This window comes from Schistocerca americana, chromosome 6 (assembly GCF_021461395.2).
Source record: "Schistocerca americana isolate TAMUIC-IGC-003095 chromosome 6, iqSchAmer2.1, whole genome shotgun sequence".
NCBI classification, from domain to species: domain Eukaryota; kingdom Metazoa; phylum Arthropoda; class Insecta; order Orthoptera; family Acrididae; genus Schistocerca; species Schistocerca americana.
Window position 1 is genome coordinate 405,350,050 of NC_060124.1, and position 72,089 is coordinate 405,422,138.

At 43.3% G+C, this 72,089-nt stretch overlaps 1 protein-coding gene and 1 pseudogene across 1 annotated transcript; both read right to left on the reverse strand.

Moving 5' to 3' along the window:
• Nucleotides 1-245: 245 nt before the first annotated feature.
• Nucleotides 246-11,252, reverse strand: LOC124620173 (cuticle protein 7-like). The gene is made up of 3 exons (XM_047146843.1): nucleotides 11,219-11,252; nucleotides 3,780-3,894; nucleotides 246-562 (listed from the first exon to the last, which is right to left on the reverse strand). The coding sequence occupies exons 1-3, from the start codon at nucleotides 11,228-11,230 to the stop codon at nucleotides 246-248; spliced, it is 444 nt and encodes a 147-aa protein (XP_047002799.1). The 5' UTR covers nucleotides 11,231-11,252.
• A 25,424-nt stretch (nucleotides 11,253-36,676) lies between these two features.
• LOC124620174 lies at nucleotides 36,677-57,331 on the reverse strand (annotated as a pseudogene).
• Between the last annotated feature and the right edge of the window lie 14,758 nt (nucleotides 57,332-72,089).

The following is a 72,089-nucleotide window of genomic DNA, read 5'->3' on the forward strand; positions in this document are numbered from 1 at the left end:
ACTCTTTAATCTGGTCAAAGAGCTGGTTTGATATTTTGCAAGTCTGCAGGCTTTCGTGGCCATTGTCAGTTGAGTGCTCAATCTTCAATGGGCACAAGACCCTGAAAGGGAATCCAGCAGAGAGGTCGAATCGTCGATCGTTTAGAAAAAATATGAAGCGCTCTAACATCCCAGAAGATTTCAAGGTCAGTGGTTTGATATTCTTTAAGATAATATTTCGTTCATTAGATGACTTTACATCTCAGCTACTCGGCTACACCGGAGTGATACCCACCGGGCAGGGGCGCGGGTGCGGCGACCCTGGCGGGTGCAGGAGGCGGTGGTGCGCCGCCGGTGCGGGAGACGACGGCGTTGAAGCCGGCGCCGGGCGCGGCCGAGTACTGCACGGTGCGGACGGCGCCGTCCGGCTCGACGACGCTGTAGCTGCCCTGCACGGCGTCGCCGCTGCGGCTCTCCTGCTGCTGCTTGGCGTCGCCAGTCAGCGCGTCGCTCACGCTGTAGCTGAAGCTGTACTGCGGGTTCGGGTCGTAGTCCGCGTCAGCCCCGGCCGCCGCCAGCGCTCCTGTCGGCGACGCCGGTGGTTATTCCAGGCTATTCACTGCACTTGGCACTCACCCGCAGTGCCTGTTGAACAGCCCTCCAGAACACAACAGTGGACCATAAAAATAATTACGACAAGCTAGGAAAACGGTAAGGCAGTGGTGAATCTTGCTAGGGTTGGGTCCTTTATGCATGCCTAACAAAAGAAGAGAAGCTGCCACAAACGTAGGAGAAAACTACATGCTCTGAGAGGATATGTGGCCTAATTTCAGTGGTTATACACTCCCAATCACACTAATATGATCATTTGTCAAAAGCCTGAGTAACCACATTTTGCAGCAATGATCTCCGTGGATTGTGCAGAGAGGACTAAGTCAGCATCTGGAAGGTGCCGACAGGGATGCGGAGATATGCCGACTCCAGTGCCGTCGGCAGCTGCTCTTGGTTTCTCAACTGACGATCCAACACGCGATCAGCTCGATCGAAGTAGTCTCAATGATTCTCGACTTGGCCCAAAATCCAAGGAGTTCGGTGCCCGAGGGAGTGTAGTAAACTCATTCTGGTGTTCGAACCATACACGTACATTACGAGCTGTGTGACACGTTGCATTGCTCTGCAGGTAGAACCCATTGTGCCGAGCAAAATCAGGTGGATCGGTTTCCCAAGGATATATGCATACATATGTTGATCAACTGTGCTCTCCAGAATGACGAAATCATCCACTGAAAGCCACGACAATTTTTACCAGATAACAACATTCTTTCCTCCGGTCTAGACGCTTCCAGCGATTGCTACAGGGTGATTCCCTACAGATGTTTCAAGCCGTAAATTCCAAACTACCATCCATCTGATGGAGCATAAAAAAATTAATCTGAACAGGCCACCTGTCGCCGCTCAGTCGACGTCCCCAGTCGCAACACTGGTGTACAAATTCCCACCCTCGTCACCAATGAATGAACCTGGCTCATGCTCTGGAGGCCAATACACAGCAACATACGCAGAACGGCTGTTGAGTCAACACAGTTGGTAGCTCCTTTGCTCAACATCAGATCACTTACACACATTTCCACAGGCGTCGCTCACCGCACTCATCTCTGGACCGTGATGCACCACAGTTAAATCGACACCGGTTTTCGAAATTGCCATTTTGCCATGCACAGTATACTTCAACCATGGCTCCATGCCCACTGTTTACTAACTAAGTTGTTTAAGAAATGCTTCCTCCATTGGTCCTAAAACCAATGAGCATGCCCTTCTGGAAGTGAGATAAATTTTTCCGTTTCCAGGTGACGACAACGAACTCACTGTTTTCCGCGTCTCTCCGACGTACTGTATATACACTCCTCCGCTAGTGTCGTCTGTGAACGGTTATTGCGCGTTGACGCTGAGCATGGGGGTTGGTCAAATTAATATGTAATTTACAAGTAGGTTGACACTATGTGCCAACATTTCAGTATGATTTTACTACACTCCCTCCTGTCTGGAAATATATACTGACTGGCTGGGGAAGATTGTCATAAGGCCGCTCTGTCCTCTCCTGAAGCGAAAACATGGATACAGCAACTGAATAAGTCAACCTGTCGAAGGAGACGGCGGGAACGGCTGGATTACGAATTTCTTTCCAGAAGACAGAATTTATAGCGAACATTAAAAACGCTCCAAATTCCTACGTACACGATGCTTTACTACCAACAGAGTCAATAAATGTGCTTCTTTGGGGACACAATACAGCTAAACGGTCTAGATATGTAAACAAAAACAGAGCCCAGGAAAAGTAATTGGCTTATCAGATAACGAAGTACATTTGTAATAAAAACCACTCTAAGTAAAAATACAACACTACAACGGTGTCATAGAACTAGAGTGTCTTTATTAAGCGAAATCTTCACTACTTGACGAAACAGAGAAACAGTAGAGGTGGAGGAACAGAAAAGGACGGTACTACGAAAAATTATCCGAGAAACGTTGGAATACGTGGATGAGAAGAGTAATAAACCTACACTCATACTGAAAAACTATATTCTCGAGCAAAGGATAATACCGTTTTCTGGTCACTAGATTCGAAGAAGTTGGAAAAAACTGTCCGAGAAAACAATATTTGACTATCGTGACAAAACTCCCAAAATAAATACCAAGTGGACCAGAAAATGAGATAGGACTTCATAGAAATTAAAGTTACGAAAAAGGAAATTCTAGATTGGTCTATAATGTACGGTAACTCTCACGAAAACGTAAAATTTTATGCACCGAAGAAGAAGAAAAGAACACAGTGAAACAATGGAGAAATGTAGGAAAGACCAAAAATCAATAAGGAGGACGAAATCAATGAGAAGTTGCTTAACGTGCTCGATAGATGACCGAAATCGAAGAAATAAAGAAAGAAGAGGACGAAGGTGAAAATACAAAAGTAAACATAACGTAATGTAATGTTTCACTGTACATAACATGTAACTATCACGCATTTCCATCGTTATGACGATTCTCGGCCGCACACTGCAGGGGAAATGAAGGTGCTCGTGCGGCGTTGTCGGTGGCAAGTGTTTGATCACCCAGTATACAGCGCGGACATGGCGGCCTCCGATTTTCATCTATGACGACAAAGTTTTGGCACAGACAACAAGCTGCAGATCAGCGCAGAGAACTGGCAGAGAGCGCGGGCGACGCCTTTCTATAATGACTTGAAGAACGGAACAACAAATGTCTTAGCCGACACTGTGACTATGTATTAGAGTAGCTGAAAAGTTGCAAATGAAACATTTTTGATTTTCACTGTGGTTACCATTTTGTGACGAACGGACTTCAAGAACAAATAGCCCTCGCACATATTCTTTGACAACAAATCAGTATAACAAATGTTATTTGACTGTATTGCGATTATCTTGGTACATACAAAATTTCATTGGCATCTTTAGTTATTTATAAACGTACTAAAATTTTTATGTATATCCAACCAAAGATGGCTATAGAACTTTGAGTGTACCAAGACAATCGTAACACAGTTAAATAATATTTGTTGTATTCATATGATACATAAAAAGATATATTATCTACAGTAATTATTCTTTATGCAGGGAAAGGTCTGATAATGAACGAAAATGTTGGAAACTAGCCGGTGACAAAAATATTGTATGCAATTCTGTCGGAAACCTTAGTTAATAAATGATAAAGTAAACTTTGCTGTAGCGTTTGTGGAGAAGCAGACAGTGCTGGCAGCTTGGAGACGAGTGCTGCTGCCTTACCTGGAATCGCCGGGGCCGCGTGGACAGCGGGAGCCGCCGAGTAGGAGACGGCTGGGGAGCCGAGGAAGCCCGCTGTAGCCACGCCCACCACCGCACACACGCACAGCAGCGCCGCCTGTGGGAAACACAGCCTGCCTCACCACGTGAACAACGAACAGCTCTCACTCGCCTCTGTCAATTTATATACGGTGTTTCATGTACGACACAAGCGCCGTCTGCGGCGTTGTGGGCGAACCAGAACCCCATAGGCTTTAGGTAGGTCGTGGCCAATCACTGCATGACGTTCTAGCAAGTTGATCTGATAGTGTGGCAGGTGGTGAATCGGTTTTAATCGAGAATAAACTACACCATTTAGGAGCGGCCTTGGAAACAAGTCCGAGAAATGCGTTGCTTCATTTTTCAAATCAAAACTGTATTCGTGCCTACCACGGAAATATTTTGATCTACTGAATTGCAAGAACATCCGCAAGACGTGACTCACAGATATAATCTCTTCTAACAGTAAAATACAAACATTCTCTTTCAAGTATCAGTCTGACAGCGAGTTTAGCTGCTTCACTACATCAAACACAATGTTGAACATAGAGCCAGTCAGGAAACAAGTTAGATGTTCTGATTAAGCCACTCTCTGTCCTCCAGCGTCGCAGTCCAGAAGGTATGCAGGCGAGCCTCTGTGGATTTTACATATTTTACATAACAGGGGAGATACTAGTTGGATGATGCTTCGATAGTGAGATTTAGTCATGTCCCAGTTTGATAACATCTTTATTCTGCCACAAATCCTTATTACAACTGTGTGATCTGACACTTAGTTATTAATTCGCAGAAATAATCTCTTCCCGCATACTTCGCAGTTTCATGGGAAGCCTGAAGAAATTTTTTCGCAAGTTACTGGTCGAAATAGCTCGCCAGATGGTGACCCGGTGGCTGGTTTCTGTGAATAGTGTGGTACCAACTGCACTATCCAAGCTCGCTTCACAGACCATCAGAGAGACTCAACTTACTGCAGGGTTTTCCTGATTTTTATGAAACTGCACAGATGCTCCCTCATGAGACTGTAAGGCAGATTGAATCGATTTGGCGGGGAATTAGGATCCCGCACAGCCACCGTGATATATCTGAGATCGAAGACTTATTCATTTGCAGAGTGTATTTTACATCGATTCAGTTTAGCAGCTAAAATCTTACAATGGACAGGAAATTTAACCTAGTCACCTCCATTTCATAGACAGAGTGCTATCTAAGCACGCCTACCTGACCACATTATTGTAGGCGAGGGTAGGAGTACCTCGGACGGAATGTACAAACGCAACTTATAAAGTAATGCACCTTGTTTCCTTCTCCTTCATTAAGTTCAAACATATTAACCCTCCGTTGCTCGCTCCTGTCCACATGACTTTCCCGCCCAGTTTTGTCTCACATGGCTGGCGCCGGCCGCAGTGGTCTCGCGGTTAAGGCGCTCAGTCCGGAACCGCGTGACTGCTACGGTCGCAGGTTCGAATCCTGCCTCGGGCGTGGATGTGTGTGATGTCCTTAGGTTAGTTAGGTTTAAGTAGTTCTAAGTTCTAGGGGACTGATGACCACAGATGTTAAGTCCCATAGTGTTCAGAGCCATTTGAACCATTTTTTTTCACTACCTTCCTCTTAACTCTCCGGCTGTTAGCTCCAATCATTGTTGGCTTTCAGTTACGAAAAATACATGGATTATGAAACATTGTTATAGTCTGGAGGACACTTGTCATCCGCGGCAGCTCTGCTGCCACAATCTGAAACAAAGTAAGTCTGTACTGCTTTATTGCTTTCCTAGATTCAATCGATCTTTCACGTGCATAAATTTAGACGTATTGAAACTGGTTGCAGTTACTTTCCATGTTACCCAGTATTATCCTTATTTTTAAATTGTAGAAGAAATGTCAAAGGCAAAAAACCTGGGACAGAGTTTAGTAGAGATCCTAATGTATGGTTGGAGTGGTTAAATGAGCTGAGTGATGAAGATGCTCACAGTGATTGCGCTGACTAAGAGACTGAGGATTCTGTTCATGAAAGCGGTCATGATTCAGGAAGAGGACAAGAAGTGTCAGAAAATGATGAATATGAATCACAGGAAGCAGTAAGTCAAGAGGATGCATTTTTTTAGGGAAAGACGGAATAACTAAACGGAGAAAAAAATAATATCCTACCAGTGTTAGAAGCAGATCTTGTAATTTTATTACGCGTTTCCCTGGACCAACAAATCAAGCTCGTACAAAAAAGACAGAAATATATGACTCAAATGGCTCTGAGCACTATGGGACTTAACTGTTGAGGTCATCAGTCCCCTAGAACTTAGAACTACTTAAACCTAACTAACCAGGGGACATCACACACATCCATGCCCGAGGCAGGATTCGAACCTGCGACCGTAGCGGTCGCGCGGTTCCAGACTGAAGCGCCTAGAACCGCTCGGCCACTCCGGCCGGCACAGAAATATAAATTCTGAATTTGTTCTTGGATGAAAACATAATAAGCATTATCGCAACATGCACTATTATATACATAAATTGAGTTCGTGCTAACTTCTCTAGGGAAAGAGACGATAAAGAAACAGATGTGATAGATATCAGAGCCTTCATTGGTTTGTTATATCTATGTGGAGCTTTGAGATATTCTAGGAAGAGTATATCGAAATTGTGGGATAACTCAAACGGAAACGGACTTGAATCATGTTATTTATGCATTAGTTAAAACCGATTCAGGTTTCTGTTAAAATGTCCGAGGTTTGGTAACATCCGTGATAGGGGTGTTCGCAGAGAGCTTGACATGTTGGCTGCTATCAGAACGGTACTTGAACTATTCACGAACAATTGCCAAAAATATTTTTCACCTAGTGAATATCTTACTGTTGGCGAACAGCTTTTGGCATTTAGAATAAACTGCCCGTTCAGGCGGTATATTCCTAGCAATCCATCAGAGTATGGGTTAAAAGTGTTTGCTTTGGTTGAAGTAAACAGAGCTTAGACTTTGAATTTAGAACCGTACGTCGGTAAGCAACAAGAGGGACCATGTAATCCAGTAATTCAGCTGAACATATTGTTCTTCGAATGGTCAAACTTTTTCAAACGTTAGAATGTATTATACTGTGAAAAAATATTAAATTTAGATTTAATAAAAAATATTAAATTTAGATTTAATAAAAAATCATAAAACCAGTCACAAAGACCGTACAAAGTATACAAATAGACCGCTTGCTTTGTGGATGACACCAGACATCCGCGGGAATGACGATGTCACGAATTTCAGCGCGAGTAACGGAGGGTTAATGGTGAATCTGGTGCACTTCCGATAACCTGCTATTCCTGTAGCACCGTCAAGCACCAAGAGATGACGTCACTTTATATGTTTACTAACTGGCCGACATTGACTTACTTGCATCTCAGCATTCTGTCATTTCGGTAGCTGATGGGCGCAGTCGCATTCATAAAGGTTGAGAAAAGTGTGTAGAGATGCTACGGCGGACAAAGAGTTTATACAACATCTTAACATGTCGACCAAATCACCCGCCATTGCAGCATCAGACTTCCATCTGTTCTGCCCACTCAAAAGAGCTCATCGGGAGCATCACTTTCAATATACAATGATCTTGAAAAATTCTTTGCTCCAGTGGCTGAGTAAGCAGGATCACAGGTTTAATCGGAGAGGTATACAAAGGCGGAATAAATCTGTGCACAGAGATCGTGATAATATTGAAACGTGACAAATAAATCGTGAATGTTGTAGCTGCAATCCTACGTACAAGATATTTGCTCTTCTTCTAAAATTAAAATTAAAAAAATCAGGAGACATTATTCTCTGACTGACCTTCGAATATCAAGACTGTGGTAAGTTAGAGCTTTCAATCAGTCTGCCTTGGGGTTTAGGTCACACTCACAGAGAAAAACAAAATTAGATACCCTATCTGGCACATATAACCAACACACTAAACTGCAATTCAAGAGTAGAATTCGATCTCATAAGTATCTGTACTACAGGGTAAGCGCTCTTACATACGTTCTGTGAGGAAATAACCGCGTTCTACCGAGTGAAATAGAAATTTTGATCAAGTGATGTGCTGCATAAGAGGAACACAGTTTCCATATCCAGAACCTTTTAAACTATGACAAATGGAACTGCAGTTTCGAATATAACCCCAGGTAGAAAAAATAATCATTACCATCCTGCTACTTCAATTCGAAATGAGAATTTATATGTACACATCCACATTTGAGGCTGATACTTAATAGTTGGAAAACAGCTCACATTATGTAAAACCAGATACGTTAACACTCCAACGGAAAACATGTTAGTGCTAAACAAGCAGTGTCCAAAACATAGGTTAAATATTTGTAATACTACGAAGGGATATGACGCTGAATTTATAGTAGCGTAAGCGAATAAAAAGAGTAAACTTGAGGGTAGGGTCTGGAAAAGCACGGTGCATGGGTAAAGAAAAATGATTAAAGACGCTAATGTAGCAATTCTAGGGCATTACTGTAGCATCAGGTGACCTCAATCGGGCATGATGTCGAATTCGTATATCCTCTCCTAGGATCGCAGAAGACCGGTATAGATCATAGGGAAGTGTCACAGACGTTTTTAGGGAACGTAAACAAGCGTCTCTGGTAGAAGGATTAAGTTGTTTCACGGAACGCTGTTGGGAAAATTAGAGGAAAGATATTTGAGAAAGAGTGTGAAACAATCGTAAAACTTGCATCGTACATCTTGCAGAAGGATAATTATAATAAGAGGCTGCAAAGAGGGCCATTTTCCCTTGCTCATTAAGTACGTGAATTAGTAAAGTAAATCGCTAATACTGATACCAGATACCCACCACTGTGCATTATACAGTAGCTTATGAAACATATGTTCAGATGTAGGTTTACAGAATGGATATGACCGTACGTAACCGAACGATGTGATTACCAAAGGCTGGAAGTTACTCATCTATCGTTATATTATTGGTTCGACTTAAACTAGCCACCAGTTTCTCATTCGAGATAATACCTTTCTGGCCATGATGAGTTATATTCTCCGTTCTCTCTAGACAGTTCAATCCAAATATCGGAATATTTCATTTGGAAAGTAGACCCCCCCCCCCCCCCCAGTTTCTCTCACCGCCTTTCAACGTACTTGGAAATACAAACGATCCTTCCTACGCAAATGGAATTGGACAGAAAGTGGCTAGTGTTAGCTCGATGTAATTGTAGCCTTGCATTGTACAGCGACTAGCAAATTAAATGCAGGGTGATTAAAAAGACTGCTCACAAACTAAAAGAGCTACTACAGGAGACGAAGCAAGCCTCGGCCAGTAAAAGCTATTGGATGTAAGAAACAAGGACAGTCAATGCCTATGCGCTTTAAGTTCAACACAGACAACGTTGTGTTCACTCAACAACGCTGTACATTGCAAGAGGTGTTCAAAATAGCGACCACCACATTCAGTTCAGGCATAATATCTTCATAGAAAATTATGGTGCTCTCTGCAGAATACACCAGGCATCGCACGGTCCTCATCAGACGCTGAAAATATCCAGGCTAGAAGTGTTTCTTCATAGATAATTGGTATCACGGACACGAGGCTTTCGATATGCCCCCCCCCCCCCAAAAAAAGCAGTTGATCGCACACCGAAGCAGTACATTATCTTCGCTGAACTTACGGCACGAGTACATTCATTGTCCTTGTTGTCACCGACATTCTAAAATTTTCAGTAGGTCAGGAATACTTTCAAGGTACGATGTCGATACCTCTATCAGTTCCTTCAATTTGGGCGTAAGCTTTTGAATCACTCTGTACACAGATCTATGTGTAAATAGACTAATCGACGCAGGACAAGTTATGCATGAAAATATTCTGAATTTTTAATTGTTTAATTATGCTATGTTACTCTTTGTAAAAGTTACACAGCGGGATATCACACAACCGCTTCTATCAAGGAGCAGTTAATCGTGTTAGCCGCAAACTAGAATACCTCCGATATGGGTTCAACATTCTGTCCTGGTCAGTGGTGAGAAAATTAATTATTATCGCCCTTGTTGCAGAAATGAAATTGAAGTTCGATTCATTTTATTTAGGCATGCATCTGAACACGTAAATGATGGCATGGAGAATTGAACAAGACCTCCAGCCTCCACCACATCCACTTGACTCCGTGCAGAACCAACCCCGCCCCCCCTCCTGTCCCCGCCCCCACTCACTCCCACGTCACTGAAAACGAGTGCAGTGTTTGGAGCACTGAGCAGTCTGGCCACAAGTTATATACGCTAGGTGCATGTTTGGTTCATGAAGCATCTCCACCGACTTAGGTTCAAAGTCGTCAATGATATCATTATCATATAAACGTTGTAAACTTTTCAGTGTGAAGATTATGACGACGATAAAACGGCAGAGATAGGTGTCAGAATCCTCTGCAAGAAAATCTGATGTCTATATCAACTACATTTTTAAGTAGGTAGCTCTGATTGAGCTGGAAGTATCGTTCACGGAAGGCTTAGGTTCACAGAGTAATTTAATGAGCTTCTAAGCCAGAAATTTCGTTTGTGACACGTAGCACATTTTTATGAACGTCCTCCTCCAGCCAAGGAGACTACGTTACCGATAGTCATGTGTTAAAGCACGAAACTGGGAGAAAGAAGCTCTGAAACAAGTACAGGTAATCACTTTTCGTAGCTGTGGGCTTATTTGCACCCATTGTAGAAAAGTAATGGCTATCTAACGTTTCTAGAATGAAGTCAACTGTAGTGACTGCAGTCCACATTTAGTAGAAGGCAGACTTCAGAAGCTATAATAGCCCGTTGTACCTCGGTTTTGTTCCATAGCATTGCACCGTAGAGAACTGAAGACTGCGGGAAAAAAAGAGAATCTATGTGGTTGAGATGTGACGTTGAAAACTGGCTGTGTAGATCAGGAATGAGGTGGGTCTCCGCAGAATGGGTGAAGAAAGGATCATATGGGAAACACTGGCATGAAAAGGGAACAGAATCGTAGGAATCAAGGAATAACTTCCATAGTACTATAGGAAGCCGTAGAGGGTAACGACAAGAGGGGAAGGCAGAGACTAGAATACATCCGACAATTAATTTACAATGTACGGTGCAAGTTTAACTCTGATATGAAGGCGTTGGTACAAAAGAAGAACTTGATTGATCTAACCAGAAGAATAATGATTTTAAAAAAATCGCCTGAAAATTGGAACCGTTTGGCAAATTCTTCTAACTCTATACTATAAGATTAATTATCCTACAGTGTCTTTCGACCCCGTAATATTCGCTTATAAGAACCTGCTTAGTCGGAGGGATAGTGTTCAAGTTACTAAAAGTACCGCAGCCAGTTACAAGCAGCTGCTTACTCCTCTCACTATCGTTGCTGCGAGATGAGCTATTTTCTATCCCAAAGATCTTGGCATCGAAACCTTAGTGCTGCTCACCTGAGAAGCCATGATGCGAGTTCTCTTCAGTTGACGAGATGGGACTGATACCTCCAGACGATGCGCCGGCCGCTTATATACTCCACAGGAGCAGCGTAGCCACTCCCACGCCACTGACCACTGCCACATGTGACCTGAGAACGCCCGCACTGGAGCACAGTCTCACCTTGAGAAATACGCGGAATGACGAAACCCACCCGTCCAGTTACTGGCTGTGGCATCCGACGCACCTCCAAAATCTTCTTTCCCAAGATGGCCACTGCGCTGCATTACGATTTTCTATCGTTGCTTTCTCATTTGCCTTCAGTGTTGATTCAAGACAGTACCTTATTGATTAAAGAGAATGTGACGTCAACTTTTTGACAACCAACCGACGTTTATAGACGATAAATCACTGAATGTGAAAATCTACGACGAACCATATGCTGAAATGCAAAATAAATCATTAACAGTTAAAAACTGGCTTACGTAAGCTAGACTAAGCCTTCTGTCCTCAAAGTACATCATGGTTGTCTTCGAATGTTAAAATTATGCATTTTCAAAACACAGTATTACATTTTCAGCTTATAGCTATTTTTATGTGGAAGACAGTGATAATTTTGTGCTTTAACACACGTCACAATTTTGAAATGTCAGACATGCAGAAGCATGTAATCTAAAGACCGAAACTGCAATAGTGGATTTGAAAAATAACTATCTTTACATGTTGATGCCTACCATGAAGTCGTTTAAAAAGTTTCCTTCTACCCTAGCCAAGAAAAATCAAATCTTCTCTGTTCCTACGGGTAGGTATACATTTTATACTATATCATTCACAATCTCTTAGTACATATCTGTTTTTATTTATCTATCAAATTTTGTTTGCCGTTTCATAGGTTCAATTACGAGTTCCACGACAAAAAAATTCAGCCTCGCGTACAGGGGTGTCTTCGCTACACTACTCACTAGTATTTAAATTATTCCCCGACACATTTTTATCTCCCAAAGGCGCTAGTAGAACGGGATACACAGGATGACGTCTGTAAAATTTAGAGAGGTGACTGGCTGATTATACCTTTAATCTAGTTGACAGTTATTTTTGGATGGCTAAGTTGAGTTACTATCTTGGAGTAATACTCCAGTTAACGCTTTCAGGTATTCGATATTCCATATTACCTTTTTCGCTCTAATTTGTGAAATTTTGCCCACACGTATGCTGGTAAACAATTTTTTCTTATAGGTTTTGATCAATGCTTGTTGGTCCCAATCCGGAACGTATACAGTACATTTTTCTTTTGTCCGAATTATTCGCAGAATTTTATTAGTCTCTGTCATAGCTAGTCCTCAATGTCATACGACGAACATAAATTATTACTTTTATATTGTCGTCTGTATTCGGCTTAGCACTGTCAATAATTTCGAGTAAGAGCACGTGTACTATTACGTACAAGGTGCCTTGAAAGACAGTAAGTAGTGCATTGTCTTAGATGATCACTGCCACTAGAAGAACGAGTGAAATTAAACAAGATAGACAAAAGCCTCATAGTGTCCTTCGTGATCACTTTCTTCATCAACGATCTTTTAGGTCTGTCATGATAAAATAAATGTTCACTTTCACTCTCCAAGGAAAGCGGTGTAGCCGGCCGAAGTGGCCGTGCGGTTAAAGGTGCTGCAGTCTGGAACCGCAAGACCGCTACGGTCGCAGGTTCGAATCCTGCCTCGGGCATGGATGTTTGTGTTGTCCTTAGGTTAGTTAGGTTTAACTAGTTCTAAGTTCTAGGGGACTAATGACCTCGGCAGTTGAGTCCCATAGTGCTCAGAGCCATTTGAAAGCGGTGTGCTTCCGTTTCATGTAGCTGTATCTCACGTTTCATTTTCTGTGTCCAGGCACATTTGTTCTTCATGTTCATCCTCAAAAATGGCATTCATAAAGTTGTCGCATTACAGGATGCTGGAGGAAATGACAGGGTATACTTTGTGTGGAGTGGCACATCGATAACAGTGTTAAACTGCTTGAAGACGAACCCGTGGTTGCATCGAAATCGATTGCAAATAAAACGCTACAACACCTTGCTCGTTTTGCATTTTCGACCTACACCCTAAAATTAAGGACTTTTTATACTTGGATTCTAAAATCTTGTTTATGTTTTTTTTCCCATACAGGAACCGTTGCAGCCCACGGAATACCACTACGTTATTGGGCCTGATAAAGCGACCGGAGTACACTACCAAGGTGGAACAGTTATCAACAAGGAATGCGTGCATGTCAACTGAGTGCGAGCAGTATTTATCAGATTTGGGTCAGAAGCTACTAATAGACGACTTCATAGAGCTACTACAGTAACGTGCTGCCTTTGTTTTCAGTGATTCAGTGATGCAGGCTGATGCAGCGCTGCAAGATTTTTTGCGACTGAATTTGCATCATGAATTCCTCTCCTGCTCGCCTGTAGTACTGGAAGTACTCAGTTCCCTCCAGGACCATGGAGGTTAACACGTGTCCTGTCATTCTGTCCCTTCTTGTCAGTGTACGAGATACGTTTCTTTCTTCACAGTTTAGGCGGAGAACCTCCTTATTATTATCAGTCCATCTGACTTCTGTGTTCTGTAGCATCAGATCTAAAACATTTCGATTTTCTCAAGGTTCTGTTTCCCCTGTGTCCATGATTCACTACCATAGAATTCTGTGCTACAAATGTACATTCTGATAAATTTCTTTCTCAAATTGAGGCCAATGTTTAATATCGGTAGACTTTCCTTGATTAGAAATGCACTCTTTTTCTGTGCTATAGTGCTTTTATGTCCTAACTGTTCCGTCTGTCATAGGTTATTTCGCTTTCAAGGTAGCAGAAATCCTTAACTTCGGCTACTTTGTAATAACCGGTTTTTATGTTAAGCTTCTCGCGATTCTTATTTCTGCTTCTTCTCATTATTTTGTGTTTGTCTGGGTTTCTCTCAATCGATATTCTGTACACATAGGCTGTTAATTCCATTCATCAGATCCTGCAAGTCTTCTTCACTTTCACTGAGGATAACAACATCATCTACCAATAGCATCATTGAAATTCTTTCTCCCTGAATTTGAATCCCACTCTTGCACCTTTCTTTTATATCCGTCGTTGCTTCTTCTATGTACAGGTAAAACAGTAGGTACGAAAGACTACATCCCTGTATTACAGCCTTTCTAATCCGAGAACTTCGTTCTCGTTCCTCTAGTCTTATCGTTACCTCTTATAGTACACTCCCACTTTTCACAGATTTTCTAGCGTGTTGCAGAATTTCACATTGTCGAACGCTTTTTGTAGATCGACAAATTCTGAAGCTGTACCTTTATACTTCTTCAGTCTTGCTTCCATTATTAAGAGCAAAGTCAGATCTGGCTCTCTGTTGCCTTAAGCTTCCCTAAAGCAAAATTGGTCGTCACCTTGCATATCCTCAGTTTTCTATTCCATTCTTCTATATATTATTTTTGGCAGCAGCTTGGATGTATGTGCTGTTAAGCTGACTGTGTGACAGTTCTCGCACTTATCTGCACTTTCTATCTTCGAACTGTGTGAGTGACATTTCTCTGAGTGTCTGATGGTGAGTCCCCAGTCTCATAGATTCTACGTACTTGAATAAGCGTTTGCTTGTCATTCCCCGTTATGATTTTCGAAATTCCGATGAAATGTTATCCTTCCCTTGGCTTTATCTGGTGTCAATCCTTCCAGAGCCCTGTTAAATTCTGACTAATACTGGATCCCCTACGTCTTCCTTATCGAATGTAGTTTCTTCTTCTCTGAAGTCATCAGACAAGTCATCCCCCTCTTTGAGACCTTCAGAGTACTATTTCCACTTATCCGCTCTCTCCTCTGCCTTTAGCAATGAAAATTCCATTTCCATCTTCATATTACCACACTTGCTTTTAATTTCATTGTAAGCCGTTTTGGCTTTTCCATATGCTGAGTCAGTCCTTCTGAAAATCAATTATTCCTCGATTTCTTTACGTTTCTCTGGTCTGTTCCAAGTATACCTTCTCCTCTTGCGATATCTGAACAGAAGATTAGCGTACCATTCGAAATTTATCGCACAATTCAATTAGTCTTTCTTCGCTCTTATTTCAGCTGCCTATCCAGTTTTCTTCCTTAACCCTTTCCACTATTCTTTCCCTGCAACCGTGTTCTAGACCCCCATGATCATAAGATTTTCAACTATCTTTACATACCGAATCATCCTTTCAATGTCCTCATATACTTTCTTCATCTTTCCATCTACTTCTTGCTACGTCGGCGTGTATCGTTTTCGGCGTTGGTTTCTTGGCGAATTTTGTTGGGATAACCAAGTCACTAAACGGTATATAGTAGCTTACTCTCTGCTCTAATTTCCTACTCGTAACGAATCATACTACAGGTATGCCATTTTCTGCTGCTGTTGATATTACCCTATATTCGTCTCACCATAAATCCTCATCTTCATTCCATTTCAGTTCACTGGTCCCCACTACATCTAGATTGAACGCTTTGATTTTCCTTTTCAGACTTTCCAGCTTTCCTACAACTTCATACTTTTGCTATTCTGCGTGCCCACTCGTAGAATAGTATCCCTTCTTTGGTTAATCAACCTTGTCTCGAGATCACTCCCCTTTGGCAGTGACCGCCCGGAGATGTAATTTGGAGACTAACTAGGAATCCTTTGTCAATGGAGAGACCATAATGACACTTTTTCAGCCACAGGCCATATGTCCTGCTGACACTTTTACTTGTCTCTAATGCAGTGGTTTCCATTGCATTCTGCATCCTCACGCTGTTGATCATTGCCGGTTCTTCCACCTTTTTGGGGACATTTTCCCACTGCAACGGCAATAGAATGCTCTGAACCTCTGTCCACTCCTCGATTCGCTTTGTCAAGGCCGTTGACAGAAGAAGGGTCACTTCTTACGACACAAGCCTTCAGTCGCCGTTGTTGATGATTTTTATTCGGCATTGAAACAGAGGTTACGTTCGATCCTGAGGATCATGACATTAATTACGTTTGGTTAATGAAAACTGCTACACCTAGATCACAAGTGCTAACATCGCCATTTTGTGTCTTGACAGATGACCTATCATTCTGTCCCTTCCTCTTGTCAGTGTTGGACATTATTGCTTTTCTTGCCGATACTGTCGAGAACTTCCTCATTCCTTATCTTATCAGTCCACCTAATTTTCAACATTCTTCTGCAGCATCACAAATGCTTCGATTCTCTTCTGTAATGGTTTTCCCCCAGTCAGTGCTGCAATGCTGAGCTCCAAATGTACATTCTCAGAAATTTCTTCTTCAAATGAAGGCCTAGGTTTGATACTTCTATTGGCCAGGAATGTCCTTTTTTGCTTGTGCTAGTCTGCGTTTTATATCCTCCTTGATTAGTCCATCATGGGTTATTTTTCTGCCTAGTTCGCAGAGTTGCTTAATTTCATCTACTTCGTGGTGATCCATTTTGATCTTAACTAGCTGTGGTTGTTCTCATTTCTGCTACTTCTCATTACTTTCGTCTTCCTTCGATTTACCCTCAGTCCGTATTATGCACTCGTAATATTGTTCATTCCACTCAACGGACACTGTAATTCTTCTTCACTTTCACTGAGGATAGTAATGTCATCAGCAAATCGAATCATTGATATCCTTGCACCTTGATTTCATTCTTGAATCTTTCTTTTATTTGTAACATTGAACACTAGGGGTGAAAGACAACATCCCTGTCTTATACCTTTTCCAATTCGTGTACTTTGTTCTTTGTCTTCCACTCTAATTGTTCCCTCTTGGTTTTTGTACATAGTGTATATTACCCTTCTTTCCCTATAGCTCACTCCCATTTTTTCCTCAGAATTTCATACATCTCGTTGAACATTTTTTTCTATTTCTACATTTCCCATGAACGTGTCTTGATTTTTGTTCAGGGCTTTTACCTAACCTAAGAAGAAACTGATGGCCATCGAACAGATTCTCAATTTTCTTTTTCATTATTCTGTATATTATTCAGTATACTGTTGAAGAGGAATGGATGTCTCTAAAAATGATAGTCACAGAAGTTGGAAAGACAAAAATAAGTACTAAGAACGAAATTTCGTAATAGCTGTGAGTAACGGAAGATCGATGAAAAAAGGAAATACATAAATGTTCAGGAATACAGATATACAAGGCACTTAGAAAAGTACAGAATCATTACTGATTCTTGCACCTTTTAGGAGCAGTTTCCCACTCAAAGAGTGAGAGAGTACCCCGAAACTCTATCCAAACCTCCGCCCTCTTTGACAAGGCCGTTGGCTGAATGAGAATCATTTCTTATGCCGGGATTCTTCGGCCGCCATTGCTGAAGATTTTAGCTCAAAATTCAAGCAGTGGTAGGGTTCGAATCCGGACCGAGACGCTACCTCTAGGCCACGCTAAAATTCCTCGTTACTTCACAGAAGACAACAATTCAACCTTGAAATTTCTTAACAATTCTAGTTCAACTCCTGCACCTCTTGCTCAACTCATATACATTGCATCAGCTTCCGGAATTAAATTTTCTACAGTTGTTCATGTAAAGTACTAAGTAAGTTACTACACTTAAAGTATTTGTGTAAGAAATTTAATTATTAATTACATAAGGAACACAGTCAGATTTTCATCGCTTCCAATTGATGTCTGAACATTTAAAAGTTCAAGAAAGATAGATTTACAATATTGTGAACCCTATGAAAATCGAATATGGCTCCAAACCAAATGGAAGAAGTTGGTCAACCACCGTTTAGAAAACTCAGGCGTCAAAGCTAAAGCACTGTAAATTTTTCTCTTTTTTTATTTACCTGTTTTTGCGTTCTGATTTCTACCGTCTTTAAGTATCAAACAATAACATCAACTTATCCATTTCCTCATCAGAATAAGAGTCTGGACTTCGTTCCACGAGTTTAGCCATTCCTTCACAGGAAAGTAGTTCACCGTATCGGCAAAGAAATTGTCTCCCAATCTACATCTACGTCTACATGGATACTCTGCAAATCACATATAAGTACCTGGCAGAGCATTCATCGAACCACCTTCACAATTCTCTATTATTCCAATATAGTATAGCGCGCTTAAAAAAGAATGAACACCTATATCTTTCCGTACGAGATCTTATTTTCCTAATTTTATCTTGGTGATCGTTCCTCCCTATGTAGGTCGGTGTCAACAAAATATTTTCGCATTCGGAGGAGAAAGTTTGTGATTGGAATTCGTGAGAAGATTCCGTCGCAAAGAAAAACGCCTTTCTTTTAATGATGTCCAGCCCAAATCCTGTATCATTTCTGTGACACTCTCTCCCATATTTCACGGTAATACAAAACGTGCTGCCTTTGCTTGAACTTTTTCGGTGTACTCCGTCAGTCCCATCTGAGCCCTTAGATTGTGCCGTGTAATTTTTATATGCCATGCTGTACTGCTACCCCACTGCGTTAAATTTCCATCGCGATCCTATCCTAGTCTAATAGCGGCGATGAAGAAATTTATGGACTTGGTAAGGATTGTGCTTTTACGCACTCTTGTTAGAGGTTTCCACGTTGAGCACAGTGTGGACATTGCCTCTTTAATGAATCTGACATGAATTTAATGACACTATCTTTTGGCTGCTACGACGTTTACAACTTCTGTAAGAAATGAAGGGTAAAAATTGTTTTCCGCTGTCAACAAAAATCCTTCGTTCAAGATCTAAAACCTCCAACAGAAGAATGCCGTAAACTGATCCAAAATATTTGGTGGTCAGATTTTAGGGATAATCCTACATGGGTAACTTAGAAAGATAAAGCAAGGGAGATAAAATGTTGTTTTTGTTCATCAAGAAATACCTCTCAGGAACGTAAATTGGGGTGTTGCTGAACAGCTGTGGCCTCAAGAAATGTCCAATTTCATAGAATTTTCGATAACTGTAGAGTGGTAGCGTCTTAGCTACTAGAGGTGGTCTAAATCTGTCGAAGGCCGAGCTTCGGTATTGTAGAAACAGAGGAGTCATTACGTGGGATAGCTAATTTCTTGACTGAAGGCCCTCTTTCACGCAAGAAAACATCAAGGAACAAACTCGATTACTACCTCTCGCACAGAGATTGCCGACACCCGTGGTAGAAAACAGTTCATACTGAATAAGTCTTGCAGGCATGAAGAAGACATCTGATGGAGTTCGAATAAATTGCCAAATGAGTAAATTGCCATGTCACATGGAAAGTGATCGTTACTACACTCCTGGAAATTGAAATAAGAACACCGTGAATTCATTGTCCCAGGAAGGGGAAACTTTATTGACACATTCCTGGGGTCAGATACATCACATGATCACACTGACAGAACCACAGGCACATAGACACAGGCAACAGAGCATGCACAATGTCGGCACTAGTACAGTGTATATCCACCTTTCGCAGCAATGCAGGCTGCTATTCTCCCATGGAGACGATCGTAGAGATGCTGGATGTAGTCCTGTGGAACGGCTTGCCATGCCATTTCCACCTGGCGCCTCAGTTGGACCAGCGTTCGTGCTGGACGTGCAGACCGCGTGAGACGACGCTTCATCCAGTCCCAAACATGCTCAATGGGGGACAGATCCGGAGATCTTGCTGGCCAGGGTAGTTGACTTACACCTTCTAGAGCACATTGGGTGGCACGGGATACATGCGGACGTGCATTGTCCTGTTGGAACAGCAAGTTCCCTTGCCGGTCTAGGAATGGTAGAACGATGGGTTCGATGACGGTTTGGATGTACCGTGCACTATTCAGTGTCCCCTCGACGATCACCAGTGGTGTACGGCCAGTGTAGGAGATCGCTCCCCACACCATGATGCCGGGTGTTGGCCCTGTGTGCCTCGGTCGTATGCAGTCCTGATTGTGGCGCTCACCTGCACGGCGCCAAATACGCATACGACCATCATTGGCACCAAGGCAGAAGCGACTCTCATCGCTGAAGACGACACGTCTCCATTCGTCCCTTCATTCACGCCTGTCGCGACACCACTGGAGGCGGGCTGCACGATGTTGGGGCGTGAGCGGAAGACGGCCTAACGGTGTGCGGGACCGTAGCCCACCTTCATGGAGACGGTTGCGAATGGTCCTCGCCGATACCCCAGGAGCAACAGTGTCCCTAATTTGCTGGGAAGTGGCGGTGCGGTCCCCTACTGCGTAGGATCCTACGGTCTTGGCGTGCATCCGTGCGTCGCTGCGGTCCGGTCCCAGGTCGACGGGCACGTGCACCTTCCGCCGACCACTGGCGACAACTTCGATGTACTGTGGAGACCTCACGCCCCACGTGTTGAGCAATTCGGCGGTACGTCCACCCGGCCTCCCGCATGCCCACTATACGCTCTCGCTCAAAGTCCGTCAACTGCACATACGGTTCACGTCCACGCTGTCGCGGCATGCTACCAGTGTTAAAGACTGCGATGGAGCTCCGTATGCCACGGCAAACTGGCTGACACTGACGGCGGCGGTGCACAAATGCTGCGCAGCTAGCGCCATTCGACGGCCAACACCGCGGTTCCTGGTGTGTCCGCTGTGCCGTGCGTGTGATCATTGCTTGTACAGCCCTCTCGCAGTGTCCGGGGCAAGTATGGTGGGTCTGACACACCGGTGTCAATGTGTTCTTTTTTCCATTTCCAGGAGTGTAGTTTAATGAAGTCGTTCGTCACTTCCTGTCTCGTGCTGATCTTTTAACCTGTGAGTACTGCCTGCGTCCAACATCCTCTACAAAATTTCTTACATTGTAGTCTTTTTTTTGTTTTCTTTTACTATTTGTAAATTTCTCGTCTACTGCTTACTGACCTATTTCTTTTCTGGATATACTCTTTGAGATATATAGTGATCGTGACTGCTTGCAGAAAGTATATCAGTATTGGGTTTCCTCGCCTATTTGTTTACAAATTGCACTTGCGCTTTTGATGGTGTCTCCCCGCCAAGAACTAAGTCTGAATTCTATCTGTAAGGATCTGATTGTATAGCTTGCCTCACATTCTGGAAACATATATTTTGTTTACTATGCTGCAGTGCAGAACAGCACTTGCACGGCATCAATTTGAGCTACAGTACATTAAACTTCCGCGCAACTATAACCCACAAAGCTGTCTGTGCTGTTTCGGATTATAGGGATGGGGCGTTATGGCAACCGGCATGAAAATAGGGCTTCAGGGTCGTCGTCTTACAGCACTGTCAGATTTTTTTTTTATAGTGACAGGCAATTACTTCCGCGATGTTCCGTGCGCAGAAGCGCGCGAGTCGTCGTAGGCCATCGCCGAGAGTATTGTTCGGACGGCTCGCTTTAATATGACTGAGAATATTCCCTACTTCCCGAAAATATTTTACTGGCTGCTAACATATATCCTTCGTTGCTGCATCCATCACTCAAAACATCAATATACGCTACGAAAAAGTAATTGTAATTATTTTGAAGCCAATATTCTCACTGAAGTCGAGCAAAATATTTGTTCGAAAGGTTTTTTGAAACCCAAGTTTTATCTAAATTTGCTGTAAGCCTATTATTCTCAGCACGTAATACGTGTTGGTACACAAAAACTTCGTTCTTACTACTATATGGCCCTGTCTTGCGTTACAAATTTCGTCCATCATTACAGTTTCTGAATTAAAAACCAAGTGGGCCGAGAAGACAGAGCATTGAAGTAAGCCGCCAGAATAATCAATTTTATCGCGGACTTTACCCAATATGTCTCTAGCCATCGGATGCTATCGTCATACTAAAGTAATACAATTCTACGTTCTAGCTTTTTGTAAAAGTCGTCAAATATCATAGATGCTCTTCTCGGAGAATCGGAATAGCTGCTAGGACTATTCTGATGTTTCTACACTGTATATACAGACGATACAGAAGAACCACATCGTTTTGTCATTTTATGAACTGCATTACCCTTACTACGGAACAGCCAGCAAATCCTTCAAAATCCTTCTATGACGAAAAGGAGTTAAATCTCGAATGCAGTAAGATTATATCTGAATCTAATGACATGCGATACAGGTTTTTAAGAAATACTGTTGTTAATTTTTGCAGAATTGACAATCTTAATTTAATTGACAGTTACTGTCGAGTAAACTATCGCCACCAGTCGTGATAAATTTATCAAACGTCTACTGTAAGGGAAACACTTTCGCAGTATGTTCTCTATAACTGAAATGAGTAGACAAACTTTTAAATCAAGTCAGCTTTTTACACAGACGGCACTTACCTAAACTGAAGGATCTTCTGGCTCTGTGTCTTCAGATTCACTGTCGCTTGTTTCAGCCAGTTGTACCATCACAGATTCCACTATCGTGTCTCTTAAACCCTCGTTCAAGAAATCAGTTTCTTGAACTGATTCTGAGTGTTTTACGCAACTCTCCCAGTCCTGTTTAGTAACTTTGTCAAGAGTTTCGTGTGTTAGCTTCTCGATTAGCAAGTTTGAATGTAGTAGGTCTTTTCACTACTTCTTCCTTTACTTAGGCCCATATCAATCCAATGGGATTATACTGGCAATGATACGGCGGTAGACGTATCACTTGTTGCCCCATTTCGTTTGCCAGTTGATCTAATTCGTAAGTATTTTTGGCGCCTATGATTTCTCCCTTAGACACGAGTTCAGCCTTCGTTTCATCTACTGAAATTGAAACATTCTTTCTCTTTAACCACTCCATAATATATTCCTCGCGCCAATTTGAACGTGGTAGCTTTTCTGTCTGAATGGAGTGGTAGCTCGCGGTATCCATCACAATAATTGACCCTTCTTCCAGCGCAGACAATAGTCGAATAAACCAATTCTTAAAAACTTCTCCATTCATTTCTGAATGGTAATCGGACTGGCAAGAACCTTTCCCACCAAGAGAAACATGTTTGGCCTCTGGTATGAAGCCAGTGGTTAATGAACCAGAGTGGGAGATGATTAATCCACTACCTCTACCAGTAGGCACTTTCAAAACGTGGTTTCCTTTGGAGTCGTGCCATATATACTTATCGGTGTGGTTCTGTGAAATCCAAGTTTCATCCAAGCACACTACAGGCCTGGTGTCTTCAGTACACAAGAAGTGCATTGAACGCAAAAACTTCACTCCTGCTGCTGCAATGTCTCTGAGTTCCTTTACGGATTTCCGTCCGTCATTACACTTCTTGAATCGGAAACCAAGGGAGTGGAGAAGACGAAGTTCGGAGGTCTCTGAACCCGAGAAATTAATTTTTTCACGGTGGTCAGCCTGTATATTTTTAGCCGGAGGATGCTCTACTCTGTCGTAATATCCAAGTACACTTCTGTGCACGAGCTCTTTGCTAAAACCGTTAAATGAATGTCGTGTGACTAAAGCCTCCCATCGGGTAGACCGTTCGCCACGTGCAAGTCTTTCGATTTGACACCACTTCGGCGACTTGCACTTCGATGGGGATGAAATGATGATGATTAAGACAACACCAAGTCCCTGAGTGGAGAAAATCTACGACCCAGCCGGAATCGAACCCGGGCCCATAGGATTGACATTCTGTTGCGCTCACCACTCAGCTACTGGGGGCGGACATTAAAATTGTTAAAGTCGGTTGATTTCCGTACACGTTCGTATCCCTTTGTTGGAGAATCGAAACGTTCATGTTCGGAGATTCTGCCAATGACACAGACTTGCTAATACCGCCTACAGTTGACTTGAAGACACCACATGCTTTAGCAGTAAGTTCATGAATTTGCGCAAAATTTAAGTTATCCCTCGCTTCTTAATTGTCGGCCAGACCAGTAAAAACCTAGAGTACATTTGATATGATAATTTTCGATTGTATACGAATGTCTTTCTGCCCTTTGTGCACACCGACCACAGGAGTACAAGTAGGTCGTTGCTCCTGCATTGTTGTTCACTACCGAACACATGTCGAAGCACCTTTCTAAAGACAGTAATAGACTGAGATCAGGCGTGAACACTCGATATAGCACGGTAACACTGAGCTTTCAGCTGCTCTACCGCACCGCTAGCAGTACTTACATGACAACAAAGCCGAGAAGCGGATGAGTCACAGCCTGCAGCCCCTGTTGGTGGCAGACTGCGGCCGTGACCTTGAGGACTCTTCCAGGCGGTGTGGCCGAGCGGTTCTAGGTGCTTTAGTCTGGAACCGCACGACCGCTACGGTTTCAGGCTCTAATCCTGCCTAGCGCATGGATGCGTGTGATGACCTTAGGTTAGTTAGGTTCAAGCAATTCTACGTTCTAGGGGACTGATGACCTCATATGTTAAGTCCCATAGTGCTCACAGCCTTTTGAACCATTTTGACTCTACTTCTGTGCCTGCCACGACAGGCGCATGACGGTTAGTGACATGAACTGTGCAGTGCCAAATTTTAAATTTAACCCTACAGAAACACTCGACCAGTTCATGTGTTGAGCACTGACATTTATTAATCATACTTGTGAATTAAAGCTACAGGTGGTGAATAACGGACAATAAATGCATCAATATACAAAATGCACAGTTCAATGGACAATGGAGAGACTAGTAACACTAAAAAAAATCATGGATCTGTTTAACATATTCAAATAGCTAACAACTTGTTTATGCCCTTATGTGAATTTTATGTATTTGTTAACAACACTTTGATTTCAGAATGTAAGTCTTATGTGTTACTGATACAAACGTACAACATTTCAATGTTACCCATATTTGAGAATCTGTCGGACATCTTCTTGAAATGAAATCACCTGTCCTGAGGCCCATGACCACCTACCACTTCATCAATATGTTTGCCTGGATCTCTACCTCTCTGCAATGGGTCCAGGCATCGACGACCGACACTACCTTCCTACCTCGGGTCCATTTCACCTCATTTCAACGTTGACATCATACATCGACACTTGGCGTTCTAAACGTCCAAACTATTCAAGCCAAAGTGTTCTAACATACATGGTAGCATGTCATTCTTTTCCCATGCGATACAAGACAAACAAAAGTGCGTGACACTTGTAAAGACTATTATGATCTAACAAACTCCATAGAATTTAGTTATTTGTTCCACAAAATATGTTGAACAGCAGTGTATTCACTGATAGAGGACAAAATTTAAATTTCGTTAAATGCTGTATTCGCGAGAATATCTCTACTCTTAGAAATCTTGTTTCAAGCAATTTACTTATACTAGTATCCAAAGACCTCAAATTTAGTGTATGTGAAGGAAATTCCAACCTTCATGTGGCATGCGGCTCCTGATTGATAATATTTGTAATAATGAATAATGTTGAAGTTCTAAGGCCCCGTCCACGTTTTTGGCCGAATTTCCCTGTAGAATATACCTGGAAAGAGGGACAAACATGTTAAACATTATCCTGAGCATTGATAAAGTAATCCAGACTTTAACTATACTCATACGTAGCGTAGATTTGATCAGATATTTAATTTAAAGAGACTTGCCGACTGTAGTAATAATTTGTGATTTACAGACACAGATTTGAACGACAACCATCATTGTTCAGGCCAATGAAATGAACTGATTGTATGCCACTGGTAGCCGAGAGTCCCCACATGGGGAAGTTCGGCCGCCGACTTGCAAGTCCTTTCATTTGACGCAACATTGGGTGACTTGTTTGTGGATGATAATGAAATAATGATGAGGACAACACCCAGTCCATTGAAACCTCGTAAGGAAGGTTATTTTTATGGGTATAAGCTTCCCCACTCTCCTTACTTTTCAAAAATTTGCACCATTCATTAGAACAGAGGCCATGTTGAGGTGTAGTGTCTGTCGACAAGTAATGAAACCAAATGGCCCATACTGCTTTCCTCATACTGTCCAGGCTTGTGAGGTTACTTCTAATTGCAGCACCATAACAGACTTGTAGGCTGCCAATTCTCTTCTTCGTTAGTCTGTTTTTACCTCCCAGTGGCTTCCCATCCTCTAGTAGCTTGTTCAAACAAATTTCGGGCTTGCAGCCGGTCGTCGTTCAATACTTCGCACGATATTTCAACTGGGCACCTGCCAGTCATCTTCAGGTGATCCGTCGCAGACTGGCGAAAACGTCCTCCGTTCCGCAATATATAGCGTACTGTAACTATTCTGCGCATGCATCGAAAACTTGATAGATGAACAACACTGCCCGCCGGCAGCGCCCTCGCTGGTGGAATAGCGGAACTCAGTCGCCCTCTGCGTTGCTGTTTGCCACGGCCGTCGACGTACTCTGTCGTCTTCGATTTGAGCAAATCGTGTAGATGATGGGATTCTATGCACTGTCCAGCTGGTAGCCGCTGTCACGGTTTAACAGATTTTCCGCCAGTCGTATTTCTACGGATTCTTTAATAATGGAGTCCCAGAAAGTACGCTTTATATTGCGGAACGGAGGACGTTTTCGCCAGTCTGCGACGGCTCACCTGAAGATGACTGGCAGGTGCCCATTTGAAATATCGTGCGAAGTATTGAACGACGACCGGCTGCAAGCCCGAAATTTGTTTGAACAGTCAATTCGTCGGGAAAATTTTAAAACTCACATCAGACGCCTTTGCGGGGAAGAGAGGGCCTCACATAGCCGAAGTTTCGAGAAGCTACGTGGTGAAAGAGCAAAGCTTTTAAGTTCTTTAACCTTTTTATTGAGATGTCGGGAGCATGGCATTGAGGCTAGTCATGCTATTGTCAAAGAGAGGATTTGCTATACAAGACGAAGGTTAGATGCAATTTCAGCAGAACTTTACCAGTTACACCTGAAGGTTGCAAGGTATCTTTCTCCTGTATCATGGGACTGGGTTGATGGAGTGACTTTGGCCAAGGTCGAGTGGATCCACAAGGATGCTAATTGTCGTCAGCCTCTGGCCACAGAAGCCGTCGCCAGAAGGGATAATGGTACGACGTTCCGTTGTCAATCTCACGGAGAAGAATTTGGATGACGCGGCGCTGTCTGTATTAAGCAAGGGACTCAATTTTGCACCTCCACCTACAGCACCGCCATTAATAAGTATTCTGAGTGGTGTTGAACAAGCTGTACGACGTCTTTCTTTGGATGCTGCAGACGAAATAAGAAGGGAAACTTGCCGTGCTCTGTTGAAGGCTCCTACTCAACGCAGTAATTTAACCCCTGCAGAAAGGGCTGCATTACGAAATCTGAGAGGACCCTGACGTAGTGGTATTGAAAGCTGACTAAGGTAATGCAACTGTTTTGTTACCTCGTATGTGTATAAAGATAAGATGTATGGTCTGCTAAGTGACTCTACCTATAGGAGGATTGATTACGATCCTACAGGACGTGAGCAACGGAAAACTTCAGCACTATTAAATTCCTCCTCCTAACCGCAGGAGACCATCAAGAGGTTAAGACCACATGGTTGTGTACCTCCAAGACTGTATGGCCTTCCAAAGATTCATAAAGAGGGTCTTCCCCTGCGTCCAATAGTGAGCAACATTGGAGCTCCTGCTTATGATTTAGCTAAACACCTCGATTCCTTACTGAGACCTTTCGTTGGCAAGTGCTCACATCACTTACGAAACTCAGCTGATTTTATCAATAGACTGGGGGCTCTTCGTCTTAGCAGTGTAGACCTTCTATTAAGTTTTGATATGGTCTCACTTTTTACAAAAGTTCCTCTTGCAGATTCTTTGACACTGATTGGTAACATGTTCCCTGTTGATATCACTTTTCAGGCACGCTCTTTCCTCAACTTATTTTATGTTTAAACAAGAATATTTTGAACAGACTGACGATGTCTCCTTTGGCTGCCAACCTTTTTATGGAGGATTTTGAAGAGAGAGCGCTTGAATGAGCTGCCCTGAAACCAACAGTTTTTTGGCGGTATGTGGATGACACTTTCATAGTGTCCATTATAATTATCCGGGCTGTTTTGCCGTGGTCGGTTGAAGAATTCTGTGTCGATTTCCAACGTTTCGTCTCCGACTGCGGGAGACATCTTCAAGGGGGTCCGTAGCTCAATGGAAGGTCCAACACACCCACTGGCTCGCTACTGACTGCCGCTAAATTCCGTGTCCGCGCGCTCCCACTCCGCGGCGTGACGTCACGTGTTTTGAAAATGTCAGTGCAATTGGCCGCTGTCCGTCGCCGTCGATCGCCGTTGCCATCACCCAGTAGTGGGCGGGTGGTACACATCTTCTTTAACACCGGCATCCACATGCCGTTTAATTTCACACCCTCCTCCTTACGGTTGAAATTATTAGGGTGTTTAGCGATTTCGATTGCCTCCCTGTAGAGCCTTTCGTAATATCCGCTTCTGGCCGCTAGTACTTGCGTCTCCTCGAAACGAATATTGTGGTTCCCTGGCTGGAAAGCATGCTCCGCAACAGCTGATCGTTCCGTTTCTCCTCTTCTGCAATTTCCCTTATGCTCTTCCAAACGTTTAGAAGCAGTTCTTTTAGTGGTACCCACATAAGCATCACCACAGCTGCATGGGATCCTATACACTCCAGCTTTTTCCAGTGGTTTGCGAGCGTCCTTGGCAGGCTTAAGGTATTCCTGTATCTTCCTGGTGGGCTTGTAAATTACGGTAATATTCCGCTTCGTCAAGATCCTCCCTATTCTTTCCGTTACATTTTTAACAAACGGCAGGAAAACCTTAGATTTTGCAGTAGCCTGTACGTCAGTATGATTTCTGCGTGGGTGCCTCAACGCACGTTTTATTTCGGCGGACGAATATCCGTTCTTCATTAGTGCATTGTGGAGATGTTCCATCTCAGCGTCGAGCAACTCAGGTTCACAAATATTTCTAGCTCTGTCCGCTAACGTCTTGATAACATCCCGCTTCTGTTGTGGGTGGTGGTTCGAATCCCGGTGCAAATAACGGTCCGTGTGCGTGGGTTTGCGGTATACTGAGTGTAGCCTCATGGAGAAGATAAATTAATGGAGTTTCTACATCACCTCAACTCCATTCATAGCAACATCCGGTTCACCATGGAAATAGAGAAAGATGGTTGTTTGCCTTTCTTGGATGTCCTGGTTCGAAGGAAGAATGATGGTTCTCTACGGCATTCAGTTTACTGGAAACCCACTCATACTGATTTGCATCTGCAAGCATCGAGTTGTCATCAGCCATCGCAAACCATGAGTTTGCTTAAAACACTTGTTCATAGAGCTCATACTGTCTCAGATATAGATAGCTTACCTCAAGAACTCGCCCAGCTAAAGACAGTATTCAGCGAAAATGGGTATTCCATCCGGCAGATTAACGGGATACTAACAGTTAAAACTAAGAAGCAGGAAGTGAATAAAGAGGAGAACATGCCGGAACAATCTTTAGTTTTTCTTCCTTTCGTTGGCAACATTTCGTTTAAAATAGCAAGAATCCTCCGAAAATTTCTGATAAAAGTGGTTTTCCCCCCACCATCATAGATTGTGGACCTTGTGGGATCAGTTAAGAACAATCTGTTACTACGAAGGGCCGGAATTTACAAGATACCGTGCCAATGTGGTATGGCTTACATAGGCCAAACCACACGCACCGTGAAAGAACGCTGCACTGAACATCAACGTTGCACCCGCCTTTTGCAGCCAAGCACGTCCGCTATTGCTGAACATTGTATTTCTACTGGACATGCAATGGAGTATGAGAAAACAATGATTTTGTCCACAGAAACATCTTTCTGGGACTCCATTTTTAAAGAATCCGTAGAAATAAGACTGGCAAAAAATCTGTTAAACCGCGACAGCGGCTACCAGCTGGACAGTGCATGGAATCCCATCATCTTCACATTTGCTCAAACCGAAGACGACAGAATGCGTCGATGGTCGTGGCAAACAGCATCGCAGATGGCGACTGAGTTCCGCTATTCCACCAGCAAGGGCGTATTCCAATCTCTGTCTTCCTCTACAGTTTTTGCCCTCTACAGCTCCCTCTAGTACCATGGGAGTCATTCCCTCATGTCTTAGCAGATGTCCTATCATCCTGTCCCTTCTCCTCATCAGTGTTTTCCACATATTCCTTTCCTCTCCGATTCTGCATAGAACCTCCTCATTCCTTACCTTATCAGTCCACCTAATTTTCAACATTCGTCTATAGCACCACATCTCAAATCTCTTCTGTTCCGGTTTTCCCACAGTCTACCATACAATGCTGTACTCCAGACGTACATCCTCAGAAATTTCTTCCTCACATTAAGGCCGGTATTTGATATTAGAAGACTTATCTTGGCCAGAAGTGCCTTCTTTGCCATAGCGAGTCTGCTTTTGATGTCCTCCTTGCTCCGTCGGTCATTGGTTATTTTACTGCCTAGGTAGCGGAATTCCTAAACTTCACTGACTTCGTGACCATCAATCCTGGTGTTAAGTTTCTCGCTGTTCTCATTTCTACTTCTCATTACCTTCGTCTTTCTCCGATTTACTCTCAAACCATACTGTGTACTCATTAGACTGTTCATTCCGTTCAGCAGATCATTTAATTCTTCTTCACTTTCACTCAAGATAGCAATGTCATCAGCGAATCGTATCATTGATATCCTTTCACCTTGTATTTTAATTCCACTCCTGAACTTTTCTTTTATTTCCATCATTGCCTCCTCGATGTACAGATTGAAGAGTAGGGGCGAAAGGCTACAGCCTTGTCTTACACCCTTCTTAATACGAGCACTTCGTTCTTGATCGTCCACTCGTATTATTCCCTCTTGGTTGTTGTACATATTGTATATGACCCGTCTCTCCCTATAGCTTACCCCTACTTTTTTGAGAATCACGAACAGCTTTTTCCAGGTCGACAAATCCTATGAAAGGGTCTTGATTTTTCTTTAGCCTTGCTTCCATTATTAGCCGTAACGTCAGAACTGAATCTCTCGTCCCTTTACTTTTCCTAAAGCCAAACTGATCTTCACCTAGCGCATTCTCAATTTTCTTTTCTATTCTTCTGTATATATTTCTTGTAAGCAGCTTCGATGCATGAGCTGTTAAGCTGATTGTGCGATAATTCTCGCACTTGTCAGCTCTTGCCTTCTTCGGAATTGCGTGGACGATGCTTTTCCGAAAGTCAGATGGTATGTCGCCAGACTCATTTATTCTACACACCAACGTGAATAGTCGTTTTGTTGCCACTTCTCCCCAATGATTTTAGAAATTCTGATGTAATGTTATCTATCCCTTCTGCCTTATTTGACCGCAAGTCCTCCAAAGCTCTTTTAAATTCCGATTCTAATACTGGATCCCCTATCTCTTCTAAATCGACTCCTGTTTCTTCTTCTATGACATCAGACAAATCTTCACCCTCATAAAGGCTTCCAATGTATTCTTTCCACCTATCTGCTCTCTTCTCTGCATTATCATTGGAATTCTCGTTGCACTCTTAATGTTACCACCGTTGCTTTTTATGTCACCAAAGGTTGTTTTGACTTTCCTTTATGCTGAGTCTGTCCTTCCGACAATCATATCTTTTTCGATGTCTTCACATTTTTCCTGCAGCCATTTAGTCTTAGCTTCCCTGCACTTCCTATTTATTTCACTCCTCAGCTACTTGTATTTCTGTATTCCTGATTTTCCCGGAATGTGTTTGTACTTCCTCCTTTCATCAATCAACTGAAGTATTTCTTCTGTTACCCATGGTTTCTTCGCAGCTACCTTCTTTGTACCTATGTTTTCCTTCCCAACTTCTGTGATGGCCCCATTTAGAGATGTCAATTCCTATTCAACTGTACTGCCTACTGCGCTATTCCTTATTGCTGTATCTATAGCGTTAGCGAACTTCAAACCTATCTCGTCATTCCTTAGTACTTCCGTATCCCACTTCTTATGCGTATTGATTTTTCCTGACTAATGTCTTGAACTTCAGCCTTCTCTTCATCACTACTATATTGTGGTCTGAGTCTATATCTGCTCCTGGGTACGCCTTACAGTCCAGTGTCTGATTTCGGAATCTCTGTCTGACCATGATGTAATCTAATTGAAATCTTCCCGTATCTCCCGGTCTTTTCCAAGTATACCTCCTCCTCTTGTAATTCTTGCACAGGGTATTCGCTATTACTAGCTGAAACTTGTTACAGAACTCAATTAGTCTTTCTCCTCTTTCATTCCTTGTCCCAAGCCCATCTTCTCCTGTAACCTTTTCTTCTACTCCTTCCCCTACAACTGCATTCCAGTTGCCCATGACTATTAGATTTTCGTCCCCCTTTACATACTGCATTACCCTTTCAATATCCTCATACACTTTCTCTATCTGTTCATCTTCAGCTTGCGATGTCGGCATGTATACCTGAACTATCGTTGTCGGTGTTTGTCTGCTGTCGATTCTGATTAGAACAACCCGGTCACTGAACTGTTCACAGTAACACACCCTCTGCCCTACCTTCCCATTCATAACGAATCCTACACCTGTTATACCATTTTCTGCTGCTGTTGATATTACCCGATACTCAACTGACTAGAAATCCTTGTATTCCTTCCACTTCACTTCACTGACCCCTACTATATCTAGATTGAGCATTTGCATTTCCCTTTTCAGATTTTCTTGTTTCCCTATCACCTTCAAGCTTCTGACATTCCACGCCCCGTCTCGTAGAACGTTATCCTTTCGTTGATTATTCAATCTTTTTCTCATGGTAATCTCCCCCTTGGCAGTCCCCTCCCGGAGATCCGAATGGGGGACTATTCCGAAATCTTTTGCCAATGGAGAGATCATCATGACGCTTCTTCAAATACAGGCCACATGTCCTGTGGATACACGTTACGTGTCTTTAAAGCAGTGGTTTCCATTGCCTTCTGCATCCTCATGTCGTTGATCATTGCTGATTCTTCCGCCTTTAGGGGCAATTTCCCACCCCTAGGACAAGAGAGTGCCCTGAACCTCTATCCGCTCCTCCGCCCTCTTTGACAAGGCCGTTGGCAGAATGAGGCTGACTTCTTATGCCGGAAGTCTTCGGCCGCCAATGCTGATTATTTATCAAACTTTAGGCAGTGGTGGTGATCGAACCAGGGACCGAAGACGTTTTGATTATGAATCAAAGACGCTACCCCTAGACCATGGCTCACATAGCCAATAACCAGTTAAACTAAACAATAATCTTAGTTAGAAGAAAGAGAAAAACAAAATTGAATCAATACACCCCCACTGACAAATATCCAAAAAACCTTACAATACAACTCAAAAGAATACACTGAAGTGGAGAGCAGCATTCACCCGACAGAACACTTCAAAATGAGTTCAATAACACAGCTGCGTGCCCCAGAAAAGTGCAAGACATTAAATACACTTTACATACAATTAACATTACGCCACTTCTGTTTGAACTGCAGTGTCCCAAAGAAACAGGTGCTTATTCTTTCCCCTTTCTAGGCGGAGGCTGAGCCAGAAACACAGATTGCCACAAAAACACAGTTTTGCTGTGAAATCTTACAGAACACCCGAAGCAGTTACAGACAAGAGGTCGGCACCAACAAATAACACAGGCTAAGAGTCAGGCTGGGAGCACATCCTACGGGAACTTGCTCACACTATGCTCACCACAAACTGTAGACATTCCGGCCGAACATCCGCTTGCGGTGGCTGCCAGAAGGACAAGCAAGCAATAGGCCCACGCCGTGCTTCTCACACAGGCACCTCAATTTGTACAGACATCTAGGCCAACACCAACTCCAGACTCTCCTCTCACGGCGAGGAATGGCACAGTTTATATTAAATGCATTACATTCAGTTATAGCAGTAACCGCCGCAGGAGTTTCACAATTAGCAAACAACCCGAGTGTAACAGGCATCACACATGTGCTTGCGCCCGAGCCACCACTCGGCCAGTCTCACCGGCCACCCCAAACCGACTGCCTCTCGCCGTCCCGCATGCCCAGCCGAAAAAGCAAAGATGCTCATGCCCGGGGACATGCCAAAGATAACAAGGCGATCACTGATCGACTAGCGATCTGGCTCAAGTAGTACAAGTTTATATGCCAACTAGCTCTGCAGATGACGAAGAAATTGAAGAAATGTGTGATGAAATAAAAGAAATTATTCACATAGTGAAGGGAGAAGAAAATTTAATAGTCATGGGTGACTGGAATTCAACAGTAGGAAACGGAAGAGAAGGAAACTTAGTAGATCAATATGGATTGGGGCTAAGAAATGAAAGAGGAAGCCGCCTGGTAGAATTTTGCACAGAGCATAACTTAATCATATCTAACACTGGCTTCAAGAATCGTGAAAGAAGGTTGTATACATGGAAGAAGCCTGGAGATAGTAGAAGGTATCAGATAGATTATATAATGACGAGACGGAGATTTAGGAATCAGGTTTTATTGTGAGACATTTCCAGGGGCAGATGTGGACTCTGACCACAATCTATTGGTTATGAACTGTAGATTAAAACTGAAGAAACTGCTAAAAGTTGGGAATTTAAGGAGATGAGACCTGGACAAACTGAAAGAACCAAAGCTTGTACAGAGTTTCAGGGAGAGCATAAGCGAACAATTGTCACAAATGGGGGCAAGAAATACAGTAGAAGAAGAATGGGTACCTTTGAGGTATGAAATAGTGAAGGCAGCAGAGGATCAAGTAGGTAAAAAGACGGGGGCTAGTAGAAATCTTGGGTAACAGAAGAAATATTGAATTTAATTGATGAAAGGAGAAAATATAAAAATGCAATAAAGAAGCAGACAAAAAGGAATACAAACGTCTCAAAAATGAGATCGACAGGAAGTGCGAAATGGCTAAGCAGGGATGGCTAGAGGATAAATGTAAGGATGTTGAGGCTTATCTCACTAGGGGTACGATAGATACTGCCTACAGGAAAATTAAAGAGACCTTTGGAGAAAAGAGAACCACTTGTATGAATATCAAGAGCTCAGATGGAAACCCAGTTCTAAGCAAAGAAGGGAAAGCAGAAAGGTGGAAGGAGTATATAGAGGGTCTATACAAGGGCGATGTACTTGAGAACAATATTATGGAAACGGAAGAGGATGTAGATGAAGATGAAGTGGGAGACATGATACTGCGTGAAGAGTTTGAGAGGGTACTGAAAGACCTAAGTCGAAACAAGGCCCTGGGAGTAGACAACATTCCATTAGAAATACTGACAGCCTTGGGAGAGCCAGTCCTGACAAAACTCTACCATCTGGTGAGCAACGTGTATGAGACAGGCGAAATATCCTCAGACTTCAAGAAGAATATAATAATTCCAATCCCAAGGAAAGCAGCTGTTGACAGATGTGAAAAATACCGAACTATTAGTTTAATATGCCACGGCTGCAAAATACCAACGCGAATTCTTTATATACGAATGGAAAAACTGTTAGAAACTGACCTCGGGGAAGATCAGTTTGGATTCCGTAGAAATACTGGAACACGTGAGGCAATACTGACCCTACGACCTATCTTAGAAGATTCTAGCATTTGTAGACTTAGAGAAAGCTTTCGACAATGTTGACCGGAATACTCTCTTTCAAATTCTGAGGGTATCAAGGGTAGAATACAGGGAGCGAAAGGCTATTTACAATTTGTACAGAAACCAGATGGCAGTTATAAGAGTTGAGAGACATGAAAGGGCGGCAATGGTTTGGAACTGAGTGAGACAGTGTTGTAGCCTCTCCCTGAAGTTATTCAATGTGTATATTGAGCAAGCAGTATAGGAAACACAAGAAAAATTCGGAGTAGGAATTAAACTCCATGGAGAAGAAACAAAAACTTTGAGGTTCGCCGATGACATTGTAATTCTGCCAGAGACACCACAGTAGCTGGAAGAGCAACTGAACGGAATGAACAGTGTCTTGAAAGGAGGATATAAGATGAACATCAACAAAATCAAAACGAGGATAATGGAATGTAGTCGAATTAAGTCGGGTGATGCTGAGGGAATTAGATTAGGAAACGAGACACTTAAAGTAGTAAACGAGTTTTGCTATTTGGAGAGCCAAATAACTGATGATGTTCGAAATAGAGAGGATATAAAATGAAGACTGGCGATGTCAAGGAAAGCGTTTCTGAAGAAGAGAAATTTGTCCACATCGAGTATAGATTTAAGTGTCACGAAGTCGTTCATGAAAGTATTTGTATGGAGTGTAGCCATGTATGGAAGTGAAGCATGGACGATAAATAGTTTGGACAAGAAGAGAATAGAAGCTTTCGAACTGTGGTGCTACAGAAGAATGCTGAAGATTAGATGGGTAGATAACATAACTAATGAGGAGGTACTGAATAGAATTGGGGAGAAGAGGAGCTTGTGGCACAACTTGACTAGAAGAAGAGATCGGTTGGTAGGACACGTTCTGAGGCATCTAGGGATCACCAGTTTAGTATTGGAGGACAGCGTGGAGGGTAGGAATCGTAGAGGGAGACCAAGAGATGAATACACTAAGCAGATTCAGAAGAATGTGGGCTGCAATACGTACTGGGAGATGAAGCAGCTAGCACAGGATAGAGTAGCATGGAGAGCTGCATCAAACCAGTCTCAGGACTGAAGACCACAACAACAACAACAATTAATTAGAAAGCAAGGAGATTGCAAAAAAACACACATATATTAAAAGAAATTCGTCGTTTTTATTTGAGTTTTTAAATAGTTTGCACAATATGTTACAAAAGAACAGCTGCTACGAAGTATTTACAGACAATACGGGACGGAGCTCCTCAGTACTGGTAGCTGGCGTGTGACGTGGTGACGGCGGTGTGCGAGCTCTTGAGTGGCGCGCCGTACAGCGCGGCTGGGGGCGATGGGGCAGCCTTGGCGGGGGCAGCGACTACTGCGGATGCGGCGAACAGTGCGGGAGCCTTGGCGATGACGACCGCGGGGGCGGCGAGGTGCGGCAGAGGCGCCAACCGCGGCAGGGCGGCGGGCAGCGGCACCAGGCGGCCTGCAACAACACAACAAGCATGGCGGATGTAAGACAAAGGCGCAGAATGACACCGTTTTGACCTCTCTAACACGCCGGCGACCTGTCCATCAGATTATAAAATTCTATGTCTTGGCCACATGTTACTTTATCACCATTTCCAACCCGTTTTGGCCTTGTAGCCACCACCAGTGCTGATTACGGGCCTCCTATAAATTTTACATGCCATGATCGCTGTAAAGTCGAAGCCATGGACCAAGACATAGACATACCGAGTAGTTATAATGAAAGGGAAGCTACACACGGATGTCCAGTGTGGGCTGTGATCATCGTACGGCAGAAAAACTTGGTAGACATGCTAAAGCGTTAGTGCAGAACCTATCGAAACTGAAAAAAATTTGTTACAATTTTGGCCACCAGCTGCAACTCTAGCGCCGTACAGCATTTCGTCGACATCTCCGGTAATCATAGTGAACAAACTGTGTAACCAACGGTTAATAATCAAATTAACGCCATGCCGTTCTCACTTAGTTGATATTTTATGATCACATGTCTTTCCTAATCCATTACATATGCAAAAATTTCTATACATCTTTCTCGAATTCTTAGCGCCAGATATACAAATGCCCTCCAGATGTGGGATTAACTTTTTAACACCGTAAATTGGTTCCGCATTAACACATTAGAATATCTACCGAGTTTCGCTGCCATACTATAATCGCAGCCCACTCAGCACCTATGTCATCATCTGGGTTTTAATTATAGTCTTCCGGTATAAAGCAACACAAAGATGCCGCCGCCATTCACAACAAACACGATGGATTTAGTACAAAGATGCGAGATATTATCACTGCAAACCGTAGTAGGAGCGGCGAAACACTACCAGTGACGAGTCCTTTCTTCCTTTATCTCCCGTACAGTATCTTGTGTACAGCCCCTTTGCTGATTTTAGAGAATATAGCATGATTGACCTACGTGTAAATTGTGCAACTCATACATTTCCTAAACCACTTAAGATGCCTTAATGTTATGTTCACCGCTGAAAACTTCCTCACTAAAAGACGTATAATCTGTTTTGACAGCAGCATTAGTCGGACAGATATTAGTATCAACATTTATTTTTCGAATCGAATATTGATTTGAAAGGAAAACTTCTTCATGTTCGAAACAAACATTGCAAACCGTGCATTTACGCTGAAACTAGTAATTAGTCTTTTAGGACGACGGGACTAACAGCAATAATTATGATTAATCATTCCGAAAAAGGGAATTTGATTCCGAGATTTGAGCCGTTCGTACGTTAGTATAGATGTATGCTGCTTATTAAACTTCTCTGTACTTCATATCACAGCGAAGGTTTCGCCAACATCCCGGCAGAGGCAGGCAGCGCAGATTTAGCTGCACACGTCCTCTCCGCTGAGGATTCTTTTATTGCTGTTCCGCGTGGTAACTAGGGTTGTTCACTGAGATCTGAGGTTCGACTCGCTATGTTATCGATAGTGATTCGTAACTGTGAAAGATATACCAACGAAACAAAAAGTTAATGCTTGCCACTGATTTCGTACACACTTCTCAGTTCTCTTGCTTTGCTTTGTGGGTGCCTGGCTGCCAGAATTTACCACAAAGCCAAGGACCGGTGCAGAAAGGAAACGGTAAGAACCTTTTGTTACGTGTGATTATGCTACTGGTTGTGATTAGTGAAAACCACTTTTATTCGAGCTAGTCCTTGTTACAGAAATTTAATTCAGGTTCTAGCTTTGACTAGCGACTTGTCTATTTATCTTAGTCCTCAATGTGGATCAGCATTCCGAGTTAACAGGACATACCTGAATTATTCAAAAATGGCTCTGAGCACTATGGGACTTAACATCTGAGGTCATCAGTCCCCTAGACTTAGAACTACTTAAACCTAACATACCTAAGGACATCACACACATCCATGCCCGAGGCAGAATTCGAACCTGCGACCGTGGCAACAGCGCGGCTCCGGACTGAAGCGCCTAGAACCGCACGACCACAAGGGCCGCCACTGAATTATTGCAAAAACTGATTGTGATAAGCAACACATTGGCAAAATGAAACACTTTTACAATTTGGTGGAATGAAGTCAATGTGCAAAGAATCAAACATTTTTAAATTGTATGTTTCCTTCTTAAGAACGCATGCCTTAAAAGTTCCCCGAAAGATTAATCTCTTAGTTCTTAGTTTTGTTTTAAATACTCATTGTTAAAATGTCACAAGTATTTTTTTATTTGAAGATATCTGACTCAAAATATAAGAACGGATTGTTCATAGCTAAGATCTGAAAGGTAGTGACATTTGTAATTCATTTCTGTTGTCACACTGCGGCTCAATGGTTTCAGTTTTTACCGTATACATGTTTTATACCACGTCATCTGAGCTGAACGAAGGGACCGAGCGATGTCTGCATTCTTTTAATTCATATGTAGAACAACGGAAATTTGTTGCGACACTTGTAAATTCTGTTGCTATTGACTATCGCTCTTTTTATGGCATTTAATTTTCCATAAATGTTTAAAAGAATAACTTGAAGTGTCATTCTGATCGTGTGATTCATTAATAACATTATGCTGTCTCTTAAATGCCCTGCTTGGGAGAAGGTAAACTATTTCCTGTTAATTATCATCTTTCTCAGTGATGGAATTGTTCATTCTGTGAATACTGTTGGAATGTCTCTGAGGCGAACAAATGTTGTGAAGTTATTTCTTCTTCTTTGACATGCTGAGTTATGCGTCTTAACATTCACAGTTGTATTCAACCCGTCATGTCAACTTCCCTGTAATTAATATTGCTATGAAAAAAGAATATTCATAGTTTTATGAAGACTTTCACACAATTCATCTGAGTGAAAGACTAATTACGATGTCTTAAACATGTTTGAAGGCATTCGATCTGAAGGTATACAGGGTGTCCGGAAACATTCTAGAAAGCCACTAAGGCTGTTGGAGGGTATGTTGTACAGAGAAATGATTGTTTAGAATAACACTCGCTACGTTTCACCGAGTTAATTAGCATTTAATCTGGCCAGTATGGCCATTGCGAGTTCAAATTCAACCGGTCCGCCAGATACAATTAATGTCAGGCGTTCTCATAGCGCAGATGATGGCATGCGACACTGCAGAGCCTTTGCCTGGAGCCTTGCTTCCGTCCCATGTCCAATTTTTTAATCGCTCTCTTGTTTGATTTTAGGAAACCAAAGGGAGAACACATTTGAGGACACCGAATCTGGCGGACTGCTTGAATTTCCTCGCTGAGTGACCTGATTGGGTAATTTCAATGTTAATTAGTTTGAAAACGGCGCGTGGTACCGAACTTTTTTCTTACCAATTATTTCTCAGCACAGCCTACCATGAAATACCCTTGTAAGCTTTACAGACTGTTTCTGACAACCCTGTACTGAACTGCAATGGTCCTACAACACTCTGTTGGGGTATGTCCGAGGTCCATATTACGTATGAAAATTTCTCTCCATTGAGATTGACAAGCAATGTTTTTTATGTTCTAGGAACTTTTAATCTGGTCAAAAAGCTGGTTTGATGCTGTGTAAGTCTGCAGCCTTTCGTGGCCATTGTCAGCTGAGAGCTCAATCTCCATTTGACACAGCATGGGATCCCTGAAGACGATTCCAGCAGAGTGGTAGAAACGTCGATCGTTTAGAAGAAATATGAAGCGACCCAACAACCCAGAAGATATCAAGGTCAGTGGTTGATATTCTTTAATATGTTATTTCGTTCATTAGACGACTTTACATCTCAGCTACTGCGGCGACGCCGGAGTTGTACTGACCGGGCAGGGGCGCGGGTGCGGCGACCCTGGCGGGTGTGGGAGGCGGTGGTGCGCCGCCGGAGCGGGAGACGACGGCGTTGAAACCGGCACCGGGCGCGGCCGAGTACTGCACGGTGCGGACGGCGCCGTCCGGCTCGACGACGCTGTAGCTGCCCTGCACGGCGTCGCCGCTGCGGCTCTCCTACTGCTGCTTGGCGTCGCCCGTCAGCGCGTCGCTCACGCTGTAGCTGAAGCTGTACTGCGGGTTCGGGTCGTAGTCCGCGTCAGCCCTGGCCGCCGCCAGCGCAACTGTCGGAAACAGCGGCGGTTATTCGACGCTAGTCACTGCGCTTGCCGGTGATCGACTACCGTTATTGTCGCTGCCTCAGTGCCTGTTGACCAGCCCTCCAGAACACAACAGTGGACCATAAAAGTAACTATTACAAGGAGGGAAGGAAGCTGAGCCTGTGATGTACTTCGCTATAAATGAGCCCTTTGTGCACCGACTGACAAAAGGATTGATGCAGTCGGAAAGGGATGAGGAAAAGAAGTGCAACTATAGGGTAACTGTAAGGAAATTAATTGTTTGAGAACCGTGTTACTGAGCTTCTTAAATAATTGAGTTCAGCTACTTTTGCTCTTCGTATAATTGCTAATCTTGCAAACGAACTTATCGACCTCCTGACATTTTTTGCATATTTCCATTGATTAATGTCGTGCGGTATAATTTTCTTGTGTAACTCATCACTTAGAAAGGCAGCATAGATTGCACAAAAGCGAGCAATAAGAATAGTATGTGGTCTTCACCATGTTCTTCGTGTAAGTACCTCTTCAAGAGCTAGGTATTTTAACCGAACCATCACAATATATATATATATATATATATATATATATATATATATATATATATATATATATATATATATATATATATATATGAAAGCTAATGAAATTTGTGATAAATAATCTATCACAACTTGATCATTTGTCCAAAAATGTAAAATATCTCCTGTAAACTCTCTCATTCCATATCATTTCAATAAAAGAATTCTTCAAATGATCTATGGAACATGCAACTACAGGACATGTAACTACCTAACATTCCAAAAAATCTCCAAAACTATCTTAAAAAATCCTTTAAAATTTCCTTTGAAAATCAATTAAAATTGTTCAAGGTCGTATTAGGTGTATAGAGGTCTGGATACAAGTACTGACTCGCTGAAGAAGGTTGTCATAAAGCCATTGTAACCTCTCTTGACGTGAAAAGATCGCTACAGCAACTGAGTAAATCAGTCTGTTGGAAATGGGAACGGGAAAGGCGGTTTACGCGTTTTTCTTTCGAGAACATAGAATTTATAACGAACATTCAACATACTCCAGTAGCACATGATACTTTACTATCAACAGAATGAATAAATGTGAGTGCTCACAAGAAATAATACAGGGAAACGATGAAGATAAAGAAGTAAAGAAAAACAGAGCCCAGAAAATACAAATAGCTTACCAGTTAACGAAGCATATTTACAACAAAAATCACTCTCGCTAAGAACAATACTACACCAGTTTCATAAAACTGAAGTGTGTGTATAAAGCGGAATGTGTGCTCCTCAGCAAAAAGGGAGAATAAATGGAGGTGGAGAAAAAGGGAAGGAAGGTACTACGGAAAATGCTTAGTCCAAGAGAAAAATGAGTACGTGGATGAGAAGAAGTAATGAGAAAATCCACTCTAAAACCTGAAAATTCTATCATTCTCAGGGAAAAGAGAATTACTTTTTATGGTCACTTGGTTCAAGGGAACTCGGGAAGACTGACTAAAAAACACTGTTTGGTCATTTCGACAAAAATCCCAAAACGCAAATCAATTGGTCCAGGTAAATGGAACAGGACTTAGCAGCAATTACAAAAGCAGAAATTCTAGAGAGGGCAGCTTTTATAAACAAGACTAGAAAGTTCGGGGGTTTGGGCGAGAAAAAAACATCACTGAGTAGACAGATGAAAGAAGGAAAGAACACAGTGAATTAATAAAGAAGCAGTGTAAGGGCTACAAATCATAAAAAAGGCACAGATGACCAAAATCGAAGAAAAAAGAAAGGAGAAGAAGAAACAAAAGTAAACTTTTCGCAATGGCAACATTATTTTGAAATCAGGGTCAGTAACTGAATATATTTATAATTCATTAATTAAAATTCCCGTCAGCGTTGCGGATTCTACTTTTTATTAGTGTCCTCTTTCGACAATTTTAGTTCATTATCAAAGAATTACCTCCGTTTGTGATGTTTCGCTGTAGATAATATATTTCTTTTCACATCAGATCAATGTAACAAATCATATTTGAGCCTGTTACTATTGTCTTGGTACATTCAACATTCAATGGGCATCTTTAGCTGTTTATACATAAAAATTTTATGTGTAAACAACTAAAGATGCCTACCGGATTTTGAATGTACCAAGACAATCGTAATACAGTCAAAGAATATTTGTCGCACTCATCCGATGTAAAAAGAAATGTATTATATTATTATCATAATAAAAACGTTATATGCAACTCAAATGGGAAACTTACTTAATTATTTACAAAGTTAACTTTGTTGTAGGGCTTGTGAAGAAGAATAGTTACGAGACGGGACTGGCAGCTTGCAGACGAGTGCTTTTCTCTTACCTGGAAGCGCCGGGGCCGAGTAGACAGCGGGAGCCGCCGAGTAGGAGACGGCCGGGGAGCCGAGGAATCCCGCGCTGGCCACGCCCACCGCCGCACACACACACAGCAGCACCGCCTGCGAGAAACAGAGCTTCCGTCACTATGTGAACAATGCAAACGTAGAGCTCTCAAACTGACCCCCAATCTTCACTACAATTTATATTTGGTATTTCATGTACGGCACACGCGCTTTCTGCGGCGTTTACAGTGTCAGTTCGCTACAGTCTTTAACAGAGAATACAGTAGACGAGAGATTAGCTGTTTTATTACATCGTACGCACTGTTGAACAAAGCGAGACACACTCAGGAAACAAGTGAAATGTTCTGACTAGACTACTCTCTGTCCTTCAGTGCCATTATCCAGCAAGGTGTGTACTCGAGCCCTTTGTAGCTTTTGGGTAACGTGAGAGACATGCTTGTCGGCAGTCGGCAATATGATGTTAGGCAGTCGGCAGTAAGATGTTAGGCATGCCCCTATTCAGCAACATTTTTTTATTCTGCTACAAATCTTCATTACTGCCGAGTGTCCACATACTGTTATTCATCCGCGGAAATAATCTCTTCGCTGCAAACTCCAGAGTTTCGTTGGTAACTTGGAGAAATTTGTTCACTTGTGACAGGTCAAAATAGTTCGCCAGACGGGAGTCTATGTGCGAGCTTTCGTGAACACTGAGGAACAAATTTCAAAAAAATGGTTCAAATGGCTCTGAGCACTATGGGACTTAACATCTATGGTCATCAGTCCCCTAGAACTTAGAACTACTTAAAGCTAACTAATCTAAGGACAGCACACAACATCCAGCCATCACGAGGCAGAGAAAATCCCTGACCCCGCCGGGAATCGAACCCGGGACAAATTTCACTACCCTAACATACTCCACAGACCGTCAGAGAGAATCAGCTTGCTACAGGGGTTTCCTGGCGCTTCTTAATGAGGTATAATCGATGTGGCGAGGAATGAGGACCCTAAGCAGCTCAAGCAGTTACGTGAGACATAAGCATAATGCCTTTGATAGAGTCTATTTTACATCTATTGTATTTGGCAGTCTCAAACTTACAGTGAACAGGAATTATCTAACCTAGATACTTCCAACTGGCCGATACAGTCCAAAGTATTGCGCTGTCCAAGCACGCCTACCTGGCTAAGTTACAGTGGGAGAGGGCTGGAGTGTTCGGAACGTATGTACAAGGGCAAGTCAGAAAGTAATGCAGCCCATTTCTTTTCATCCTTCGTTAACTTTGTAATATAGTAATCACAAATTCGGGGCTATTCCGAAAACGTTCTTCTACAGCCCATTCCGGCAGCAAGAGTCCAACATCAACTGATAACTAGAAACTGACCGATACTGACGTACATTAAACACAGCCTTCTGTGATTGAATTCCTCCCCGCATTAGGTGAGAGACCCTTTCGTTTTCATAAAAGGCTCGAAAGATATGTGGAGATGCTACAGTGGACGTCAGCAGCATTAAACGATGGGGTCATCGCTGTAGAGAATCTGAAGGGCAGACACAACTGGCTAAAGCGCCGAGGAGCAACCAGCCAGCTACTGCAGAAACTTCACAAAACATCTAACGTGTCGACCACATCACCTGCCATTACAATATCAGACTTCCATCTTTTCAGTCTACTCAGAAGAGGTCATCGGGTGCATTAATTTTAAGATGCAGCGACCTTGAAATATTCTGTGTGCCACTGGCTGAGGAAGCGGGGCCATAACGTTTACTGCAGGGGTGTACAAGGCGCAACAAAACTGTGGACAAAGTTCATGATGATATTGAAATCTTACAAAGCAATCGTGAATGCTATAGCTGTTACCATATGTATATGGTGCCTATTTTTCTGCAAAATAAAAGTAAAAAGTTAGGAGGCATTTCTCTATGATTGACAGTTGCGTATCAGTCCTGTGCTAACTTACGACGGCTTCTGGTCTTGGGGTTTAGAAGACACAGCGAAAGACAAAATTAGACACCCTGTCCGGCAGACAATTTCAAATTTTTGTATGTCATCAACGCACTGAATTCTAATTAAAGATTGGAATTCGATCTCATTAGAAAAGTATCTGTACTAAATTGTAAGCGCTACGATACATGCTCTGTTAGCTAATAAGCGAGCCTAATAAACGAGCTCTACAGAACTTTCGACCAGATGCTGTGCCGCATAACTTGAACATTCGTTCCAGTGCAGAATGATTTAATCTATGATAAGGTAATTGCAGTATCGAAGACAAACTTTTCTCTTAGTCTTCAGTCTTTTGAGTGGTTTGATGCGGCACAGCCTCTCCTGTGGAAACCGTTTCATGCAGTGTACCACTTGCAACCTAAGTCCTGCGTCCTCATATACTTGCTGAATGTATTTCAGCCTCTGTCTTCCTATACAGCTTTTATCCTCTACAGCGCCCTGTAACACCAAGGAAGTTATTCCGTGATACCTTGACACATGTCCAATCTGTGGTGTCACCGCCAGACACCACACTTGCTAGGTGGTAGCCAAAGAATCAGTCAATGTAGTTGCGAAAAGGTATACCTTCTTTCGTACAAAACGTACGGCAGGCCAGACTAATCGGGAGTGGGCTGCAACCTTGCAAGGCCTTACTAGGGATTGTGCTCTTTAGTGTCAATGTGGACTCCCTTATTCAGATACTATGGTACGTGATGCAATTGCACAGAACGTTTCTGATGTTCGTATAAGGGAACAGATTTTGAAACTAGTCAATTCCTCCCTTCAACAAGTGATGGACATATTGGATCGGCAGGACACACTTGACTTTGCTCAGGAATCATTTGAAACTTCACCAGCCGTGTGTCAGGTTAACCGGCCCGCCGGGCGAGCGGCACGGAGCAGTAAACAGCTGACGTACACGTACAAACAGCTGGGCACACCTCCGTTGCGTGCCGTAAATGTTAAGTTAACTAGTTATTCAGGTCAAGATATCCCTGTGTTAGGGCAGTGCAGCCTTCTTGCAACATACAAAGGACAAACAAAACTTGTGTCATTTTACGTCCTTCGTTCTTCTTCTGCAGTCAACTTGTTTGGTTTCGATTTATTTCAGTTGTTTAACTTGTCTATAGTAAATCAGGTCCTATCAGTGAACCAGACTGTGCCTTCAGACAGTGTTTCTCGTCTATGTGAAGAATTTGCAGACATTTTTGCACTGGTCCTAGGTTGCGCTAAGAACTATAAAGCACTTTTGGAACTGAAAGTAAACGCACAACTGAAATTTTTTAGAGCGCGCAATGTTCCCCACGCATTGCGTGACGAGGTCGCAAAAACATTACACGATTTGGAATCACAAGGTGTAATTGAACGTGTGCAGGATTCTCTCTGGGCATCACCCTTAGCAATTTTGCCAAAACCTTCGGGAAAATTGAGACTTTGTGTGGACTCAAGGCAACAGTGAATCCACAACTAGTGATTGCAACTTTTCCCTTACCCCGCCCGGAAGACCTTTTTGACAAACTGTGCCCGGGTAAATATTTTTCGGAGTTGGACCTCGCAGATGCGTACTTGCAAATACCGGTGGACGAAGAATCCCAGCGAGTTTTGGTGGTTAACACGCATCTTGGTTTGTATCGATTCAAACGACTGCCATTTGGGTGTGCATCCGCCCCTGCATTGTTTCAGCAATATCTGCAATCTGTTTGTGCGTCGATCCCTACTGCAGCAAACTATCTGGACGATATTGTGATCTCCGGAAAGACGGAAGAAGGACATTTAGCCCATCTCAGAACATTATTTCAGGTCTTGCGACAAAATGGTCTTCGCTTGCGGAAGGACAAATGTGTTTTTTTTTTCTCGGGACTTACCCTACCTGGGACATGTACTCAACGCCCAAGGCATACATCCGAGTCCCACGCACCTTCCTGCCATACAAGACTTGCCTTCGCCGGAGAATTTGAAGCAGCTACAGAGTGTGCTGGAAAAAAATAAATTACTATAACAGATATGTGCCACATGCCTCTTCCATTTCAGCTTCGCTTCATCGCTTACGCCGTAAAGGTGTTCTGTTCGTCTGGACGACGGAATGCGAACGCGCCTTTCGCCAGTTGAAATCGGCGTTGCTTTCCAATGCTTGCCTTACGCCATTCGATCCCCAGAAGACCCTTTTGTTGATGGTGGATGCATCGGATTTCGGAATCGGTGCTGTGCTTGCGCACAAACATGGATCGCACGATCGCTCTATTGCCTTTGTGTCCAAATTGCTCTCGTCTGCGCAAAGAAATTATTCACAGATCGAGAAAGAAGCAGTGGCTCTCGTATTTGGTGTTAAAAAGTTTCATGATTTCTTGTATGGTCGTCACTTTACCATCATCACAGACCACAAACCTTTGACATCGCTTTTCATCCGAACAAGCCTGTACCTCCACGTACAGCGCAGAAATTCATTCGCTGGTCTATTTTCCTCTCGCAGTACCGCTATCTTGTATCGGTCCACTGCTAAGCTCGGAAACGCCGATGCGTTGTCCCGTTTGCCTGTTGCTGAGGATAGAGCATTCGATTCCTCCGAACTTGCTTGCATGTTAATTGATGCGGAAACCGATGACGTGGTCGAATCGTTTCCGATTTATTTTCGTCGTGTAGCTACAGCCACAGCTGCCGACCCTGCACTTGCTACCGTTCTGTGTTTTGTTGCTACGCGATGGCCCTTGTCAAAGTCACGGATCGGGGATCCGTTGGTTCGCCGATTTTTTGCTCACCAGGAGAGACTTTTTGTACGACGTGGTGTTTTGTTGTTGCGTTATGATAATGATCAGTCCAGGGTCGTGGTATCACTTTCGTTACAGTCCACAGTCTTACAGCTTCTCCACCAAGGATATTGGGGTATAGTGAGAACGAAACAACTTGCTCGTCAGCACTGTACTTGGTTTGGAATCGATGCCGCGGTTACGAATATGTGCTCTTCTTGCATGGTGTGTGCCGAACAACAATCAGCACCACCGCAGAAATTCTTTGCATGGCCAAAAGCCACTTCCCCTTGGCAACGCCTACACATCGCTTTTGCTGGTCCATTCTGGAATGCTCGATGGTTGGTTGTGGTAGATTCATTCCATAATTTTCCTTTTGTTGTCCGGATGTCTTCCACGACGTCATCTGCCACCATCCAAGCATTATCTGCTATCTTTTGCATTGAAGGTCTTCCACAGACTATAGTTTCCGACAATGGCCCACTATTCATGTCCGCAGGATTTCAGTCATTCTGCAAGGCCAATGGCATTCAACATCTGACGTCCGCGCCGTTTTCGCCACAGTCAAACGGTGCTGCTGAACGATTGGTCACAGATGTTGAAATTGAAAGAGTCGCATTCTCGGGAGGACGCATTGTTGCTCTTTTTGTCTTCGTATCGCTCTCAGCCCCGAGATGGTCGCTCGCCGGCTGAGTTGCTCCACGGTCGTCATCATCGAACCTTGGTGTCTTTGGTACATCCGCCGCATCAGGTTCCTGGGCAGCGGCAGACACCTCCTTTTGCTCCAGGCGACGTTGTCTGCTATAGCCACTATCGAGGTTCACGGCGTTGGCTCGAAGGGCGCATTCTTCGCTGCCTCGGCCGCGCTATGTATCTGGTTTTGGGCGCCTCTGGTGAGATGCGCCGGCATCTCAACCAGCTGCGCCTCTGTCGTCGCACGGGATCTGCCGCTCGCCGTCTGCTTTCAGCGACGGGGACCCATCTACTGGCTCGCCTCAGCCCCAGGTGTTACCGACGCTGCCTTCCATTTTGCCCCATGGCGACGCGCCGCCGCCGCCGCCTGTTCTTCCGCCGGCGACGCCCGCAGTGGACGCGTCGCTGCAACCACCGGGTACCTCCCTGGGTCACGCGCCGCCGATCGCTTCCCGTAACCAGTTATCCTCCGACATGGAACTCTTGCCCGCTCCGGACCATGTGTCGTCTTCGTCCGTCGGGTGCCCCCGGCCCGATGGAGGTCGACCCTTCGGCCCCTCCTGTCTCTCTACGGGCGCTCCCCGCTCCCCGCGGTCCGAATGGCAGGGTGCGGGTGGCACAGCCTTGCCTGTTGTTAGGCTCCCCACCTCGTCGCATACGTTAACATGGGGTCCTTCCCACGGCGGGTGGAAGCCTTAATGCCACAACCGTACGCCGATTTGCGGGGGAGGAATGTGGTGTCACCACCAGACACCACACTTGCTAGGTGGTAGCCTTTAAATCGGCCGCGGTCCGTTAGTATACGTTGGACCCGCGCATCGCCACTATCAGTGATTGCAGACCGAGCGCCGCCACAAGGCAGGTCTAGAGAGACTTCCTAGCACTCGCCCCAGTTGTACAACCGACTTTGCTAGCGATGGTTCACTGCCTACTTACGTTCTCATTTGCCGAGACGATAGTTTAGCATAGCCTTCAGCTACGTCATTTGCTACGACCTAGCAAGGCGCCATTATCAGTTACTATTGATATTGTGAATCATGCACCGTCAAGAGCGACGCTCACCATTAATGGATTAAAGTTAAGTATTCCACCAGCTACGTCCGTTTTTCTAAATTCTAATTTCCTTGTCCTGTTCCAGACCTCACGCCAGCCTGCGTGAGCTAAAACGCGTGCCTCTCGGCCTCCTCTAGTAACATGGTGTTGGCTCTCCTGCCAACAACGACACTATCATTCTGTCCCTTCTTCTTTCCAGTGTTTTCCATACATTCCTTTCCTCATCATCGATTCTACGGAGAACCTCGTCATTCCTTACCTAATTTTCAACATTCGTCTGTAGCATCACATCTCAAATGCTTCTATTCTCTTTGTCCCTTTTGTCCCCCTATTCATGATTCACGACTATACAGTGCTGCGTATCGAACGAAAATCATCAGAAATTTCTTCCTCAAATGAAGGATTATGTCTGATAAAAGAATTATCTTGACTAGTATAACCCCAAGCACAGAGAAAAATCGCTACTTCCCTGATATCTTGATTCGAAATGGGAGTATCACCTGCACTTGTCCACATATGAGGTAATACATAATACTTGGAAATGACTAAGATTATGCAAAAACTTACACTATATACGAGAAGAGAGAATGTATTAGTACTAAACTACTCTAGTCCGTTACATCGTTTAAGTATTTGGGAGAAATACTAAAAATGGATACAACGTGGAATTTCTACTAGAATGTTGTTGTTGTGGTCTTCAGTCCTGGGACTGGTTTGATGCATCTGTCCACGCTACTCTATCTTGTGCAAGCTTCTTCATCTCCCAGTACTGCAGCCTACATCCCTCTCAATTTGCTTAGTTTATTCATCTCTTGGTCTCCCTCTACGATTTTTACCCTCCACGCTGCCCTCCAATACTAAATTCGTGATCCCTTGATGCCTCACAACATGTCCTACCAACCGATCCCTTCTTCTAGTCAAGTTGCGCCACAAACTCCTCTTCTCCCCAATCCTATTCAGTACCTCCTCATTAGTTATGTGATCTACCCATCTAATCTTCAGCATTCTTCTATAACACCACATTTCGAAAGCTTCTATTCTCTTCTTATCTAAGCTATTTATCGTCCACGTTTCACTCCCATACATGGCTACACTCCATACAAACACTTTCAGAAACGACTTCCTGACGTTTAAATCTATACTCGATGTTAACAAATTTCTCTTCTTCAGAAACGCTTTCCTTGCTATTGCCAGTCTACATTTTATATCCTCTCTACTTCGACCATCATCAGTTATTTTGCTCCCCAACTAACAAAACTCCTTTACTACTTTAAGTGTCTCATTTCCTAATGTAATTCCCTCAGCATCACCCGACTTAATTCGACTATATTCCATTAGCCTCGTTTTGCTTTTGTTGATGTTCATCTTATATCCTCCTTTTAAGACACTGTTCATTCCGTTCAACTACTCTTCCAAGTCCTTTGCTGTCTCTGACAGAATTACAATTTCATCGGCGAACCTCAAAGTTTTTATTTCTTCTCCATGGTTTTTAATACCTACTCCGAATTTTTCTTTTGTTTCCTTCACTGCTTGCTCAATATACAGATTGAATAACATCGAGGAGAGACTACAATCCTGTCTCACTCCCTTCCCAATTACCGCTTCCCTTTCATGTCCCTCGACTCTTATAACTGCCATCTGGTTTCTGTACAAATTGTAAATAGCCTTTCGCTCCCTGTATTTTACCCCTGCCACCTTCAGAATTTGAAAGAGAGTATTCCAGTCAACATTGTCAAAAGCTTTCTCTAAGTCTACAAATGCTAGAAATGTAGGTTTGCTTTTTCTTAATCTAGCCGTAGGGTCAGTATTGCCTCATGTGTTCCAACATTTTCACGGAATCCAAACTGATCTTCCCCGAGGTCGGCTTCTACCAGTTTTTCCACTCGTCTGTAAGGAATTCGCGTTAGTATTTTGCAGCCGTGACTTATTAAACTGATAGTTCGGTAATTTTCACATCTATCAACACCTGCTTTCTTTGGGACTGGAATTATTATATTCCTCTTGAAGTCTGAGGGTATTTTGCCTGTCTCATACATTTTACTCACCAGATGGTAGAGTTTTGTCAGGACTGGCTCTCCCAAGGCTGTCAGTATTTCTAATGGAATGTTGTCTACTCCCGGGGCCTTGTTTCGACTTAGATCTTTCAGTGCTCTCTCAAACTCTTCTCGCAGTATCATGTATCCCATTTCATCTTCATCTACATCGTCTTCCATTTCTATAACATTGTCCTCAAATACATAGCCCTTGTATAGACCCTCTATATACTCCTTCCACCTTTCTGCTTTCCCTTCTTTGTTTAGAACTGGATTTCCATCTGAGCTCTTGATATTCATACAAGTCGTTCTCTTTTTTCCAAAGGTCTCTTTAATTTTCCTATATTCAGTATCTATCTTACCCCTAGTGAGATAAGCCTCTACATCCTTACATTTGTCCTCTAGCCATCCCTGCTGAGCCATTTTGCGCTTTCTGTCGATCTCATTTTTGAGACGTTTGTATTCCTTTTTGCCTGCTTCATTTACTGCATTTTTATATTTTCTCCTTTCGTCATTTAAATTCAATATTTCTTCTGTCACCCTAGGATTTCTACTAGCCCTCGCCTTTTTACCTACTTGATCCTCTGCTACCTTCACTACTTCATCCCTCAAAGCTACCCATTCTTCTTCTACTGTATTTCTTTCCCCCCATTCTTGTCAATTGTTCCTTGACGCTCTCCCTGAAACTCTGCACAACCTCTGGTCCTTCAGGCCCCATCTCATTAATTTCTGGGAAGGGTAATGGGAAATTACGGTGCATGGAAATTGCTTACAGACGCTTGTACAACAATTGTACAGTATTGCTCCAGTATTTGGAGATCAAAATGACTCTGAGCACTATGGGACTTAACATCTGTGGTCATCAGTCCCCTAGAACTTAGAACTACTTAAACCTAACTAACCCAAGGACATCACACACATCCATGCCGGAGAAAGGGTTTGAGCCTGCGACTGTAGAAGTCGCGCGGTTCCGGACTGAAGCGCCTAGAACCACTCGGCCACCCTTGCCGGCAATTTTTGGAGACCTCGTAAGTTAGGCATGAAAGCAGATTTCAAATTCGTATTGCGCTCCTGGGTTATCAATAGATAGGTATAGATCATACGAAAGTAAAACATATTCTAGAGTCTTGTACCGCAAGGAGGCAAAGGAGGGAACATTGTTGTGGGTGGCCGATATTGTCTTTCTACACAACAAATTTACACGTGGATTAACACGATTCTTTATTTACATGAACATTTACTTAGCTGTAGTAGAGTCCATATTCTGTGGTACAAGCTCATCAGTAATAATCCTCTTCCAAAAATGTCGGTAATCTTGCTATTACAAACTTTAGTCTCACTGCCAGTCCCACAATAATCACTAATGTGGTCTCTATGTACTGTCGTAGCTTGTGACGATACTGACACACGCCAACCTGGAAGAGTGGGCCAGTGATGCGTTCCAGTCAGCGGCGGCGGTCTAATCACATGTTTTTGAGAGGGCGTTGGCGGCATGTTGCTTGTCAGTGTGTCTCCAGCCTCTCTCATGATAGGCGTTCTTGATCCTGCCCCTACTAATCGACGTTTGCTTCATCTTTGCCGACCGGTGTCGGCTTATGCCAGCGCACATATGTTTGAGGAATGTAAATAGGCAACTGTGGATTAAAGGGGAAATTATATCATGAAAATCTGTTGGGTGAGTTTCGGGGACACATTTTCGAGGAATAGTGTGGAACAATTGACATATCGTACGTCTTGCAAAGGGACAGTTAGAATGAGAGACTACAGAGATAGCCATTTTTACTTGCTCAATAAGCAAGTAAAATGGAGAGAAAACTTTAACACTGGAAACAAATACTCTCCACTTTACTGTAGCTTGCTTTTTCACCAACCATACTTAAAAATACAGTCATTTTTCCTCTTGCTTCATATGCAAATAGAACAGAATACAAATGGTTAATATTAGGTCTAAGTAACTTCCACCATGTATTGAACAGTGACTATCAGATTATACGCAGGGTGGTTTCAAAAGGATTCGCACAAAATAAAGGATTCGATATGGGAGTTGAAATACAACAATTTTAGAATAGGAACTTTGGTCTTGGAAGTAATCCTAAGGTAGTGAAAGCCCTGGAATTTCAAGAACAACTATAAAATCAATACAGACACACTATAAATTCAGCAAAGGTTCAAAAAAGGCTCAAATGGCTCTGAGCACTATGGGACTTAACTTCTGAGGTCATCAGTCCCCTAGAACTTAGAACTACTTAAACCTAACTAAGGACATCACACACATCCATGCCCGAGGCAGGATTCGAACCTGCGACCGTAGCGGTCGCGCGGTTCCAGACTGTAGCACCTAGAACCGCTCGGCCACTCCGGCCGGCTTTCAGCAAAGGTAATGTACAGTTTACTCAGTAGCATAATGTAAGGGTACGGCCACGGTTTTCCATCGGCGGTTTATTTTTCTCTTGTTATCCTGTAACAGGTCAGTGTTTCTCGGTATACAGGAGAAGAATATACCGCAGATAGAAGTCCTTGTCTGAACAGTTACCCACTAAGGCAACAGAGCACCGTATTCATAAGTGACACGGTCTATTTACCAAGCAACTAACTCAATCTTCTTCACAGGCAGTCGTGGGAATCAGTCGCGATCACTGAATAACAAACAACATTGCGAGTCGTTCCGTCTGCATACAAAATCACGTCTGCTACCGAAGAAGTGGCCTATTAGCGGCGCCGGGGCCTCTAACTTCGACGCTCTGTTGTGTCGCTGGATGACGTTTCCTGACACAGGCCCCTATTCTCGATTTTTTCCCTCAAGACACCCTCTATAACCCCTCGAAGATTGCCGCAACATTTCTAAGACTCCTTGTATGTGAAAATATTTTGAATTTTTACCCGCTGACTAATCTGATGTTTCTCTTTGTAACAGTTACGCAGGAGGAGACCAGACAACCGCTTCTTGTAAGGGGTAGTAAACCGCTTTAGCAGAAAACTTGAAGGCCTCCGGTATGGTTTCAACATTCCTTTCTTGCCAAGGGTGATAAAATGAATTGGTCGTGCCCTCGATGAAGGTATGAAACCAAAGTTCGCATTAAGCCTTTCAGGCAAGCAGCTGAAAGAATAAATGATAGCCTGGAGACCTGAACAAGACACCTTCCGCCTGCACCACTTACACCAGACTCCGTGCAGACCCTGTTCACCCTCCCACCTCCACCCACGTCACCAGTAACGGGCCCATTGTTATGAGTATTGAGCAATCTAACTCCAAGTAATATAAGATAGCGTCATGCTTGGTTAATAAACCATCTCCACTGACGTGAGCTGAAATTCACCAATGACATTATCGTCAAAATATAGGTGGTAAACTTTTCCGTACGAAAGTTGTGACGACGATAATTCTACAGAGATATGTATTACAAATGTCTGGGGAAAAAAGACAAAATCTGATACTTATCCAATCTACATTTTTAAGGAGATAACTCTAATTTGCTGGAGGTATCGCTCACGAAAGACTTCGGTTTACAAGGGAATCTGAAGTGCTTCTCAGCCAGATTTTTCATCGGTGAAATATAGCACTTTTTATGAACTTCCTAATTTAGCTAAGAAGACTACGTTATCCTTACGTTGAAGCATGGATGTTGGAGAAACAAAATCTGTAGTTATGTACGGTTGATCGCTTTTCGTAGCTGCGTTACTGCAGAGAGGTAATGGCTATGGAATGTTTCTACGGTGAACTCTCCACTTCGCAACAGTGATGGCTTCAGCCCACATTTAGTGTAGAGAAAGACTTCAGAAGCTATTATACCCCCTTGTACCTCGGGTTTGTTCCACTGCATTGTATGGGAGTGAACCAAAGGTCGCGGAAAAATCCGAAAAGAGGAGAATACAACCGGCTGAGATGTGATGCTATAGAAGGATGTTGAAAACTAGGTGCACTGATAAGAAATGAGGAATCTGTCCACAGAATCGCCACAGAAAGGATCATACGGAAATACAAGCAAGAGTAAGGAACAGGATGATAGGACATGCGTTAAGACTTCAGGGAATAACTTCCATGTTTTTATAGTGACCTATAGAGGTAAAAGCTACAGAGGAAGGCAGAGACTTGCATGGGGGCTTAATTATATATAATGCAAATATTTTTAATTTTTAGTCGCTGTCTGTCCGATTACGCAGTCTCGTAACCGGTTGGCCCTGACCAGTATTAGTACGCAATCTGACTGCATAGAATAACAACAAACAATGAAAGAAAACTTCCGTTAACACAATTAATTAATTAAGTCCCCAGCAACTATAAAAGCTACGAAACAAAAACTACGGAACAACAAAACACAAGTGTAACTGTTCTGTGTGTGGAAGTGTGATTCAACGTACACATCTGGCACGGTTCTTCCTCAAAATGACAAGATATTTTAAATACCATTTACACTGAATTAATTAAATAAAACTGAAATACTATACTTGCACATAGAAACCAGAATTACACTCTAATACGTGAACACAAGCCAGATGCTTTGTTGACTGAACCTGTGACCAAGAGGCATTATTGTTTAAGACATTTGAAATAAAAATTAAAAAAAATTATTACCTTCATATATATTGACGAAACATACACTCTGATCATTACAACATCCGCAATCGAACAGCATCGGCTGTCTAGCCCATCAGAACAACTGCATACAACATGCTCAAAACTAGTCACGGCTACATCGGAACTCCTCCTCCTGCCCACTTCTCAATATGCACTCTCCACGACGACTTCTCGACAAACACTCTCCACTACCACATCTCAACAAGTACTCTCCACCACCACATCTCAACAAGCTCTGCCAGTGGAGGCGCAATCTCTGGCGCTGTGACTCAGTGTAGCCACCTTTCAGACTATAATATATTAGCCAAATAATTTACTATGTAGGGTGCAAGTAATACTCTGAGATGAAGAGGTTGGCACAAGAAAGGAATTCGTGGTGAGCCACATCGATCCAGCCAGAAGACTAATGACTAAAAAGACTTCGATTTAAAACTGCAAATAGTACGAATTACCTTTAACTCAATATCCCACAGTGTCTTTCGACACCATAATATTCTCTTATAAGAATATGTTTAGTCGAAGGGATAGTACTGAAGTTACTAAAGTAATGTAACCTGCCTATTGCCCAATCTATCGTTGCTGTGAGATGAGCTATTTTCTATCCTAAAGATTATGGTGTCGAAATCTTATCGCTGAGATTCGTATCGCAGCGCCTCGCTCACCTGAGAAGCCATGATGCGAGTTCTCTTCAGCTGACCGAGATGGGAGGGACTGACGACTCCACACGAAGCGCTGGCCCCTTATATAGTCCACTAGAGCCCCTCCCACGAGACTGACCACTGCCACATACGACCTGTGAGCGTTCGCTCCGGAGCATAGTCTCACCTTGAGAAATACGCGGAATGACGAAACCCACCCGTCCAGTTTCTGGCAGTGGCTTCAGACGCACCTCCAAATCTTCTTTCCCAAGTTGGTCACTGCGCTGCATTACGACTTTACATCGTCCAGACTTCAGCTTAATCATCAAAGAGAGTGTGATGTCTGTCTCATTAACTGAGACCTCTTTCAGAAGCAGGCAGGCAGTCACTGTCAAAAATCATCCACAAGCAACATGCTGAAATGTGAAATAAATCATAAATACACTCCTGGAAATGGAAAAAAGAACACATTGACACCAGTGTGTCAGACCCACCATACTTGCTCCGGGCACTGCGAGAGGGCTGTACAAGAAATGATCACACGCACGGCACAGCGGACACACCAGGAACCGCGGTGTTGGCCGTCGAATGGCGCTAGCTGCGCAGCATTTGTGCACCGCCGCCGTCAGTGTCAGCCAGTTTGCCGTGGCATACGGAGCTCCATCGCAGTCTTTAACACTGGTAGCATGCCGCGACAGCGTGGACGTGAACCGTATGTGCAGTTGACGGACTTTGAGCGAGGGCGTATAGTGGGCATGCGGGAGGCCGGGTGGACGTACCGCCGAATTGCTCAACACGTGGGGCGTGAGGTCTCCACAGTACATCGATGTTGTCGCCAGTGGTCGGCGGAAGGTGCACGTGCCCGTCGACCTGGGACCGGACCGCAGCGACGCACGGATGCACGCCAAGACCGTAGGATCCTACACAGTGCCGTAGGGGACCGCACCGCCACTTCCCAGCAAATTAGGGACACTGTTGCTCCTGGGGTATCGGCGAGGACCATTCGCAACCGTCTCCATGAAGGTGGGCTACGGTCCCGCACACCGTTAGGCCGTCTTCCGCTCACGCCCCAACATCGTACAGCCCGCCTCCAGTGGTGTCGCGACAGGCGTGAATGGAGGGACGAATGGAGACGTGTCGTCTTCAGCGATGAGAGTCGCTTCTGCCTTGGTGCCAATGATGGTCGTATGCGTGTTTGGCGCCGTGCAGGTGAGCGCCACAATCAGGACTGCATACGACCGAGGAACACAGGGCCAACACCCGGCATCATGGTGTGGGGAGCGATCTCCTACACTGGCCGTACACCACTGGTGATCGTCGAGGGGACACTGAATAGTGTACGGTACATCCAAACCGTCATCGAACCCATCGTTCTACCATTCCTAGACCGGAAAGGGAACTTGCTGTTCCAACAGGACAATGCACGTCCGCATGTATCCCGTGCCACCCAACGTGCTCTAGAAGGTGTAAGTCAACTACCCTGGCCAGCAAGATCTCTGGATCTGTCCCCCATTGAGCATGTTTGGGACTGGATGAAGCGTCGTCTCACGCGGTCTGCACGTCCAGCACGAACGCTGGTCCAACTGAGGCGCCAGGTGGAAATGGCATGGCAAGCCGTTCCACAGGACTACATCCAGCATCTCTACGATCGTCTCCATGGGAGAATAGCAGCATGCATTGCTGCGAAAGGTGGATATACACTGTACTAGTGCCGACATTGTGCATGCTCTGTTGCCTGTGTCTATGTGCCTGTGGTTCTGTCAGTGTGATCATGTGATGTATCTGACCCCAGGAATGTGTCACTAAAGTTTCCCCTTCCTGGGACAATGAATTCACGGTGTTCTTATTTCAATTTCCAGGAGTGTAGTTTAAAACTGGCTGACTAAAGTTAGACTAAGCTTTTTTTTTAAAAAAAAGGACATCATGGACACGTGCGAATATTACAATTCTTTATTTCGAAAACACAATATTACATTTATAGCTTTTTGCCATTTGGAAATAGAAGACAGCAATAATTTTGTGCCTTAGCACGCATCGTAATTGTAAAATATCAGGCGTATTCGGAAGCATGTAACAGGTTAAAGCCGAAATTCGAACATTAAATTTCAATCATAAATAACTGTAACATGAACACTAAATAAATTTTCACCTCCCAAGATCGCTAAAATCAATTATTCTTGCAGATCACCGATTTCGGCAGTTCTCTGTTACCACCTTCGGATTATGTTTATATCATTACGTGATCTTCTCTTGCATTACAGTAACTGGTGCTGCACAACGTATGTCAATGTTGTATAGCACCACTTACTATACTGAAGAAGATGGTTGTGTAAGGTCGTGTAACGGTGTAAAAATAGACCGGAAGATGGCAACAGAGAAATACCGAATCCGGTAATCTATATGAATAAATGATTTTAGCGATCTTGCAGTTGAAAACTTATTCGCTGTTCGCAATACGAGGGCTATACGGAAAGTAATGCACGATCGGTCACAAAATGGAAACCACAGTGAAAATTATAATTTGCAGCAGTTAGCTACACGTTCTCTACAGAACCGACTCTCAAAGCCATTTGTCGTAGCGTTGCACCAACTTCCCAATACAATCGTCATAGAAATACCTGTGCTTTCCGCCACTTTTCTACTCAGGTCTGCAGTTCGTTGTCTGTATCAAAATGTTTTCTTCATAACCAGCGGTTCATGTGAGCAATGATGAACATCAGAGGGAGCCAAGTCCGGGATGTATGATGGGTGACCAAACACTTCCCATCGAAAACGCTGCAGGCGCGTCCTGTTTGCCCCAGCAGTTTCGGTCGAAAATTACCACGAAGAAGGAAGTTTATGTCTCTTACGTTATATGGTGTTGCATGAAATCAGCCAAAAACTCTCAGCGGATACCCGTAGTTGGCGGGAGAGACTATTGTTCTAAGTATCTTTACGCGCTCACTTGCTCACTGTGTGCACAGAACGTAAAAAGTGACGTGACGCAATCGACTGGAATACTGCCCAGCACATCTTTTCAAAGCTTCATCGGATTTTCACTTTCGTTTCCATTTCGCGACCTATCAGACCTTGCTTTTTGAATGTCCCTCGTATTACAGATGATCCTCACGCTAACGATATCAGAAGTTTATAATATGTGTAAGAGTTGATGACTACCCTGGTGTCATTTCAAAAGTTTTTTTCCACCCCAGTCAACTAAAATTGGATGTTATATGTTGCTACAAATAAAAAAACGATTTACACTGTATCACTTATAGTCTCTGAATCCATACCAGCTTTTAGTGCCAATCAAATTTTATAAGTCAATTTGATAAGTTCAGTTACGAACTCAACAGCAAAAAATTCAGGCTGACATACAGGAAGCTTCCAAGCAGCGTTGACTCCTCTACACCGTTCTCCGTCACACTCTTTCTTCTGAAGGTGCTAGTGCAGCAAGTTTAGGGAGTTGACTGATTAAAGTTGTATGTCGAGAGGTGTGTTTAGATGGCTCAATTATGCTCGTATCCAGGAGTAATACACTCCTGGAAATGGAAAAAAGAACACATTGACACCGGTGTGTCAGACCCACCATACTTGCTCCGGACACTGCGAGAGGGCTGTACAAGCAATGATCACACGCACGGCACAGCGGACACACCAGGAGCCGCGGTGTTGGCCGTCGAATGGCGCTAGCTGCGCAGCATTTGTGCACCGCCGCCGTCAGTGTCAGCCAGTTTGCCGTGGCATACGGAGCTCCATCGCAGTCTTTAACACTGGTAGCATGCCGCGACAGCGTGGACGTGAACCGTATGTGCAGTTGACGGACTTTGAGCGAGGGCGTATAGTGGGCATGCGGGAGGCCGGGTGGACGTACCGCCGAATTGCTCAACACGTAGGGCGTGAGGTCTCCACAGTACATCGATGTTGTCGCCAGTGGTCGGCGGAAGGTGCACGTGCCCGTCGACCTGGGACCGGACCGCAGCGACGCACGGATGCACGCCAAGACCGTAGGATCCTACGCAGTGCCGTAGGGGACCGCACCGCCACTTCCCAGCAAATTAGGGACACTGTTGCTCCTGGGGTATCGGCGAGGACCATTCGCAACCGTCTCCATGAAGCTGGGCTACGGTCCCGCACACCGTTAGGCCGTCTTCCGCTCACGCCCCAACATCGTGCAGCCCGCCTCCAGTGGTGTCGCGACAGGCGTGAATGGAGGGACGAATGGAGACGTGTCGTCTTCAGCGATGAGAGTCGCTTCTGCCTTGGTGCCAATGATGGTCGTATGCGTGTTTGGCGCCGTGCAGGTGAGCGCCACAATCAGGACTGCATACGACCGAGGCACACAGGGCCAACACCCGGCATCATGGTGTGGGGAGCGATCTCCTACACTGGCCGTACACCACTGGTGATCGTCGAGGGGACACTGAATAGTGCACGGTACATCCAAACCGTCATCGAACCCATCGTTCTACCATTCCTAGACCGGCAAGGGAACTTGCTGTTCCAACAGGACAATGCACGTCCGCATGTATCCCGTGCCACCCAACGTGCTCTAGAAGGTGTAAGTCAACTACCCTGGCCAGCAAGATCTCCGGATCTGTCCCCCATTGAGCATGTTTGGGACTGGATGAAGCGTCGTCTCACGCGGTCTGCACGTCCAGCACGAACGCTGGTCCAACTGAGGCGCCAGGTGGAAATGGCATGGCAAGCCGTTCCACAGGACTACATCCAGCATCTCTACGATCGTCTCCATGGGAGAATAGCAGCCTGCATTGCTGCGAAAGGTGGATATACACTGTACTAGTGCCGACATTGTGCATGCTCTGTTGCCTGTGTCTATGTGCCTGTGGTTCTGTCAGTGTGATCATGTGATGTATCTGACCCCAGGAATGTGTCAATAAAGTTTCCCCTTCCTGGGACAATGAATTCACGGTGTTCTTATTTCAATTTCCAGGAGTGTATATCAGTTAACACTTTGAAGTAATTGATCTTCCAAATGCCTTTGAAGCTCCAATTTTCGAAACTTTGCCCACACATGGGTTTCTGACATTTCTTGTCGCTTGGTCACACACGAAAGTATTATAAATTTATTATTCCTTTGGCTTTCATTACTCGCAGAATTTTATTAGTGGTTGTTATAGCCAGTTCTCGGACCGCATTGACGACCAATAATTGTTTCACAACAGCAATTATTTTCATGTTATTCTCAATATCGTATTCTGCCAAGCACCGACGAAAATTCGAATAATAGCAAGTGCACTGTTACGGAAAACGGGCCTAGAAAGAAAGCTGTACATTGTCGTGGGCCTAGAAAGACAGAGAGCTGTGCATTGTCCTAGAATATTACTGTCAGTAGTCGAACGAGCGAAATCGATCAAGATAACTGCTTGATAGTGTCCATTATGATCACTTTCTTCATCAACGATTTCGTAGGTGTCAGAACTAAAATAAATATTCCCTTTCGCTCTCCGTCGAGAGTGATCTTGTTTCGTATCATGTCAAGGTAGGCCACGTTTCATTTGGTGTGTCCAAGCACAAAGGTTCATCATGTTCATCTACAAAAACGATATTCGTATAGTTATACAGTAGAGGATGCTGGGGGACGTAACAGGATACACATCCGGTGCTACATCACATCAGCAACTGTGTCAATCTGCTTGAAGCCATGGTCGCTCCAAAACGGACTGTAAACAGAACACTGCATCACATTGCTCGTCTTGTATTTTGGACCTGTAAACGTAATTGTAGGACTATTTATATCGGGATTACTTAATTCCCTTGTGAGATTTTTCCGAAAGTAATGGCCGAAGATATGGTAAAATCTAGTTTTTTTGCCATAAAGGAACGGTTCCAGCCAACGGAATCATATTACCTGTTTGAGCCTCAGAAAGTTGGCGAAGTACACTATCGAGATGGAAAAGTTTGATTTATCACTAGGTACTGTGTACACGTCAGTTCAATGCAGGCAGCGTTTATCGTATTTGGGCAAGTTGCCACTAACAGAGCATCTGATTGAACTAATGCAGTAATTTACTGCCGATGTTTTTAGTGATTCCAGTGAACATCAGGAGGAGTGCCCTGACGTAACTGCGCAGCAATAAGATCATCTACACTTTCGGACGCAGGGTGAGGCGGCGCAGTAAGTGTTTTCGCGACTGGAGTTTCTACACAACAGCGCGAGCTATGCTCAGGGCAGGGAGACGCCTCGGCCGTTTTTCCTTTCTTTCTTTCCGACTTCCCTTTTGTAATCAGTGCTCTGACTGGTTTGAAGCGGATAGCCATGAAATTCTCTGTTGTACAAAATTCTTCATTTCGGAGTGGCACTTGCAACTTACCTCCTCTGTTACTTGCTGGTTGTATTCCAATTTCTTTCTTCCCTTACAGATTTTTACCTCTACAGTTGCCTCTAGTAATAAAGACGTTAATCCCTCATGCCCTAACACATGTCCGATCAACACGTCCTTTGTGTCAGTGTTTTCCATTTCTTCCTTTCCTCGCCGATTCTGCGGACGATTTCCTGCTTCCTCATAACTCAACGTGATTTTCAAAACTTTCTGTAGTAGTTTTTTCCACTAGCCATGATCCGCTACCATGCAATACCAGTTCTCCATAGAAATTTTTTTCTCAAATCGTAGTTTATGTTTGATATCTGCAGACATCTCTTGTCCAGGAATGTCCTCTTTGCCTGTACTAGCGGGGTTTTTATGTTCTCTTTGCTCCTTCCGTCATGGGCTATGTTGCTTCCAAGGCTGGAGATTTCCTTAATTTCTTCTCCTTCGATTTGATTCAAGTTTTGATAATTTTCTCACTATTCACATCCCTGGAACTTCTCATTACCTTTGTCTTTTTTTTCGGTTTACTCTCTGTGCATATTCTGTACTTACTAGATGGTTCGTTCCCTTCAACAGATCCCGTAATCCTTCTTCACTTTCACTGAGAATAGCAATTTCGTTACCGAATTTATCATTGACGTCCTTCCTCCCTGAATTTTCATCCTACTCTTGAACATTTCTTTTACTGCCATCATTGCTTCTTTGATGTATAGGTTGAACAAAAAGGGCGATAGACTGTATTTATGTCTTACACCACTTTTAATCCGAGGATTTCGTTCTTGCTTTTCCAGTCTTATTGTTCCCTCTTTCTTCTTGAACATGTTGTATACCACCCGTTTTTCCGTATAGCTTAGTCCATTTTTTCTCAGAATTTCGAACATCTTGCTCCCATTCACATTGTCGAACGCTTTTTCTATTCTGACAAAATCATTGAGCGTAACTTGACATTTCTTCAGTTTTACTTCCAGTTTCAAGCACAAGGTCACAACTGACTCTCTGGTGCCTTTATCTTTCTTAAAGCCTAACTGATCGTTATCTAACACATCCTCAGTTCCTTTTCCATTATTCTGTATACTAGTATGATTCTTGTCAACAACTTCGATGCATGAGATGTAAAGGTGTTTGTGCATATTTGTTGCGTCCATCTGACCTTGCTCTCTTGGGAACTGTCTGGATGATACTTTTCCGAAAGTCAGATGGTACGTCGCCAGTCTTCTATATTCTACAAACCAACTTGTATAGTTATTTGGATGTCACTTCCCTCAACGATTTTAGGGACTCCGAATGGCATATTATTTATCCCTTCTGACTTACTTGGTCTCATCTTCATGAGCTCTTTCAAACTCTGATTAATACAAGATCGCCTATGTCTTTCTTATCGAGTTAAGTTGCTGCCTCTATCACGTCATCACACAAGTCTTAACCCTCATAGAAACCTTAAATGCGCTCTTCCCACCTACTCACTCTTTCCTCTGCGTGTAACAGAGGAATTCCATTTGCACTCTTAATGTTACCGTCCTTGCTTTTCATTTCACCAAAGGCTGTTTTGATTTTTCTTTATACTGGGCTAGTCCATCCGACAATCATTCCTTCTTCTATCTATTCACATTTTCCTTCAGCTGTTTCGCCTTGACTGCTGTGTACTTCCTGTTTACTTCATTCCTACTTATGTCTGACTGTCCAACCTTTCTAACTGCCCTCTTTGGAGATATTGACTCCTCTTCAATTGAACTACCTGCTCGTGTTTTCTTTACTTCAGTTTTCACATCCTTAGTGAACTTCAAACACGTCTCATCATTCCTTAATACATCAGCATATCACTTCTTCCACACATTCTTCTGCACGATTCTCTTCAACTTAAGTCTACTCATCATCATTACTAAATTATGATCTGAGGCTATATCTGCTCCTAGGTACGCCTTACAGTCCAATGTCTGGTTCCTGAGTCTCTATCTGAGCCTGACATAACCTATCTACAATACTCCCATGTCCCCAGATCGTTTCCAAGTAAACCTCCTGCTCTTGTGATTCTTGAACGGAGTATTCGCTTTTAATTGCTGAAATTTATTGCAGAAGTCAATCTCTCTCCTCTCTCAATCCTACTAAATAGCCCATATTCTCATAATCATTTCTTCTATTTCTTCCCCAATAATCGCGTTCCAGACCCCCATGATTATTAGATTTCTTATCTCCCTTCACATACTGAATTACCCACTCTCTATTTTCAGCTTGTGAAGTCAGCATATATACCTGCACTACAAGTCGTCTGCTTTGGCTTGCTGTCATGTCTGATGAGAACAACAATCCCATCATTGAAATGTTCACAGTAGCTCACTCTCTGCCCTATTTTCCTATTCGTTACAAATACTACTCCAGTAATTTTCTGCTGCTATTGATATTTCCCTTTATTCGCCTGATAATCAATCTTCGTCTTCTTTCCATTTCACTTCACGAGCGCCTACTATATGTATGCTAAGTTTTTGTGTTTACTTTTTCACATTTTCTAGAATTCTTACCATGTTCAAACCTCTGATATTCCACGCTCCGACTGGTAGGTCATTATTCTTTCGTTGGCTATTCCATCTTTATCTCATGACCACCTTTCCCTTGTCAGTACCTCCCGGAGATACGAATAGGAGACTAGTGCGGAATCTTTTGCCATTCGACAGATTATCGTTACACTTCTTCAATTACAGGACAGATGTCCTGTGGATACACGCCACTTGTCTTTAATGCAGTCGTTTCCATTGCGTTCTGCATCCTCATGCCATTGATCATAGCTGATTCTTCCGCCTTTTGGGTGCACTCTCTCACCCCAAGGGTAAGAGACTGCCTTGAACCTCCCTCTGCTACTCCACCGTCTTTGAGGAGGGCGTTGGCAGAGTGAGGGTGATTTCTTATGCCGGAAGCCTTTTATTTACACACTGTTACAGCTACAATTGTTCACAGAAGATTTGTTTTTTATGCATATTTCAAAGAATAGTCACAGATTTATCGTTTCATATGATTTCATAATTTGTTGGGTTGAAAGTCATATGTTTTTTGATATTCTTTTAAGTTTCGTAAAGATTCACCCCATTTTTTCAATGACATTGTTTATATTTCAGTTCAGTTTTTGTCATGAGAAAATATTTAAGTTTTTACATATTGCAGTTCTACTTATCTTGTGCTATCCGTTATTGATTTTAAATTGAGTGACTTGCTTTTTTGAGCACAATGATACACATATATATATATGGATAATAGAAATATAAGTAAATTACAATTTACAGGCTATTATGGGCAAATAGGGGAGAGAGTGCCTGGGATATGACATGGGACTTGAGGGTACATCACTAAAACAAAGGCGTTTCTCTTTGCACTGGGGTCTTCCCGTAAAATTTAAATCACCAATTTTCTGCTCCGTATGCGATGATATTTTGTAACATAGGGAGAAACGATAATAAGGGAAATCAAAGTTCGCACAGAAAGATATGGGTGTTCGTTTCAGCCGTGGGCTGTTCGAGAATGGAATAATAGTGAATTATTGGGAAGGTATTTCGATGAATCCTTTGCCAGGCACTTAAGTGTGATTTGCAGAGTGTCCATATATATGTACATGTAGATGAAGGGGCAAAGACAGAAGGTGAAATACGCGAAACAGAAACATGCCTATGAATATTAATGAAAAAGAAATAAGCAAATCACATTTAGACACATTTAGACAGACGGAAGAGGCGCAGTGTGTTTTAACAAAGTAAATTTTTGTTTAAAAAGAGAGGTGACAGAGAGAGGAAGAGGAAAAGGGAGGGAGACGAGAAGAGAGGGGTTGAGGGAGACGTAGCTTGTTTCTTTATAAAGACATTATTTAAATTATACATTATAAAAGACACAAAACTGGTATACGTCAGATCTCTCTAATGACAGAATTTTGCGTTTGCAAATTTTCTTTGCAACCAACACGTTCAGACACACAAAATACAAGACAGACTGAAAACATATAAAATACTGAACAATGCTCACTGTACTTCTATACATAACAAAAACTAAAACACAAAATTTATATACAGACATTCATTTAATTGTCGATGATGATTGATTTTCGTACTTCTTTTGTCACACCCCGTAAATGATACGGAGCACTTAAGCACATGAGATCTGCACTTCCACTTTTCACTTCGACACCACACTTATGCGGGTGTGGGTGAGGTGTAAGGGAAGCGGCAGCGACGAGGGGCCCAGGCTGTTGTGGGAGCGGCGGCGGTCACCTCACGTGTTGCGGACGACGCCCTTAAGGCTGCGTCCAGCGAGATCTGCAGGAATTTACGAAACATTTGTCAATATTTTTTCCGCTTGTTCCAACCCAGAATACATGACGTTTTGTTTACTAACCAAACACGCTACACCTACAACCCGGGTGCAAAAGTTGACCTTGTGACACTACAATTCGTTGTTACTCTTCACAAGATGGCAGTTGTTGCTTGAAACTTCTTATTAACTCAAGTTCAAATGCTAGATCTCATGCTCAACTCATAAACATTCTCATAAATTTTCGTAGTTAAATTTTCTAAAGCTGTTTGAGTCTACCTTTATTTCTGACTGTTGAGGTAAGTGACTAAGTAAGTTATTACTTTCAGTTATTTTTGTATGAAATTTAAACAAAACCCACCTCAGAAAGACACCTGGTTTTTTCTCACTTCCAGTTGATGTTTGAGCATTACAAATTTCGGAAAAGATACATTTCCAATCCTGTAAATCCAGAGGAAGAGACTCCAAACAAAGTGGAAGACGTTGGTGAACCGTTTGTCAAAAACGTCAGGCATCAAAGCCAATTCCCAGTGAGTGTTTCTCTTGTTTATGTACCCGCTTTTCAGTTCCGGCTTGTTTAACCTTAAAGTGTCTTACAATATCATTATCATACCCTTTGATCATAAGAACAAGCGTCTGAAGTAAGTTCCACGAGTACAGCCATTGGTTCACAGGGGAACCATGCGGCATATTGACCAAAAAACTGGCTCCCAATGCGCGCTCTTTGTGTGACGCCTAGCGTTACTTAGGCTTGCTACCCTACTCCGTTAAATTTCAATCTTGACTCTATCCTGCCTCTAATAGTCTCGATGAGGAAGCTCGTGGACTTGGTAAGGACTGGGTTCCCCGCGCTCTTGTTCGTGGTTGCCACATGGAGCACCGTGAGGACATTGCTTCGTTAATGGCTCTGACACGAATTTAGCATCATTCTCATCTGATTGCGAACACTTTGCGTCTTCTCTAAGAAAGGAAGGGTAAACAGTGCTTATCGCTGTTAAGAATAAGCCTTCGTGCATGATCTATAACCTCCAACAGAAGAATACCACACACCAATCCAAGGAAACAAAAGAAAAATTCGGAGTAGGTATTAAAATCCATGGAGAAGAAATAAAAACTTTGAGGTTCGTCAATGACACTGTAATTCTGTCAGAGACAGCAAAGGGCTTGGAAGAGCAGTTGAACGGAATGGACAGTGTCTTGAAAGGAGGATATAAGACGAACATCAACAAAAGTTAAACGAGGATAATGGAATGTAGCCGAATTAAGTCGGGTGATGCTGAGGGAATTAGATTAGGAAATGAGACACTTAAAGTAGTAAAGGAGTTTTGCTATTTGGGGAGCAAAATAACTGATGATGGTCGAAGTAGAGAGGATATAAAATGTAGACTGGCAATGGCAAGGAAAGAGTTTCTGAATAAGAGAAATTTGTTAACATCGAGTATATATTTAAGTGTCAGGAAGTCGTTTCTGAAAGCATTTGTATGGAGTATAGCCATGTATGGAAGTGAAACATGGACGATAAATACTTTGTACAAGAAGAGAATAGAAGCTTTCGAAATGTGGTGCTACAAAAGAATGCTGAAGATTAGATGGGTAGATCACATAACTAATGAGGAGGTATTGAATAGAATTGGGGAGGAGTTTGTGGCACAACTTGACAAGAAGAAGGGACCGGTTGTTAGGACATGTTGTGAGGCATCAAGGGGTCACAAATTTAGCATTGGAGGGCAGCGTGGAGGGTAAAAATCGTAGAGGGAGACCAAGAGATGAATACACTAAGCAGATTCAGAAGGATGTAGGTTGCAGTAAGTACTGGGAGATGAACAAGCTTGCACAGGACAGAGTAGCATGGAGAGCTGCATCAAACCAGTCTCAGGACTGAAGACCACAACAACAACAACAACAATCCAAATACTTGGCTAGTCCATCCTACATGGGTAACTTCGAATGCTACAGGAAGGGAGAATCCTGTTATGCTCATCCAGAGGTATCTATCACGAACATTATTTGTAATGTTGCCGAATAGCTGGGACCTCAGGAGCTGTCAACTTTTGTAGACTATTTCAGTAACAGTAAAGATGTAGTGTCTCAGCTCATGGAGTGGTCGGAATGTCTCTAAACGGGATACATAATACTGTTTGAGTGTCTCAAATTATAACTTCTTCTCTGTAAGCCGTATTTCATGCAAAAATTACCAAAGACCAGACGCGATTATTATCTCTCACACAGTGCCCTTCGGAATCGGTGACAGAATACAGTTCATTTGCAACGTGAAGACGAAATGAAGCTACAATAAATTTCAAAATGATAAAACCGCCATGTCACTTGAAACGTGGCTATTTTTTTGACGTCTTTCATCACGAAGTGTTGATCTTTCAATCTGTGAATACTGACTACGCCCAACACACTGCACAAAGTTTCTTATACTGTAATCTCTTTTTATGCTTACTAAATTTCTCGCGTGGTCTAGGAATAGCGTCTTTGACTAATAATCAAAACGTTGTCGGTCCCGGCTTCGAAACCCGCCACTGCTTAAACTTTGGTTAGTAACCAGCACTGGCGAGAGGCAGAAGGGAAAGATAACATTCCATCAGAATTTCTAAAATCACTGGAGAAGCTGCAACAAAACGACAACTCACGTTGGCATATGGAATGTACGAGTCTGGCGACATACCATCTTACATACGGAAAAGTATCATTCACACAATTCCGGAGGCTGCAAGAACTGACAAGTGCGAGAATTATCTCACAATCAGCTTAACAGCTCATGCGTCCAAGCCGCTGACACGAATAATATACTGAAAAATGCGCAAGAAAATTGAGGTTGTGTCAGATAAACATCCGTCTGGCTTTAGGAATGGTAAAGGCACAAGAGAGGCAGTTCTGGCGTTGCAGTTGATAATGGAAGCAAGACTAAAGGAAAATCAAGACACGTTCATAGGAAATGTTCAACAATGTGAAATGGTGCAAGACGTTCGAAATTCAGAAAAATATAGAGGAAATCTATAACGATAGAAGGGAAATGTACAGTATGTACAAGAGCCGAGAGGATATACTAAAAGTGGACAACCAGGTCCGCAGCTCGTGCTCGTGCGGTAGCGTTCTCGCTTCCCGCGCCCGGGTTCCCGGGTTCGATTCCCGGCGGGGTCAGGAATTTTCTCTGCCTCGTGATGACTGGGTGTTGTGTGATGTCCTTAGGTTAGTTAGGTTTAAGTAGTTCTAAGTTCTAGGGGACTGGTGACCATAGATGTTAAGTCTCATAGTGCTCAGAGCCATTTGAACAATTTTTTTTTTTTTTGGACAACCAGGAAAGTGCACAATAAAAGGCTGAGAATTCTGAGAATCATTTGACGTAAGTTGAACGTGTTCTGAAGCAGCAAATGGTGTTCGCGATATTTCATTCATTATGTCTCGCGCTCTCCTGTAGCGTGATCACATGAGGAGGTGGTGGGAGAGTGCGCAACATTGACATGTGCGCGTATAAAACGGTAAAGTGCCCCTCTGGTACGCCCCAGTCCGGCAACATCCACGTTTCTTGCTGAGCTCTTTAAAAATGTATCTGCGCAGAGACTTTGACGCCCATTCATCAGACTGGTGCTTCACTGATGCTCTAATACCTGAGGGCAGGCGTTACTCGCCCGCATTCGGTAGAGCAGCTGAGGCACCACTCAGCTCATGCTCAACAAAGGTACTTGGATGGTGCTGAGGTGTTGCCGACCTGGGAGGGGGGGGGGGGTCTTGAAGTAATCCTCAAAACAATTGCTGTTTTGAGGAAACTACTGCTTTATATAAAGGTAATACCACATTTGTTTAGATTTGTTAGCGTGTCGTATTTGTGTGCTCCTACGTGTGTGGATCCTTGTGCGTTTAAGGTCCACAGTTTATCTAATGCGATTCTGACGAACACTTATTTGCCGAACCCTATTTAAACTGATGACCCCTAAAGGATAAAACTCGTTATTAAATAATCGTTATTTTACAACCATGACTATTTTCTTTTTGAAATAACTTGTAGCGGCTATTGCATCAGCGAGCCAATGGAGTGGAAAAGATTATATCTGAAAAGTTTGCCTTGGCCATCCAGAAGAAAACCGCATGATTTCAACAATGAATGTCGCTGTTCTGACCTCCATCTCGTCAATAGAAGGCGTGAGACATGGGTAAGAGGGGGTGTAACAACATTCTCCTCGTGTGAGATGTCCAATATGGCGTTAGACAGAACTGTAGCAACATTTAATGCCAATATGACATCAGTGATCGACACCCCACATGAACTTCTGAGCTGTGGCCTTTTTTCCACTTGTGTCGGCACATTGTTTTCGAAAAGTCGTCGATCCCGCGCGTGACGTTGCAGGACGCCAAGTTTTTGCTCCATTGGACAAGAAGTTTGTAGGCACCTTCCAGCAAAAATTTAGACTTATGCGTCGCAAGAGGAGACAATTACGTGGTT

Excerpts from the sequence above, each read along its gene's own strand:
- LOC124620173 (XM_047146843.1), bottom strand. Across the intron at positions 563-3,779 it reads CGCGGCCCCGGCGATTCCAG|GAGCGCTGGCGGCGGCCGGG; the intron begins GTAAGGCAGCAG and ends CGTCGCCGACAG.